Consider the following 72089-nt stretch of genomic DNA (forward strand, 5'->3'; position numbering starts at 1 on the left):
ATGTTTAGTTATTTAATTAAAAGTTATTTAATAAATCTCCATACCATTTTCCACAGAGACTGTATTAATATACATTCCTACCAACAGTATATAAGCATTCCTTTTTCTATGCATCTTTGGCAATATATGCATCCTTGGCTTTATAATAATAGCCATTCTGACTGGTGGGAGACAGATCTCATTGTGGTTTTAATTTGTATTTCTCTGATGATTAGTGATGTTGAGCATTTTTTTTGCATGTTTGTTTTGCTGCTTATATCTTTTCTTTTAAGAAATGTTTGTTCAGGCTGGGCACAGTGGCTCATGCAGGTAATCCCAGCAATTTGGGAGGCCAAGGTGGGCAGATCACTTGGGGTAAGGAGTTTGAGACCAGTCTGGCCAACATGGTGAAACCCCAACTCTACTAAAAATACAAAATTTAGCTGGGCATGGTGGTGCATGCCTGTAGACTCAGCTACTCAGGAGGCTGAGGCAAGAGAATTGCTTGAACCCAAGAGGCAGAGGTTGCAGTGAACCGAGATCGTGCCATTGCACTCCAGCCTGGGTGACAAAGTGATAGCCTGTCTCAAAAAAACAAAAAAAAAATTTATATACTATATATATATATAATACATAATTAAAAATAAAATTAAAAAGAAATGTTTATGCCCTTTACCCACTTCTTAATGGGGTTGTTTTTTCTTGTTGTTTGAGTTCCTTGTCAATTCTGGATATTAGACCTTTCTTGAATGTGAGGTTTGCAAATATTTTCTTCCATCTGCAGACTATCTATTTATTCTGTTGATTATTTCTTTTCCTGTGCAGAAGCTTTTCAGTCTAATTAAGCCTTATTTGTCTATTTCTGTTTTTGCTGCATTTGCCTTTGAGATATTAACCATAATTATTTTCCTAGGCCAATATTCTGAAGAGCTTTTTCTAGGTTTTCTTCTAGTATTTTTATAGTTTCAAGTCTTGCATTTAAGTCTTTAACACATCTTGGGTTAATTTGTGTATATGTATGTAAGTATTTATCCACATATATTTAGTGCAAACCTAAATTATTAGAAAATCGTGTCCAAAATTACTGAAATTATTGGATACTTTGAGAATTTAAAGTATTAAATTCTACATAAATAATGTAATAAATTCTACATATATAATGTGACTGTGTTCTTTGAATCATGTAGTTCAGTCATGCTCCAAAATATAGGCCGAGCACAGTGGCTCATGCCTATAATCACAGCACTTTGGGAGACTAAAGCAGGTGGATCACTTGAGGTCAGGAGTTCTAGACCAGCCTGGCCAACAGGGTGAAACCCTGTCTGTACTAAAAATACAAAATTAGGGGGATGTGGTGGTGCGCACCTATAATCCTAGTTACTCTGGAGGCTGGGGCAGGAGAATCACTTGAATCTAGTAGGCGGAGGCTGCAGTGAGCCGAGATTGTGACACTGCACTCCAGCCTGGGCAACAGAGGGAGACTCCATCTCTCTCTCTCTCTCTCTCTCTCTCTCCATATATATACATACACATACATATTTCACTTAATCTGTTTATTTCAAAAGTTTTAGGGAATGCATTTTTTCCTTATATTCATTGTTGAATGGAGAGGCATTTCTTGGTCAGAAACCTATACAGTAATTATATGTGGATTCTATTCTATCCTCCAATTACTAATCTATGAGAAACAAACAAAAAACTCTCTTGTTTTCAGCTGAAACACAAGGTGATACAAATATTTTATTTTCGGTGACTCAACATACAAATTGATTTGGGAGGTGACTTGATGGAACTTTTCCTCTGCTTGATTACTTTTCTGTGTTTGATGAATCTACTGTGCTGATGCCTGTATTTCTAAATTCAATTTTTATTTGGTCAGCTTCATATGTAACTATGTTTAGTCTCAATGCTGTAGCGTTTGATCCACTACTTTGCAGAGATTTACATTGATATTTCAATATCTGTCATTATAGAAATTTCCTCTTCTTTCAGGGAAGTGCTCTGTCAGTCCAGGACAAGTCCAGAGTATTAGAGTCAATTCAGGTCAATGAAGTAATGAGCTAACAGGCCCAGTGTATCTGTTTTTAGGCACAGACACACAAATGACTGGGCCCCTTTTCTAACACATTAAAAGGTTCTCCAACGTTCTAGTTTCTCCTACAACTCTTGACTCTCCAAATTACGGAGTTGCAGATTCTTGACTGTACTTCTATATTACCTCTTAATATATGACAACTTTTTGTCAATAAATATATCTTCAGTATTTCTAATAGGAATGTTTCACATTATGTAGTACTATATTCAGGTTTCTTCCAATGGGTTTCATCACCCTTGTGTTTTAACACGCTTGGTCATTTTTATTTGTATATGTGTTTATTTAGATGTTTTCAAGATGAGTGATGCAAAACACCTATGTACTTGCCATTCGCTTTTCAAATCACATAAATTAAACTTTCATTTCCCTATTTGAAAAAATACTGTGAACCTGTGAAAATACAACTGTATCCAAGCATGGAGAAATTCCTCTGACCAAAAGTAAAATTTTGAATAGTGTATAAATTGTATGCATACTATATTGTAAAACTAAGTACAATATGCAGAGGGAAAAAAAGGACACTAGAAGCATATGTTACCAGTGCTGCTAGAATAATAAAACACTTTATTTTCTTTCTAAACTTTCTGGATACTATTTGCTGATTTTTACTATAAAACTTGAAGAGTTTGAACAGAAAAAATATGTTAGTGCTACTATTTAATATTATAGAATACATCCTATTTACTAAGCATTGTAATAGAATTTCATCTAAATTTTGCTAATTAAACATTAAAAACAATTCATTAAGGTAGTCCTTATCTACTTTTTTTAGATGAGGTCACCAAGATTCAGGGATACAGTTTGAACATCCTTAATCAAAAAATCTGAAATCAAAAATGTTCTAAATTCTGAAATTTTCATGGTGCAAATATGACACCACAAATTGAAAATTCCACTCCTGTCTTCATGTGATGGGCTATAATCAAAACACAGGTGCACAACATAGTTTGTTCAGCATCCTCAAGAGAAAAAAGACTCTCCTAGCTTCCTCCAGCTGTAATATGTATTTTCCAAACAGACCCACACACTCCCAGGTTTCCCCATGCAAGCGGGCCCACAAAGCATAATAAAATAGTACATATGTACACTGATGGATTTTTGACTCTTCATCCAGTTGCCACTCTGTATCTTTCAATTGGGGCATTTAGCCCATTTGCATTTAAAATTTATATATGCATATATATGTGTATGTATATATATATATATATATTTTTTTTTTTTTTTTTGAGAAAGAGTCCGGCCCTGTCGCCCAGGCTGGAGTGCAGTGGCGTGATCTCGGCTCACCGCAAGCTCCGCCTCCCAGGTTCACGCCATTCTCCTGCCCCAGCCTCCAGAGTAGCTGGGACTACAGGCGCCTGCTACTGAGCCCGGCTAATTTTTTTTTGTATTTTTAGTAGAGATGGGGTTTCACCATGTTAGCCAGGATGGTCTCGATCTCCTGACCTCGTGATCCTCCTGCCTCAGCCTCCCAAAGAAAATTGATGTTGTTATGTGTGAATTTGATCTTGTTATCATGATTGTAGTTGGTTATTTTGCAGACTTATTTATGTATTTGCTTCATAGTGTCACTGGTCTGTGTACAACAGTGTGTTTTTTTGTAGTGGCTGGTAACAGTTTTTCCTTTCCATATGTAGTGCTTCCTTCAGGAGCTCTTGCAAGGCAGGCCGGGTTGTGACAAATTCTGCATTGGTTTGTCTGAAAAAGATTTTATTTCTCCTTCAATTATGAAGCTTAGTTTTTAGATGGAAATAAATTTCTAGGTTGAAAATTACTCTCTTTAAAAATATTGAAAATTGGCCCCAAATTTCTTCTGGCTTGTAGATTTTCTGCTAAGAGGTCTGCTGTTAGTCTAATGGGCTTCTCTTTTTAGGTGACCGGCCCTTCTCTCTGGCTGCCCTTAACATTTTTTCCTTCATTTCAACCTTGGAGAATCTGATGATTATGTGTCTTGTGGTTGATCTTCTCATGGGGTATTTTACTGGGGTTCTCTAGATTTCCTGAATTTGAATGTTGGCCTGTCTTGCTAGGTTGGGGAAGTTCTCCTGGATGCTATCCTAAGTGTCTTTTCCAACTTTTTTTCTGTTGTCCCCATCTCTTTTAGGTACCCCTATCAGTCGTATGTTTGATCTTTTAACATAATCTCATAGTTCTCTAAGGTTTTGTTCATTTCTTTTTATTCTTTTTTTCTCTATTCTTGTCTGCCTGCCTTATTTCAGCAAGATAGTCTTCAAGCTCTGATATCCTTTCTTCCACTTGGTCTATTTGGCTACTGATAATTGTGTTTGCATTATGAAGTCCTCATATTGTGTTTTTCAGCTTCATAAGATCATTTATGTTCCTCTCTAAACTGGTTAACAGCTCCTGTAATGTTTTATCATGGTTCTAAGCTTCTTTGCAGTGAGTTAGAACAGAATTCTTTAGCTCAGCAAAGTTTATTACCCATCTTCTGAAGCTTACTTCTATCAGTTCATCCATCTCAACCTCAGCCCAGTTCTGTGCCCTTTCTGGAGGCGTGTTGTGATCATTTGGAGAAGAGGCACTCTGACTTTTTGAGCTTTCAGCATTTTTGAGTTGTTTTTTTTCTCATTTTCATGGATTTATCTACCTTTGACCTTGGATGGGTTTTTTGGGGGGTCTTTTTTGTTGATGCTATTGATTTCTGTTCGTTTTTCTTTTAATAGGCCCCTCTTCTGTAGGTCTGCCGTGGTTTGTTTGGGGCCCATTCCAGACCCTATTCACCTGGGTTCCTCCCGTCCCTGGAGATACCACGATTGGAGGCTGCAGACCAGCAAAGATGGCAGCCTGCTCCTTCCTCTAGGAGCTCTGTCCCAGAGGGGCACTGACCTAATGCTAACGGGAACGCTCCTATATGAGGTGTCTGAACTCTTGTTGGGAGGTCTGAGTCAGGAGGAGCAGATCAGAGACTCGCTTAAATAAGCAGTCTGTCTGCTCCTTGGCAGGGCGGGTGTGCTGTGCTTGGGGAAATAATTCTCCTCGTCTGGGCTGCCCTAACTCTTCAGAGCCAGCAGGAAGAAAAGACTAAAATGGCTGATCCACAATACGGCAGGCACCCCTCCTCCTAGAGGTTCCTTTCAGGGTTATCAGTGTTCTGTCCATAAACCCCTGGCTGAGGATGCTGAGATTCCAATGGGGAGTCCCTCCCCAGTGAGGGGGAGTGGATTCAGGTACGCTTAAAGAAGCAGTCTGAACACTGTGAAACCCCATCTCTACTAAACAGACAAAAAAAATTAGCCAGGCGTGGTTGCGGGCGCCTGTAGTCCCACCCACTCAGGAAGCCGAAGCAGGAGAATGGCGGGAACGAGGGAGGCGGAGTTTGCAGTGAGCCGAGATCGCGCCACTGCACTCCAGCCTGGGTGACAGAGCAAGACTCCGTCTCAAAAAAAAAAAAAAAAAAAAAAAAAGAAAAAAGAAAAAAAGAAGCAGTCCCGCCACAAACGGATCCAGCTGCTATGCTGCTATGCTGCTGTGCTGTGTTGTGCCGTGCTGTGCTGTGCTGGCCACAAACTGATTCAGGTGCTGTGCGGCGCTGGGGCTGGGGCTGGGGCTGGGGCTGGGGCTGGGGCTGGGGCTGGGGCTGGCCTACGCTGTGCTGTGCTGGCTACAAACTGATCTAGGTGCTGTGCGGGGCTGTGGCGGGGGCCAGGGCCGCGGCCGGGGCCCGGGCTGGGGCTGTGCTATGCTGTGCTGACCACAAACTGATCCAGGTGCTGTAAGGGGCTGCGGCTGGGGCCGGGGCCGGGCCCGGGCCGCGGCTGGGGCGAACTCTCTAGCTCTAGACCGCCCCATCTCGCTGGCACTATGGGCAGGGAAAGCAGCTGACTGGAGACTGGAGCCATATTGGTGATCGCCGCCCCTGCCCCGCAGGAACTCAGTCTTCTTAGGCAGTTTCTAGCTGAGTGCACTGGCAGTCGGGATTCCAAGCCAGTGGGTTTTAGCTTGTGGAGTTCCCTGGGAGCGAGGCCGCTTGGCTCGCCAGCTCAGCCCCCTCCCCACGAGAGTAGACAGATCTCCTGCCTCATGAGAGTTCCCAGAGCCAGAGTACGCAAATACTCTTGCGCCTCAGTGCCTGCTTAAAGCGGCTCCCCACCTGAGTAGCCGCTGTGATTCTCCACAGCTTTGTGCTTGGGACCCAAGGCTCTGGTAGCGTGGGCTCAGGAAGGGACCTACCGATCCACGGGGTTGCAAGGATCTGTGGAAAAAGCCTGGTTTTCAGGGAGGGGAAGCACAACCTTCACCGTCTCCCTTTGCTGTGGGAGGACGTTCCCTTTGCCTTATGCAGCTCCTGAGTGGGACCTTGCTCCACCCTGTTTTTGCTCCCTCTCCGTTGGTCACGCCAACCACCTAATCAGCCCCAATGAGAGAACTTTGGTACCTCAGTTGAAGATTCAGAGTTCACCCGTTATTTCCTTCCTTCTGGGTGGGAGCCGCAGAGTGGAGCTACTGCTATTCGGCCATCTTGGCTGCCTCAATCTGTGTTTGAACTTTATGCAGATAGTGATCAACAGAACCCGTATACAAATTCAGAAATATAGGACTTTCGCGAGCACAGGAGTTTGAGGCTGCAGCGATCTATGATCATGTCACTGGCACTCCTGCCTGGGCAGCAGAATGAAACCCTGTCTCTAAATTTTTTTAAAAAAGTGATATACCATTTCCCACCAGTCAGAATGGCTATTATTTAAAAGTCAGAAAGTAGATGCTGGCAGGGTTGCAAAGAAAAGAGAATACTTATACACTGCTGGTGAGTATGAAAATTAGTTCAGCCATTGTGGAAAGCAATTTGGCCATTTCTCAAAGATCTCAAAGCAGAACTACCATTTGACCCAGCAATACTATCAGTGGCTATATACCCAAAGGGATATAAATTGTTCTACCATCAAGACCCATGCATGTGTATGTTCATTGCAGCACTATTCACAATAGCAAAAACAAGGAATCAACCTAAATGTTCATCACCAGTAGACTAGATAAAGAAAATATGGTACATATTCACCATGGAGTACTATGCAGCCATAAAAATGAATGAGATTGTATCCTTTGCAGGAACATGGATGGAGCTGGATGCCATTATCCTAAGTGAACTAACACAGTAATAGGAAATCAAATACTGCATGTTGTCTTAAAAGTGGAAGCTAAAAGTTGAGTACATATGGACACAAAGAAGGGAAAAGACACCAGGGCCTGCTTGAGGGTTGAAAGAGGAAGGAGGGTGAGGATTGAGAAACTGTCTATCAGGTACTGTGCTTATTAACTGGGTAGTGAAATAGTCTACATCAAACCCCTGTGACACATAATTTACCTATATAACAATCCTGCACATGTACCCTTGAACTTAAAATAAAACTTAAAAAAAGGCCAGTCACGGTGGCTCACACCTGTAATCCCAGCACTTTGGGAGGCCAAGGTGAGTGGATCATGAGGTCAGGAGTTTGAGACAAGCCTGGCCAAGGTGGTCAAACCCTATTTCTACTAAAAATACAGAAAATTAGCCGGGTGTGGTGGCGGGCACCTGTAATCCTAGCTTCCCCGGGGGACTGAGGCAGAGAATTGCTTGAACCCGGGAGGCAGAGGTTGCATTGAGTCGAGATCACGCCACTGCACTCCAGCCTGGGCAACAGAGTGAGACTCTATCTCAAATAAATAAATAAATAAATAAAGTTAAAAAAATAAGCAAATGAATAAAGCACATTCCATCTCTTAGTATGTTGGATTACACTAAAAATAATAAATGCATTTGATTTACACTAATATTGCTATAATTACATAGCATAGTATAGTATACTATGTATGGTATGCTATGTTTTCCTTTTATTGGCATGTACCTGGTATTATAGTTTTCTGTTAGAAATCTTTGAAAAGGTAAAAATTTTCACAAAATAAATAAAAGTTCATACGTATTTTTGAAAAAAAATTGCTTTTATATAAAAAGAAAGAAATATAAGACTTTGTGATTCTTTACCATTTTTTTTTTGTAAAAAATGGTGCTGCTCAAAAAATTCAAGTCTCTATGTTCCATCAAGATTCATTTGCAGATATAAGTGGAAAGAACTAGGTTTAAAGACACTAAATACAGTTATGTATTTATCTTGGTGTTTAATGTAATGTTCCTTCTTGGTGACATGTAAAATTAGAATTGTGAATTAGAAATATTTAAGGTGTTGGCTGGGCACTGTGGCTCACGTCTGTAATCCCAGCACTTTGGGAGGCCGAGGCGGGCAGATTACTTGGGGTCAGGAGTTTGAGACCAGCTTGGCCAACATGGTGAAACCCCATCTCCACCAAAAACATGAAAATTAGCCAGGTATGGTGGTGGGCGCCTGTAATCCCTGCTACTCAGGAGGTTGAGGCAGGAGAATCGCTTGAACCCGGGGGTGCAGAAGTTGCAGTGAGCCAAGATTGCTCCACTGCACTCCAGCCTGGGCGACAGAGTGAAACTGTGTCTCAAAAAAAAAAAAAAAAAAAAAAAAAAAATTTCAGTTGTTTTCTGGTGCCAAATAAAAAATATACTCAGAGGAGGCAAAAGATCAAAGGAATGCTGTTCTAATATTTATATTGAGATAAAAAGATTGCTTTATTCTTGTCCTTTCATCAAGTTGATAACAATAAAACTGGCATAATGAAAATATCTAGCTGCTAAGAGTTACTAGCATTTAAAGCTCTTTAATAATAAGACATATGCTACTTGGAAAGCAGAAACCAGAGAACACTCCCAAATTAAGTGTAAGTTACTGGCAATGTGTGAAATAAATTATCATATATAAGAATTATTTAAAAATAAAAGAATTGTGGGATATTAAACAGAGTTAAGAAAGCTGACCTGAACACATAATTGTAGAACATGTTTTTCATCTATTGAGCATTAGAGTAAAATCTAGTTAACTCTATAAGAAGACCATGTGTATTTGCTTTTGAATTACTCTCTGAACAACTTGGTATTTTTTGATGCTAATACGACTGCACCAACATTTACCCTATCCGGCCTTAAACAAAACAGAAGACCCATGAGGATGAAACTCAAATTTTGCAAATGTTAAAGGAATAAAGCATCTGCAAAATATTTTACATAACCATCATAGAACATATCCCAGAAGGAATTGTTTGAAACTACAAGAAGGTTTGTTATTCATATCAAAATGAATAGCATAAAGTACATTTGGGAGAGCAGAACATACTGCATTCTAATTCTTCTTGTATGCCCTAAATTTTCATCTGAAAAGGAAATACAGCTTTCATATCAGCTGCTGTTTTGGATCACTACATAATATTTCTATTTATAACATGATATATTTACTTCACAGATCAAAGAGGTTAATTGCCTTATGAAAGTTATCATAAGATTATAAATGAGATGAAAAGCCTGGTCTTATAAATAACAGAGTGAAACCTCTTTCATTACATTTCCTCCTTTCTAAATAGAGGCTACTTTATATAGGTACATATAATCATCTCCTAAAACTGTTGTGAACTGTTGTAATTTGCTAACTGTAAATACACTATTTTCAGAAAGGATACATAAATTGGAAGCAAAAATTATTTATGCTTTCTTAAAATGTAGTTCAGTCTCTATTACTCTCAAACTAAAAATAGACAGATAAATACATAAATAATTAAATAAGTCTTTTTTGTTAGCCAGAAACGAAACTCTTTGCTCATTTATAGGGAAGTAATCTCAGGACTTATTTACTTCTGCTATTTATATTTAATTTAATTTAAGATACTGCTACAATGTTAATATGGGATATTATTTTAAAAATGTAGCTCACAAGAGCTACCTTTTAATAGGGACATTTTACAATAATATAAATAGCTCTTATTAGACAATTTATAAAAAACGGAGGTTTAAGATGTTTGTAAAACACAAGTTTATAAATGAGCTGGGATTCAATTCAATATGTTTGATTCCACAGCCTCTGACTACTAACTTATAAGTAAAGTATTAAATGACATTATTTACATGTAAAGTGAAACTGAATTCAATAGACATTGAGATCCTGAAATTTTTTAAAAAATTAGAAATATACGCAAATACATTGCTGTAAGGTATGGAATATAATTTATAGTCAAATATGGCATCATAAATGATATGATATAAATATACATATGCATATAAATGCATGCATTTAAGCCATTAAGTATATTTAAAGGACAGCAATTGAAATAGACTAATCAGCAGTCCACATTCTATTAATAACTACTTATTATATTAAACATTATAAATAGCAATCTACACTCCAGAAATAGCTATGTAAATAATTGAAATATTTCAAAGACTCCACAGAACACTCATCAATTAGCTTAAAGAATTGTAGACCTATTTTAATATTGAAATAAAGGATGGAATTTAATTCATATTAAGCATAAATATGTTATACATATATTTTGGCAAGCCCATTGTCCTACTATCTTCAAATTAGTGTTATACTCTAAGGCTCTAGTCTGGTGCTATGCTCCTCTGTTGCCTTCACTATCCAAGGTCTAAATTTCTTAGTTAACCAGAAGATTGGCTGATCTGTCTCAGGTTTACCTTTGCAAGCACCTCAGAGTTTATGCAGTATGTTTTGCATGCCTGAGAACTGGTACTTTCCCTAACTATGAGAACAGGTTGTGTGCTTGTGTTTCCTCCATCTCCCTTTTTCTAATAAATGTTTGTATTACATTTGGCAGATTTTTTTTTTTTTTTTTTTTTTTTTTTTCTTTTTTTTTTTTTGAGACGGAGTCTTTCTCTGTCCCCCAGGCTGGAGTGTGGTGGCGCGATCTCGGCTCACCGCAACCTCCACCTCCTGGGTTCACGCCATTCTCCTGCCTCAGCCTCCCGAGTAGCTGGGACCACAGGCGCCCGCCAGCACGCCCGGCTAATTTTTTTGTATTTTTTAGTAGAGACGGGGTTTCACCGTGTTAGCCAGGATGGTCTCGATCTCCTGACCTCGTGATCCACCCGCCTCGGCCTCCCAAAGTGCTGGGATTACAGGCTTGAGCCACCGCGCCCGGCCTACATTTGGCAGATTTTAACCTAAGATTTCTGTTATTCTGCACTCACTATCAGTGAGCAAAGTTGTAAGAGAAAGTTATTCCAACTTCCACTTAACTCTAATTGCTGGAGACTATTGTTATTTACCCACAGAACTGATAATTGCAAAAATTTCAAATCGATTTAAGTCAATTTGCAGGAAAAGTTAAAGAGAAATAAAATATATATATATACACCTAGGGAAGCCTTGGGAAGCCTGAAGGAAGACATCAGAATCAATAGATAGCAGAGAAAACACAGAATAGCAAAAAACAAAAAAACAAAAAAATGGAATAGGAATAGGAGATAAATCAGGATACTTCATCCTGGAAAGTCAAATAAAGAATTTGAAGGAAGACTTTGTTGTCAATATATATACCTGAGATATCTCTATTGTTACACTTCCCAAATAAATTAACTTTTTTGAAACTTTATTTATCCTAACTAGGCTCCAAATTTATAAATGATAGGATTATAGTTTTTGATGCTTCATCTCCACCGACTGGAAATTACCCAGTGCACAATTGACAATCACTAAATATTTATTGCCTTAACTGATGAGTAGGGAATGTTTGATGGTTTTTGAAATATTAGTTGAAAGTTATGAAATATGTATAAAAAAGATGTTAAGGAAAATGTGATACTAAAGAGATGCTTGTTATTTGTTTTTTAAAATATAGCTGCTTGTAAAAGAAAAAATTATAGAAAGTTAGCTTACATACGGTTAAAAACCAGTAAAGGACAGCTCAATTTTATGGAGGATACATGGCATGGGATAGCTTAACAGAATGCAGAAAGAGATAAAGAATCCAGCTGTCTTCTATTAAGCCAGATTCAAAGATATTTGCAAAAATATAAAACAATGTCACCCCATTGTTTGTTATGTTTTAGAAAATATAATGCTTAATTAAAAAGTACCAATATGTTAACATGGAATCGATTTATTATTGCAATTTTTTGATGAATTAATAACTGATTTTAGAATCTTCTTTAATTTTAATTAGACATCACATAAACAGTTATTTGGGAATCATTAATAGTTTTTAAAAGTATAAACAGTGTATTAGTTGGGGTTCCCTGGGGGACAGAACTAATATGTATTTATGTCATATAATACATAAATATAAATATAATATATATTTATATTATTTAATTATATTATATTACAATTATTTATAATATATACTATTTAATTTAATATTTTATATATAATACATATCTCTCATATATGTATAAAGGGAAGTTTATTAAGTATTAACTTACGTGATCACAAGGTCCCACAATAACCTGTCTACAAGCTTGAGGAGTAAGGAGAGCCAGTCCGAGTCTCAAAACTGAATAACGTGGAATCCGATGTTTGAGGGCAGGAAGCATCCAGTATGGGAGAAAGACGTAGGCTGGGAGGCTAGGCCAATCTCACCTTTTCATGTTTTTCTGCCTCCCTTATATTCATTGGCAGTTGATTAGATTGTGCCCACCAGATTAAGAGTGGGTTTGTCTTTGCTAACCTAGTGACTCAAATGTGAATCTCCTTTGGCAACACGCTTGCAGACACACCCAGGATAAATACTTTGCATCCTTCAATCCAATCAAATTGACACTTGGTATTAACCATCACAAATCCACCCCTTGTCAACTTGAAACCATACACATCTCCTGAGATCATACATAATTTTCAAATAAAGACAACAATAGTCATAATTATGCCTAACATAATACAACTATCCTTCTTACAACCAGAAACACACCAATCCCCAACCCAAATACTATTACATAAAGTTAACAATACTTAAATGCTGATATAAAGTCAATAAATCTTATGTCACATGATAAAGGAAAAGGAAATAAAAGGAAGATATTTTCTTAGTACAAGTGTAAACATGGACAAACATGTTTTTAACAAAAGAAGGAGGAAATACTCATGACAGTTACAGTCCTCATTTCTGCAGCTGGTCACGTGGTCATAGCTGGTACTGATGACTACCTCCTTTTACTGCCCATTCTGTATTCCCTTTGCCTTCAACAAGCACCTCAGCAGGTAGTGGTATTTTTTTCTCGTGGAGTGACCCAAACCTTCATTCCTGAGGGGTCTGGCCCATTTGTAGTCCTGCCTGGATTGGACTGTTGTACTTTCCCATTGACGTTAATCACAGGGCATGGTAATACTAAGAGATGTCCTAATGGATCTCCTGTATTCCATGCATACTCTTCCTTACCTCCATTATGGAGTAGTAGACTGATTTTATCTTGATGGTCCAGGTCAGTCACCTCAGCCAACACTGTACCTCCTTTGTTAGCCTGTTGTATTAAAAGTAGAAGAAGCTCAAAGTGTCCAGGTGGCAATCTTAACTTCCAGTTTAATGAAATCGTGGTTGTCTCCTGGTTCCCGCTCCCTCTGGAACTAAGACCTCTAGGCCAGCAGAATGTAATGTCGCAGGAACAAGAAGCAAAAATTTTGCTAGTGTATCACTAGGGGTGATGGTGAGTAGTACCACTTCCACTTCCACCCCTTGATTTTTGGACCCATGAATCCTGGCTATGAGAGAAACAGTACCATATATTGGATGCTGATCCAGAGCATACACGGCTTTCTGAGGAACTTTGCTCCAGCCCTGCAAAGTACTGCCATGTAGTTGGAGTTGTAATTGTGACTTCAAAAGGCCATTCCACCATTCTATCAATCCATCTGTTTCAGGAGGATGGGGAACATAGTAAGACCAGTGAATTCCATGAGCATGAGCCCACTGCCGCACTGCTTTAGTCATAAAGTGAGTGCCTTGGTCAGAGGCAGTGCTATATGGAATACCAGGACAGTGGATAAGGCATTCTGTGAGTCCACAGATGGTAGTCTTAGCAGAAGCATTGCATGCAGAATAGGCAAACCTATATCCAGAGTAAGTGTTTATTCCAGTGAGGACAAACCTCAGTCGTTCAATGATTGAAGAGGTCCAATATAATCAACCTGCCACCAGGTAGCTGGCTGATCACCCCAAGAAATAGTGCCATATTGAGGCCTTAGTGTTGGTCTCTGCTCCTGGCAAATTGGGCACTCAGCGGTGGCTGTGGCCGGGTCAGCCTTCGTGAGTGGAAGTCCATTTTTCTGAGCCCTTGCATAACCTCCATCCCTGCCACTATGGCCACTTTGTTCATGGGTTCATTGGGTGAAGATGGGGTGACTGGAGAAAGAGGCTGAGTGGGGTCCACAGAACGGGTCGTCCTATCTACTCATTATTAAAATCCTTATCTGCTGAGGCCACCTGTTGGTGAGCACTCTCATGAGATACAAATATCTTCACAGTTTTTGACCACTCGGAGAGGTCTATGCACATACCTCTTCCCCAAATTTCTTTGTTACCAATTTTCCAATCATGCTTATTCCAAGTCCGTGATCATCCAGCCAAATAATTGGCTACAGTCCATGAATCAGTATATAATTGCATATCTGGCCATTTTTTCTTCAGTGCAAAGTGCACAACCACGTGCACTGCTCAAAGTCTTGCCCAATGGGAAGATTTCTCTTCACCACTGTCTTTCAAGAATGTCCTAAAAAGGGGCTGTAGCGCTGCAGCTGTCCACTTTTGGGTGGTGCCTGCATATCCTGCAGAAACATCAGTGAATGAGCCCCTAGTCTTCTCTTTCTCTGTCAGCTAATCCTAGGGAACTCATGAGGCCATCAGTTGCAGGCTGGGCAACAGTAGGCAAGGTGGCAGGAGTGGCGACCATGGGCATTTGAGCCACTTCCTTATGTAACTTACTTGTGCCTTCATGACCTGCTCAAGCCTGATCAAGTGTATACTACTTCCATTTGATGATGGAATGCTGCTGTGCACAACCCACTTTATGGCTATGTGGGTCAGAAAGCAACCTGTTCATGACAGGCAATTCAGGTCACTTGGCAACTTGATGACCCATAGTCAAACGTTTGGTTTCCACCAAAGCCCAGTAACAGGCCAAAAGCTGTCTCTCAAAAGGAAAGTAGTTATCTGCAGAAGATGGCAGGGCCTTGCTCCAAAATCCTAGAGCCTTCTGCTGTGATTCACTTATGGGAGCCTGCCAAAGGCTCCAGACTGCATCCCTGTCTGCCACTGACACCTCAAGCACCATTGGATCTGCTGAGTCATATGGCCCAAGTGGCAGAGCAGCTTGCACAGTAGCCTGGATCTGTTGCAGAGCCTTCTTCTGTTCTGGACCCCACTCAAAACTGGCAGCCTTTCAGGTCACTCACCCATATGAGAAAATTGTTTCCTCCAAAATCCAAATAGGCTCACTAGGGGTTCTACCTTTTTCTTAGTTGTAAGAGGGGCCAAATGCAGCAAATTATCTTTCACTCTAGAAGGAATAACTTGACAGGCCCCACACCACTCGACATCTAGAAATTTTACTGAGGTAGAAGGTCCTTGAATTTTAGTCAGATTTATTTCCCATCCTCTGGCATCCAAATGTCTCACCAATAAGTCCAGTGTGTTTGATACTTCTTTCTCACTGGATCCAGTTAGCATAATGTCATCAATGTAATGGTCCAGTGTGATACCTTGTGGAAGCGAAAAGCAATCAAGGTCTATCCACATAAGATTGCTACACAAAGATGGAGAGTCGACATATCCCTGAGGTAGGACAGTAAAGATATATTGCTGGCCTTGCCAGCTGAAGGCAGATTGCTTCTGGTAGGTCTTATGGATAGGAATGGAGAAAAAGGCATTTGCCAAGTTAGTGGCTGCACATCATGTACCAGGAGATATGTTAATTTGCTAAAGCAATGAAACCACATCTGGTACTACAGCTGCAATTGGAGTCACCACTTGGTTACGCTTAAGATAATCCACTGTCATTCTCCAAAATCCGTCTGTCTTCTGCACAGGCCAAATGGGAGAGTTGAATGGGGATGTAGGGGGGAATCGCCACCCCTTCATCTTTCAAGTCCTTGATGGTGGCTTTAATCTCCACAATCACTCAAGAAATGTGATGTTGTTTTTGATTTTCTACTTCTCTAGGTAGAGGCAGCTCTAATGGCTTTCATTTGGCCTTTACCACCATAATAACCATAATCACCCTACCTGTCAGGGAGCCAACGTGGGGGGTTCTGCCAGTTGATATGTATGCCTATGCCAATTATACATTCTGGCACTGGGGAAAAGACCACAGGATGAGTCTGGGGACCAACTGGACCCACTGTAAGTTGGAACTGAACTTAATTAATCTCCATTAATTAGGTGACCACCCTAAGCCTCTACTTTAACTGGAGGACCACAATAACATTTTGGGTCCCCTAGAAACAACATTATCTCAGAGCCAGTGTCCAGTAGTCCATGAAAGTCTGATTATTTCCCTATCCCCAGTGCACAGTTACGCTGGTAAAAGGCCAGAGGTATCCTTGGGGATGGATGGGAGAAAAATTAACTGCATAAATTGTAGGTAATGTAATGCGGTCTTTCCTGAAGGGGACCTGGCCTCCCCTTTATTCAAGGGGTTTTAGGTCTGTAAATTGGCTCAAGTCTGGAAATTGTTTGAGGGGCCATGATTCTGTTTTTAGAATTCAAATTACTCTTTTGTCCATTCGACCAGGGAGTTTTTTCCTTATATAAATTAAGTAGAAATTCAGTATGCGTTCTATCAACTTCACTTCTAGGAATACCATGATTAATTAGTCAATCCAGAGCTCTACATGAGTCATAATATTCTGATCACTGCTTTGTCTCTGCTGTCCATTATGATAGCTACACCTGCCTTGCCTTTGACAATTGAGTGCTACCACTTGGCCCCTGCCACCTTGGGATCCAATTATTCCCATTGTATTTAAATTTTATAGTTGGATGACTGTGGTTCCTACTGTTAGAACAGACATACAGAGAAGAGCAATTACAGGGCTCTTAAAAGGTTCAGGTGCTGCCCTCACAAATCTATTTAGTAAGGCATTAGTCAAGGGTATGTCTTCTGGGCCCTCCCAGCTGGGATGAGTAGGTCTAAAGTGACTAATCAACTCCACTGTCCCAATCTCCCTAAGCCTTTGGATCTCTTCCCCTACATTAAACCAAGGGAGATCAGACATTTCCAGCTCCCTCATGGTGGGCCATCTTTTAATCTACATTTCAGCTAACCAAGCAAATAAACTATTAGAACCTTTTGGACTCCCTGATGTGCAACATTAAATGCAGAGTTTCTACTTAGTGGGTCCAAATGAATAAATTCAGCCTGATCAAACTCTGTGCCTTCCACCATTATCCTATATCCTTAATATACATTTCCATGCCTGTTCTCCAGATTTCTGTTTATATAAATTAGATAACGCGAGCAGTTCTTTTCAAGTGTAGTGCACCTCCTCATGGGTCATGCTCTCAACCTCACCTCCAGGGCCCGCCAGGACTTTAGTCTAGTTATAGATCTAGAAGCAAACAGGGGCATTGGGGGTGGCTCCTGAGGATAATCAATATTACTTTGCCTGGCAAAAGTCTCCCCTGCCTCAGGGGAGACCATCATTGCTGCCTCAGGCAATGCGGTATTTATCTCCTCTGATAAAGGTGGAAAGGCTCATGGCAGCATGGGTCAGGGAGGGGATGTTGCCACTATTGGGGATGGGCAAGCTACTCCTTCTGGCAAAAATGGTTCCTCAGAGTTTACAAACTCTGTGTCTCCATCTGATGTCCCTCCTCTCACATGTCCCCATTCCAAGTTGCAGGGTCTCATTCTTTTCCAATCAGTGTCCTCACTTTAACAGTAGACACCTGGTGAGGTTGTACATGCACCTTTCATTGCAGGTTAACCACTCCCATGATAAGAACTTGTGTCTGTTTTTCCGCAATTTCAGCTCTTTCTCTACAGGAGATAAGACTCTTACTCAGGGCAATCTTAGCAGATTTGAGGCTCAGTATCTGCTTCTGAAGCTGGGAGACAGAATCCCAGTGTTTATTATTTTCTTTCATCACTTTGGCCACTAAATTTAGGAGTAACCAACCAGATTCATTATGTTCCTATGTTTATTATGTATAGAGTCACTAAACTCCTTGCCTCTCATGAGTGGTGAATCAAGAGTGTTGAATGAATTTATTTTGCATAACTCTTTAAACAGTTCATGCCAAGGGCTATCAATGTTCTCCATCCTTAGCATTTTAGGTCTAACTATATTAAGCAGCCAACTCCAGAAACCCCAAAACCAATAAAAAAAACCTCCAACCTTAATATTCTGTTCCTCTAGAACCACTCCTGATACCAAAATCTGTATTAGGGTTCTCTAGAGGGACAGAACTAATAACATACATACATATATATATATATATACACATACATATATGTATGTATATATATAAAGGAGAGCTTATTAAGTATTACTTTACACGATCACAAAGTCCCACAGGAGGCTGTCTGCAAGCCCTAGAGCAAGGAGAGTCAGTCCAAGTCTCAAAACTGAAGAACTGGGAGTCTGATGTTTGAGGGCAGGAAACATCCAGCATGGGAGAAAGATGTAGGCTGGGAGGCTAGGCCAGTCTCACCTTTTCACGTTTTTCTGCCTGCTTTATATTTGCTGACACCTGATTAGATTATGCCCACTGGATTAAGGATGGGTCTGTCCTTAAGAGAAATGGAGCAGAGAACTTTGGAGTTGAATTCTGGCTCCAGAAAAATAAGAAGCTCCCTTTTCCTTTATGTCACAAGAAATTGAGCTCAGGAGCAGCTCTTTCTTTGGGGAAAGGGAAAATCTCTCTTTCTAAACAAACCTTTGTTAGGCAACTTGTGCTTTTGGTGTCACCTGGGGTCACTCCTGCTTGTTTCTCTTCATACACTTTGAAAATCACCTCTACAGCTTTAATGAGAAACTAAGGAGCATTGTGTCTACGTTGTAGAGGAGAAGGGCTTTCGCAGTGCATTGAGAGCCAGAATTTGGTTTTCATGTCAACTCCCTTTTCAGATATCCAATGAGATAGCAGTCAGAAGTTATAACATTGATTCATAAGTACATATTGCCTTTATTTTATTTCTTCCCAAATAGCTTCCTCCAGTGTTTCTGAGCAGTACATGGGCATCCAAAAATCTTCCTGCTACGTTGGTGTCTGTTGGGGTACGGAAATCTCTGCAAGCCTGTTGAAAGTCTCTTTTGTTCAGATAGAGAATGGAGGAGCATTTTTCCCACTGTGGGATTTTACCATCTCACAAGTTTCAACCTGGGAATCATAAGATCATGAGGGCTTTCTCTCTGGAACTTACCAGTATTTTTCTCTCATCACTTCTCTCTGTTTACCAGTCTCCCACCACTGCTCCCTCCCCCAACTCACAAAAATCTACTTATTATAGAAAGAGTACATAAGAAAGACATAAAGTTGTTTATGATCTTTCCTCTATTATTTTTACTTATGGATCTCAAATTCTCTCTTTTACCTAAAGTAGGTTGTTTAGGTACACAAAAGAGTGAAATTTGCATGGTTTCCTGAGGCAATGAGCCTTGGGCGGTTCAGTGCTTAAAAGGGATTAGAGACTGAATGGCGGAATGCAAGAAGAAATGTAATAAAATACACTTTCATATTAATTTTTGGTGCGTGGCACTGCTTTATGCATTTTGTATTTATATTCACAGCAATGTAAATTTCCATGTAGAAACTTAATAAAAAGATTTTAAATGTTTGATTATACTTAGGAGAAAGAAAAACTTACAGAAATATAAAAAATGCTATCATTAAAACAATTTAGCACAGGCTTGGTGTAGTGTCTCATGCCTGTAATCCCAACACTTTGAGAGATCAAGGCAGGAGGATCACCTAGGTGGGAGGATCACATAACACCATAAGTTTGGGAGCAGCCTAGGCAATACAGAAAGACATTTTCTCTACAAAAACAAAAATAAATAGCGTAGTGGGGCATGGTGGTATGTACCTGTAGTCCCAGCTGCTCGAGAGGCTAAGGTGGGAGGATTGCTCGAGCTCAGAAGATTGAGGTTACCATGAAATATGATCTCACCACTGCATTCCAGGCTAGGTTGCAGAGGAAGACCTTGTCTCTAAGTTTAAAAAAAACAGAAATAAAAACAATTTCACACATTATTCATCTAGTTTTTGGAAAAAAGCCAGTACTTGAACATGAAAGACATTTTATCTTGTTTAAGAGATAGTTTATATGCTGAGTTAATATTAAAATATATTATTAATCTTGAAAGATTCCCATACTTTTTCCTTTCCTTTATTTTTTCTTTTAGACAGGGTCTTGCCCTGCCACTCAGGCTGGAAGGTGGCACAATTATGGCTCGCTGCAGCTTCAATCTTCCAAACTGAAGCAATTCTCCAACCTCAACCTTCTCTCAAGTGTGTGCCACCACTCCCAGCTATTTTTTTTTTTAATTTTTTGTAGAGATGGGATCTCTCTGTGTTGCTCATGCAGGTCTTGAACACCCAGGCTCAAGTGATTCACACCTTGGCATCCCAAAGTTTTGGGATCACAGCCATGAGCCACCTTGCCCAGCCACAAACTATTACAAAATTACATTACCATTATTTCATTACATATTTTAAAATAGTTTTTTTCATCTACATTTAAGTCTAATAAAATAGTGTTGGTTTTCTGTGTAGTATATGGTAGGAACTTAGCCCAGTTTTCCTAAGATATAGAGCTTAAGGGGAGGTTTAGATAATTATTTCATGAATTGACAGATTCTGTTTATAAATGTTTGTTTACAGTTTTTAAACATATATTTGTAAATGAGACTGACTCATAATTTTCATTTTTTATACTCTTCTTGCTTTCAAAGTATTGCTAGCGTCATAAACAAAAAGATTGTATTTCATCTTATTCTCTTCTGTGAAAGATTTTGTGTAAAATCAAAGTTATATGTTTCTTGAATATTTTATAGAACTCACCAGGAAAATGGTCTAAGCCTGTTGTTTTCTCTGTGGGAAGACTCTTAAACTTTCAATTCAGGTACATTTGGTGGTTATAGGACATGCAGGTTTTCTATTTATTTGTGTCTTACTTGAGAAGTTAATATTTTTATAGGAACTTATCACACACCTTCTCAAATCTATTAAAATAATATGTTTGTTATAGTTTGGATCTAGTTTCCTCTAAATCTCATATTGAGTTTTGATTCCCAATGTTAGAGGTGGGGCTTGGTGGGAGGTGATTGGATCATGGTGGATTTCTCATGAATGGTTTAGTGCCATCCCCTTAGTGCTGCCCTTGCATTAGTGAGTTCTTGGAACATCTGGATATTTCACTGTTTAAAGTGTGTGGCATCATCCTCCTCCCTCTCTCTTGCTCCTGCTGTGGCTATGTTATATATCAGCTCCCTCCTTTGCCTTCCACCATGATTGTCAGCTTCCTGAGGCCTCCCTAGAAGCACAGCAGATGCCTGGTGCCATGTTTCCTGTACAGCCTGCAGAACTGAGCCAACAAACCTCTTTTTTTTTTGATGAATCACGTAGTCTCAGTTCTTTCTTTATGGCAACGCAATGTTCATATCATTCTTGTTTTATTTTAATTATAAAAATTGTAAATATACGCATAAACATAGGTAATATAATTGGACACCACGTACTCATAATTTAAATTCAAAATTTTAACAAAAGTTTGCCAAGCTCAGTTTATCTCTTTTCTCTATTATTTTAAATCAAGTCCCAAATCTTATGTCACTTCATTTTACTACACTTTAGTAGGCATTTTTGAGCAATTTGTCCTTTTTTTTTACTTAAACACAACTCCATTAACAATACTTTTCTTAATACCTTATAAGTAGTTCATATTCATATTTCATTTACTTGTTACATCTTTTAAGCCTCTCCTAAATAAACAGCCCCTACTTGTATTATTATTACTATTATTTTTATTTTTGAGACAGAGTCTCACTCTGACACACAGGCTGGAGTGCAGTGGTGCAATCTTGGCTCACTGCAACCTCCACCTCTCAGGTTCAAGTGATTCTCATGCCTCAACCTCCTGAGTAGCTGGAATTACAAGTGCAGGCCACCATGCCCAGCTAATTTTTGTATTTTTAGTAGAGAGGGAGTTTTGCCATGTTAGCTAGGCAGATATCAAACTCCTGACCTCAAGTGAACTGCCTGCCTTGGCCTCCTGAATTGCTGAGATCATAGGCATGAGCCACCATGCCTGGCCACCTACTTGTATTTTCATAATGCCATTGACTTTTTGAAGAAATTTGATCATTCACCCTGTTGAATGTCCCACTCTCTGCATTCTTTACTTGTGTTGTCACTTAACTTGTTCTGTTGCTGTTGTATACCCTGTAAAATAAGATATTAACTCCAAAAGATTAATTGGATTTAATTGTGTTCTTTTCCCTTAGAATATTCATACATGGTCTATTTGAACTTCATATTATGTCACATACAGAAGCACATATAATATCTAGTTGTGAATAAACAAGTGGTTCAGGTAATGACAGCCTTGTGACTACATTAAATTTCATCAGCTGTACATCTAGTGGTTTAATCCATGAATAATCTTATCTTGAATCAATATATTATTTAAAGGTTGAAAAACAGTGATTTTCTAGTACAATATTTACTTGTAAAATTTTTTATTAAAATTCATTTGTAATGATTATTTTCTCTCATGAACTAGTCATATATTTAATCTGAAATACAACTCATACAAAAAATGTAAGAAATTTCAAATTATTTTTCAAACAGTGAGACTAATTACATCAATAGGTATCCAATTTATTCTGGTTTTATTCTCACTCTCTGTTTCTCATAACATTAAGAACTCATTTTTATAAATATATAAATTTCAATCAGTCCAATTGGAGAAGCATTTTTTAAAGTTCAATGGGATCCCTTTTATATTGTTTGTGTCCTTTTAACAAAACCAAAATATTTTCAATAGCATCTTTATTTTATGTCACAAAACATTCTAAGTTCCTTACTGTCAGTATTCTGTAAATGACTTAGAATCAGCAACTTTTTGAAGAAACCCCGTTTTTTTTGTTTGCTTTTTCATGGATAGTGATATTTTGTAATCACTATTTAAGAATAGGAAAATCATTGCTATTTGGTTTTTTTATTGCTTAGCAATTTATAAATATGTCACATACTTGGCAGTTTATAAGTATGTGTGTCTGTGTGTGCATTCATAAGTTTTTATTAAAATACTAAAAATAATGTTTATGTTATTTCCAATTAATGATAACATTACAGCGTTTGTAATGTAACCTCTTAGATTACTATACTTTTACCAAAAAAATTTGTAGCTAACAACATAAATATTTTGTTAATTTATCATGTGTATATATATATATATATAAATAGTATTATGTATCTATGTAAAATTGTTTGAAAATAATAATAGCAATATCATTAATAACAATTCAAAGAAAGAATAAAACTTCAAATTCATTTCTGGTATTTGTTTTTAGAATATGTCACTCGAAGTAGAAATAACCAAAATGCTGTGTTCTACAGTAAGGTGAAATAAATTCTTTTTTTTTTTTGAAACTTAGTCTCACTCTGTCGCCCAGGCTGGAGTGCAGTGGCACGATCTCAGCTCACTGCAAGCTCTGCCTCCCGGGTTCACACCATTCTCCTGCCTCAGCCCCCCATGTAGCTGGGACTACAGGCGCCCGCCATCACGCCCAGCTAATTTTTTGTATTTTTAGTAGAGACGGGGTTTCACCATGTTAGCCAGGATGGTCTCGATCTCCTGACCTTGTGATCCGCCCACCTCGGCCTCCCAAAGTGCTGGGATTACAGGCTTGAGCCACCGCGCCCGGCTAGATAAATTCTTCTTTGTGTAGTACATTAGGCAGAATAACAGAGTCCCAAAGATGTCTGCATTGTAATTCCAGTAACTTGTGAAAATATTACCTTACATTGTGAAACAGGATTAAGGTAACAATTAAAATTAAGGTTGATAATCAGCCAACCTTAAAAACTTTGAAATTGGGAGATATTCTGGATTATGTGGATGGGCCCATGCAATCCTATGAGTTCTTAGAATAAGAAGAGGGTGCAGAATACTGGGTAGAAACATGCCCCATGAGCAGAACTTCTCTGGCTTGAAGCTGGGTGAATGAGCCCATGTGTCAAAAAATCCGACACCTCTAGATGCTGGAAACAGCCCTCTGGTACAGACAGCAAAAAAAAAACAGAGACTTTATTCCTATCACTGCAAGGAACTGAGTTTGGCTAACAAGAAAAATAATCAGGCCAAGAAGTATATCCTAAACGCTTCAGAGAGGATCAAAACATGCTGTCATCTTGACTTTATTCCAGTGACACCTATGCTAGAATTCTGATCTACAGAACTATAAAATAATGAATTTGTGCTGTTTTAAACCAATAATTTGTTACAACAGAACCAGAAAACTAATACATGTGGCTATATCAACAGTTTATGTACAGTTAAATTTTAGTTTTTCAAATTTTATTTTTAAAATATTAAATATTTGTTTTCAATGCTAAATTTATAGTAAAAGTATAATAGATAAAATATTATAGTCCTAGTTTCTTCCATTTTTTTCTGTCTCTTCCACAAGTAAAGCTTTTTATGTTGTGTTTTTTAATAAACAATGATAGGCATATGTGCATGCATCATTTGTCTGTCAATCTATGTTTTTCCCTACTCATTCCTTGTACAGCTGTATAAGATTTTTAAAGATCTCTTTGTCTTCCATGTTCTCATTCTGATAAATCTAAATTAAGACTTGATTTCCTTTTGTTTTGTTTTTTTTCTGAGACAAAAATCTCACTGTGCCACCTAGGCTGGAGTGCAGTGGCACAGTCTTGGCTCACTGCAACCTCCACTTCCCAGCTTCAAGTGATTCTTATGCCTCAGCCTCCCATGCAGCTAGGACTACAGGTGCGTGCCACCATGCCCAGCTAATTTTTTGTAGTTTTAGTACAGACAGGGTTTCACCAAGTTGGCCAGGCTGGTCTCCAACTCCTGACCTCACGTGATGTGCCCACCTCGGCCTCTCAAAGTGCTGGGTTTACAGGCGTGAGCCACCATACCTGGCCAACTAGATTTCCTTTTAATATTATACCAACTGGCTCTGCCATTTATCTTAATCAGACTTTCTGTAATGTCTTCGCTTCTCTGTGTTGTATGCTTTGATAATTTCTGATGTTTTAGTTAACTAATAAGCCTCCCAACTCTGTCTAATCTGATTATTTAGCCAATTTATTGTGTTTTAATTTTAATTATTTCTTTAACTTGGAGAGGTTTTATGTTTGTTTTCCAACCAACTTGGTCTTTTTTTTTTTTTACAGTTACTTTCACTTGACTTATATATTCAGGCCTCTCTATTGCATTATGAAACATTAAGCACAGTTATTTTATGTGCTATATCTGATTATGGCAATATGGAGAGATTTATGAGTCTTATCTATAGTTTCTTCTGATTTTACTCTTACTTATTCTTTGTGTGTTTTGTGATATTTTGACTCTGAGGTTTTCATCTGTAGAAATGTTTTGCTGTCTGGATTGAAGCTGTGTTCATTCTAATTAGATTTGCATTTTCTTCTGCCAGTCACTTAAAGATATTATCAATTTGACATCATTTTGTATTACATATTCTGTTTGTGGTCTTGGATGACACAATAGTATGCACTTGGGCCTAAAACTCACTGGTGGCTGGTTTTGATTTGCAAATTCTAAGTTAAATTTTTGTTTGTTTGTTTTTCTTCATCAATACCAAGATAAACAAAAGTGTTTTTTTCTTACTTCCCTTTTGGGAGTAGGTTTTTTCCTTGTTAATCTTTACACTGAGTGTGTAATTATCTGTAATATGGTCCATTTCACACAATATATAAGCTTTAGAAGTGAAATTTAATACTTTTAAAGTCAGGATTTTCTCCTGTTTTACCTCCTCCTGCTAATATCTTCCTTCTCCTCCTCTTAATTCTGCTCCACCTTCTTTTTCTATTTCATATCCATAGAGTCTTTCCTTGCCAGCTTCAAGGCATAACATATTTTATAAGATTTAGATTAGCTACCTGTTGCAGAATTGCTGCAGGGGATGGACACAATCTGTATTAGTCTATTCTCAAATTTCTATAAAGAACTACCTGAGACTAGAGGTCTAATTGGCTCACAGTTCTGCAGGCTACATAGGCTTCTCCTTCTAGGGAGGTCTTGGGAATGCTGCAATCATGGCAGAAGGCAAAGAGGAAGCTGGCACATATTACATGGCCATAGCAGGAGGAAGAGAGTGAAGGGGGAGGTGCTACAAACTTTGAAACAACTGGATTTTGTGAAAACTCACTCACTATCATGAGAACAGCAAGGGAGATATCCACCCCCATGATCTAATCACCTCCCAGCAGGCCCCTCCTCCAACACTGAGGATTACAATTCAATTGTAATCCTGAATTACAATCCTGAAATTGAGATTTCCTCAATCCTGAAATTGAGATTTGGGCTGGGACACAAATCCAAACCAAATCATTCTGTACCAGACCTCTCCCAAATCTCATGTTCTGCTTACATTTCAAAATACATTCATGCCTTCTCAACAGCCACCCACGTCTTAACTCATTTCAGCATTAACTCAAAAGACCACAGTCCAAAGTCACATCTGAGACAAGGCAAGTCCCTTCTATCTGTGAGCCTGTGAAATCAAAACTAGTTAGTGACTTCCAACATACCATGGGGGTACAGGCATCGACCAAATACTATTGTTCCAAAAGGGAGAAAGCAGCCAAAACCAAGAGGTTACAGGCCCTGTGCAAGTCTGAAACCCAGCAGGGCAGTCATTAAAACTTAAAGCTCCAAAATAATCCCTTTGACTTCATGCCTCACATCCAGGAAACACTGATGCAAGAGGTGGACTTCTAAGGCCTTGGGCAGTTCCACCCCTGTGGCTCTGCAGGGTACAGTCCTGCAGCTGCTTTCAGGGGCTAGTGTGCTGGTGTTGAGTGACTGAGGCTTTTCCGGGTGCACGATGCAAGATGTTAGTGGATCTATCATTCTGGGGTCAGAACGATGGTGGCCTTCTTCTCACAGCTCCATTAGGCAGTGCGCCAGTGGGAATTCTGTGTGGGGGCTCCAACCCCACATTTTCCCTCCACACTACCCTAGTAGAGGTTCTCCATGAGTGCTCCATCCCTTGCAGCAGACTTCTGCCTGGACGTCCAGGTGTTTCCACACATCCTTTGAAATCTAGGTTGAGGTTCCCAAGCCTCAATTCTCACAGTATGCACACCCACAGACCTTAACACCACCTGGAAGACACTAGGACTTATAGCCTGCATCCTCTGAAGAAAATGTTTGAGCTGTACTTTGGGCCATTTTAGCCATGGCTAGAGCTGGAGTGGTTGTCATGCAGGGTGCCATGTCCCTAGGCTGCACAGAGAAACCAGGCCCTGGGCCTGGCCCAAATAATCATTCTTCCCTCCTATGCCTCCAGGCCTTTGATGGCAGGGGCTGCTGAAAAGGTCTTTGAAATATCTTTGAGGAATTTTTCCCATTATCTTGGCTGTCAACATTTGGCTCCTCTTTACTTATGCAAATTTTTGCAACTGGCTTAAATTCCTCCCCAGAAAAATTTTTTTTTTTCTACCACATGGTCAGGCTGCAAATTTTTCAAACTTTAACACTCTACTTCACTTTTAAATAATTTACAGTTTCAGATCACCTCTTTGCTCACACATAACAAAGTGACCTTGGCTCCAGTTCTCGAAGAGTTCCTTATCTACATTTGAGAACACCTCAGCCTGGAATTCATTGTCCATATCACTGTCAGCATTTTGGTCACAACCATTCAACAAATCTGTAGGAAGTTCCAAAGTTTCCCTCATCTTCCTGTTTTTTTCTGAACTCTCCAAACTGTTCCAACTTCTGCCCATTACCCAGTTCCAAAGCTGCCTCCACATTTTCAGGCATCTTTATAGCAATGCCCCACTTCTTGATACCAATTTTCTGTATTAGTCTGATCTCACATTGCTATAAAGAACTACCTGAGAATGGTAATTTATTTTAAAAAAGAGGTTTAATTGGCTCCCAGTTCTACAGGGTATATAGGCTTCTGCTTCTGGGGAGGCCTCAGGAAACTTACAGTCATGGTGGAAGGTGAAGGAAAGAAGCTGGTGCATCTTACATGGCAGAAGCAGGAAGAAGAGAGCAAAGGAGGAGGTGCTACACACTTTTAAACAATCAGATCTCCTGAGAACTCACTATCATGAGAACAGCAAGGGGGAGTTCTCTCCCCATGATCCAATCTCCTCCCACCAAGCCACTTCTTCAACTTTGGGGATTACAATTTGATGTGAGATGTGGGTGGGGACACAAATCCAAATGATATTACCATCTATTGGTTATAAAGAAGGCAGCTCAGTTTTCTTATTAGACTTAAGTGCTGGTAAGCAAATCACCCTGTTTATATACAACCACTGTGAAGCACTGCTGTTGGCATGCGGTTTTTTTTTTTTTTTAATTGTATTTGTAGAGTTTGTGGGAGTTAAACTTTTCATTACAGGCACTTTGTCTGAAACAACTTTTGAAATTTTTTTTGCCAATTTGAATTATTTTCCATACATATAACCCACTAGGTTTGATGATTTTTGTTTGTTTCTATTGCAGGATTCTTCTTCTCCCTGTGTAATTTATTCTCTTTTCATCTCAGCTGATACAAATCATTGGTTGCCCACACTAATTTTATCTTGCATAAATTCTCAGGCAATTAAGCTTTGCATCTCCAGAGTTTAAGAATATTGATGGATGCAAAGCTTCTCTGAGGGTTGTCTTTACTCTTATTTGACAAACCGTGGTTAAAGTGATGTACTTCATGAAAGGGGGGTCACTTTGGGGGAATTTAGACCAGTCCTTTGACCCCTAGAACTGAATTGAAGACTGCAAAGGAATTAAATTCTGTGGCTCTGGTAGATTTGGAGCACTTGGCTCACTGTCTTCATGAGCTTTGCATGGATTAATGTGCTGTTGTCCGGCCCACTCACAGTAGGTGCTGCCCTCTGAAGGCCTTGCCAGCCCTGCCTCCATCCTAAGGTCGCAGATCCCACTTCTTCTGCTTCCTGATAAAGTTTCTGGGATCTAACCTCATCGTCATCCAGCTGCTTAAGTTTTTGCCAAGGTTACAATCGATCACCAGGTGATTACAGAGTCATAGGGGATTAATTTATTTTGTAAACAGACAAACAATATTTTAGTTCCATCTTCCTCTTCACTGCCTCTGTTTCCAGAAATACTTTTTTTAATTAGCTTTGCATATGTGAAGTTTTGCTGTTTCATCAGCTTCTTCTACCAATAACTTATGATTCAGCTTTCTTGGGCATGTTAAACAAGTTGTAACTTATTCTTACTTGATTTAGGTTCCACATTTTATTTTTTTAAGTATCATTTTTTAAAATTCTCATATATATATATATATATATATATATACACATGCACACATATTTTGGGGTACATGTGGTATTTTGATAAAATTCATATAATGTGTAAAGATTAAATTAGGTAATTGGGATATCCATCATCTTAAATAGTTTTCTTTAGGCTAGGAACATTAAAATGATTCTTTTCAAGCTATTTTTGAAATGCACAATAGATTATTGTTAACTATAGTCACCCTACTGGTCTTTCTGACACTAGTTCTGATTTCTTCTTTATAACTGTATATTTATGCCTGTAAATCAACCTCTCTTCATCTCCACATCCCCACTATACTTCCTGACCTCTGACACCCACCGATCTATTCTCTATCTTCAGGAGATCTATTTTTTTTAGCTCCCACATATGAGTAAAAATATTTGATATTTATCCTTGTGTGCTTGGCTTATTTCATTTAACATAATGACCTCAAGTTCCATCTATATTGCTTCCAATGAGAATATGTCATTCTTTTTTATGGCTGAACAATATTTCATTGTGTATGTATATCACATTATCTTTATTCATTCATCCACTGATAAACACTTAGGTTGATTCCACATTTTGGCTATTGTGAATAGTGCTGCAATAAACATGAAGGTGCAGATATCTCTCTGATATATTAATTTCCTTTGCTTTGGATATATATCCAGCAGTGAAATTGCTGAATCATATTGTAGTTCTATTTTTAGATTTCTGAGGAGACACTGTACTCTTTTCTAAAGTAGCTGTATTAATTTTCATTTCCACCAACTGTGTATGAGAGTTACCCTTTCTCCACATCCCTAATAGCATTCATTATTCTCTGTCATTTTATAATAGCCATTTTTAACTCGGGCCAGGTAGTATCTCATTGTGGTTTTGATTTGTATTTATCTGATGATCCGTGATGTTGAACATATATATTTATTGGCAATTTGTATAAATTTTTTAAGCAAATGTCTATTCGGATTTTTTATTGTTTCTGAATCAGATTATTGTTTTTTGGCTATTTAGCTTTTTGCTATATATATTCTATGTTATATATGCATATTCTGATATATATATATTCTATGTTAATCTTTTATCAAATTGATAGTTTGCAAATATTTTCTTCTATTCTGTAGGTGATCACTTTGTTGTATGTTTTCTTTACTCTTCAGAAGCTTTTGATTAATATAATTTCATTTGTCTTTTGCTTTTGTTGCCTATGATTTTCAGATCTTACACAAAAAAATCTTTGTCCAGACCAATGTCCTGGAACATTTCCCTAATGTTTTCCTCTAGTAGTTTCATAGTTTTAGGATGTAGATATAAGTCTTTGATCCATTTTGATTTGATCTTTGTATATGGTGAGAGATAAGAGTCTGGTTTCATTCTGCATATGGCTATCCAATTTTCCCAGCATCATTTATTGAAGAGGGGGTCCTTTCCCCAGTGTATGTTCTTGTTGCCTTTGTCAAAAATGAGTTCTCTATAAATTTGTGGATTCATATCTGGGCTCTCTAATCTGTTCCATTGGTCTATGTGTCTGTTTTTATACTAGTATCATGCTAACTTGGTTCCTATAGCTTGGCATATTTTGAAGTGAGGTAGTGTGATGCCTTCAACTTTTCTTTTTTTTTCCCTCAGGATCGCTTTGGCTATTTGGGGTCTTTTGTGGTTCCATATACATTTTAGACTTTTTTTTTTTAAATGTAAATATCATTGGTATTTTGAAAAAATTGCATTGAATTTGTTAATTGCTCTATTACTGGCATTTTAACAATATTAATTCTTTCTATCTGTGAGCATGGAATATCTTTCCATATTTTTGTGTGTTTTCTTCAATTTCTTACATCAGTGTTTAATAGTTTTCCTTCTATAGATCTGCCACTTCTTTGGTTAAAATAATTTGTGTGTATATATATATATATATGTATATATATATATATGTATATATGTGTGTATTCTTTGTAGCTATTGTAAATAGAATACAATTTCTCTTTTTTTAACTCATGTTGTTCTGTGCCACAAAATATGTATTTTGTTTTGATAAGGAGTGGGAATAAATACTTATGTTTAATTTGACATCTTTAGTTAGAATTCTACTACTTTAATTTTCAATATCTAAAGAAATTGTGGCTTCTTGTGTAAAACTTCTTTTGATATTCCAGGCTAATCTCCAATATCTCAACAGAAAACGTTAGATCAGTTATTCATTCATTAAACAGACGTCTATTAAGTGTTTATGAGGCAGGAGAATAGGATCTGGAGGCAAGAAATCTAAGGCTGTTTCATGCTGACTTCCTAGAACTAAATTGAAAGGAAGACTCTAACTTTCTATGCCTAAGTGACAAAACGACCAGAAACTACTTCCCTTTGACCTTTTCTGGGTGGCAGATGAGAGACTGGCTGTCTGCAACAAATCATACTGATTGCGGGTCAAGTCTTCATTTGCAACTTTGTAACTTCACTCCAGCCTTTGAATGGTTGCTGTCTGCAACCCATCAGATTGATCGTGGGCTACCACTGCCATTACATGAGGTGAGCATAAAGCGGACGAAGGGAAACTTCTAAGAGGTATTTGGACCCAAGAAGATTCTGTATCCAGGACCTTGAGCCACTGCACTGCTCGGGTCTGCTCCTACACTGTGGAGTGTACTTTCATTTTCAATAAATCCCTGCTTTCCTTCTTCTGTTGCTTCATTCTTACTTTGCTTTGCTGGGCGTTTTGTCCAATCCTTTGTTCAAAATGCCAAGAACCTGGACAACTTATAGTCACAACCCTCTACTGGTGACACTTATGGTGTGCTAAGCATTCTTCTGGGCACTTGGGATACCAAAGTTAAGAGAGACATTTCTGCCATAATGGTCTTACATCTCTAAGCAAAGTAGTACATTGTGTATAGCAATATATTAGGAAGATGTATCAAAGTAGGATGACCCTCAATTGTGTGTTGGTGTGGCGCATTAGATACCGCATTAAGAGTAAGTCTCTGTGAGGTTACTATTTGATCTGATATATAAGAGATAATAAGAATGGCAAAACAAATTTAGGAAGATTATTTGAAACCATGAAATTAGCAAATTAAAAGTCCCTATGGTAGCAATATGCTCAGTATATTTTAGCAACAGGGAAAATTAAATAAAAAATAAAGGGAGGAAGAAAAGGAGAAAAAAGGAAAGAAGGATAAGACTGAGTTGAGTAGAATATGTTATGTTAAGAAAAGAATAGCAGGAGATAAGTCAGATCAGTACAAAGAACCTCCACCATGTGTAATTTTGTAAGTCGTGGATGTCAGTCGGAGCCTAACCAGAAAAACAGAAACCACTCTGTGTGTATCAAAAGATGGGATTGAATCACAGGAATTTAAATTATTAACTAATTAGTTAAGCAAACTTGAAACTAGGAAGCAATCTAGACGTCAACAACAGGAGGGAGTCACTATCCCAAGGATGAGGAGTGAAGACGAAGAAGCTATATTATCTGATTTTGGCTATTAGGATTTCCAGGCTGTAGTTGGATTTATGCAGGTTTTAGCAAACGCCATAGAGGAAAGGGCGGTGCTGCTTCAAGAGAGGCTTCCTTAAGGAGAGGGGAACAAAGAAGTATCTTGGCTTCTCCCTGCAATGCACCTTCCAGTCTTCTCTTAGGATCTCCCAAGGGCCAGAGTTAACTAGCTGGCAGTTTACATAATAGTCCATCAACAGAACCTGCAAGAACTAGCTCTGCTTTCTTCCTCCCCACTCCTTTTCTCTCCTCACACACACACATTCACACATACACACTCTCTCACTCACACACATGCACCACAGCACAGCACACCACACCACACACACACCATACCACAAAGAGACAGTACCTATGTCACACACATAAACATGGAGAGCCAAAGAGAGAGAGAAATACTATGGTATTTTTGTACTTTATTGACGCTTATGTGTGATCTCTCTTAGTTGAATACAACCCCGTCTATAGGCTAGCCAACCGCATGTGTTCTACCTTTCTTCTTATCTCTTAATAGTTAAATAATCAAAGAACTGCTGAGAGACACCAATGTTAATGAAGACACTAGAGTTCACTGAGATTGTTTAGTTGTTAAACAGCAAAAATTGTTCCCTGTACTTAAAACACATGTATTTATTTCTCACCAAGAAACCTATGATTTCATTCAATTTATAATTAAAAATTCTCAAACAGTAAAACAACAGTAATTATCAAATTATTAAACAATAATTATCAAATGATAGCTTGATAATTGTTTTCAAAATTATTAGAGAGTATTAACTATTATGTTCAACGTAGTTCCTACTTACCAATAATTTGGTGGTTCCTAGTTTGAAGTATCAATTTATCTTTAATTGTATGATAGTAGAAATGAATTTGTATACTATTTTTAATAGATAAATAATATTCATGCATTTATCATTTATAAGAGCACATAGGATACCTAAAACAATTTTCACTTTTAATTTTTTTATAATATAGTGGAAGGGCTCTTTTTAATCTCATCTCTTTGTATCAGTCAAAATAAACTAAATCCTAATCTACAGGTTTAATTAACACATACCTTTTGACTCACATAAGAAAAAGGGTCATGTTACAACAGTTCTTGAGTTGGTTAATCAATACAATGGGTCAACAAGATTATAAAGCAGCCAGTATCCTTCCACCTTTTGCTCTACCATGCTCATCAGTGCTACTGGCTTTGAATTTTTATTAACTTTACTTATGTGTGCAAGATTACTGCCAGAGTTCTTAGCAACTTATCTGGTGGGGGGAAGATGTGGGAATGTATCTAGAAGGATACCATAGTAGAACACCCAGCATGTATCCAGACCAAAGGTGTCTCATTTTTAAAAGAAGCAACATTTTGAGAACCCTGAGCCAATTTTCCTTTTAAGTCATTAACTAGAATGTTGTCAAATGCCCAAGAAGAAAGCAATCATTGATGAGAGTAATAGGATCACTATGTTTGTCTTATAATAATAATTAAATTTACCCTGACCAGACTTTAATGGCATCCTCTAAAGAGGGTTTGTTAAATATAAATGGCTTTTATTATTTTTAATAAGGAACACAGGGGAGGGGAGGGAAGGAGTGACTTAGGATTGGTTAGACTGTGTCGCAATAAGAAACCACCTGAAACATCTCAGCAGTGAAGTTTCTCTCTTTCTTATGCGAGATGTCAATACATGGGCCTCTGTTTATCTTGGGCTCTCACCAATGAGGGCCAAGAAGGTTAAATCTTATCAAATGCTTCCATAATCATAGCAGCAGAAAAAAATAAAATGGAAACCATGCACTGGACCTTAAAGTTTCAGACTAGAAGTGGCACATGCCATTTTCATGGACAATCTGAGTTTAACATGGTAGTGATGTATATTCCTTCTATTGAAAGGGGAATGGGATATTTGTGACGAATATACAGTTTATAAAAGTACATACCTCTGGTCTCCAAATATGTAGTTCCTTCCCCCTCCCACCAACAGGTTATAACCCCTACATCTTCATTCCTTATAACCACGATCCCATCTAGGTGGAATGCTTTGTTCTGAAAGCACATGATATAAGGGTAGATACAGTAATTTGTTCAGGTTTGGGAGTGCATTTTGGATACATAATCCTATAAGAGAAAAAGCAAAGTTATTTGCCCCACCCCACACTTTTAATAAACAAGAGTGGGACTCGGATAATATAATCACAGTTAACAAACCCATTCTCAAATAGAGAAGGAATGGAAGGCACACAGTATTCCTCTGTTTATAAAAATGCTAAAATTCTGTTGTTCAGAATTTTGTTGTTTGGTAATCCACCCTCAGTAATAGGAAATGCTCCTTGATTAAACTCTGATAGCACTACCTGGAAATATTTTTCCCACTCATTTTTTTTTCCTGCCATTCTTAGCTCCAACCTCTGGAAGTTCTTTTCTTTTTCTCACTTTCTATCTTGGTTATATCTGAAGAAAGCACTGGCTAATTCACCCTTCTTGGTAGTCAAATAGCTCCTTTTCTTTCCTCTTATAAAAAGTTTGGGACCCAAATATTGTTTTAGAAATTGAATGGTCAGTCTCTGAGTCCAGGAGATGGCTCTTTTCAAAGTACACTCTCACTCATTTTGTAGCCTTTAAAAAATTATTTCAATAAGATTTATGTTCCAAAATCCATACTCCCAATGCTCTTGATGATAGGCCTTTCTCTCTAAACTTATATTCAGATAATTTGAGATTATGTAGCTTCCTCGGAAGAGGCAAGTTTTCCTAAGGCATTTTTGTCTAATTGAAAGTATTTAAATTTTTATGATATTTTAATCACGGGTAAATGGACATGGCATAATTTGGTCTTTACCACAAGACTGAGTTTGGTATGCCTTTAATGTTTAATAAATTTCTCAATATTATTTCTTATTGATTATGAGAGAAAATTAATTGCTTCTCTTCTTACAAGAATTTTTGCTCATCTAACATGTGCTCCTTTCATTCCTCTTTTACTGTTCTGTTTCCTACACTTCGTTTTAAGTTACGCACTTATTAGATATACGATTTACCTTCCAAATTACACAGCACGTCAGTTTTACCACATTAAAACCATAGAATAACATGAACTGTCCTTCTATCCTCCAATAACAGTTTCCTCATTGCCTTCTATTTTGCTCCAAAGCCAATTCTATATTCTTTGGTTTGCATGTTTAGGTTAAGGCAAAAAAGGCTTATGATATTAATTTCTGCCAGTATAAACTAGGTTATATGTGCAAAAATATCAGGGGCTGAAAAAAAACAAAAAACAAAGGTTTGTCTCTTTCTCATATTGGAGATTCATTGTAGTTTGGCCATGGTTCTGATCTGTATAATGCCTTTCTTTCTGGACCCAGGCTGACAAAACAGCCTTTATCTGAAGAATTGTCATTATCATGGCAGAGAGAAAGAAGAACATGTCAAAGCATTTGCTGGCTCTCACAGCTTCTTCCTGAAAGTGTGTATTTTATTTTTACTTACATTTCAATGGAAAAGCAAATCATGGGCATTCCAGAGTTCAGCAAAATGAAAATATATAATCCTCATGGAGTGGCAGCAATAATGGTGACTATCCATTCAATTAACAATCTCAAGGATATGCTTTTTAAAATACACTTCATTTTTTAGAGTAGTATTGGACTCACAGCAAAACTGAGAGAAAGACACAGAAATTTTATATATACCCATTGCGCCTACACATGCATATCCTCCCTCAACATCAATATTTCCCACCAGAGTGGTGTATTCATTGCAACTGATGAACTTACCCTGAGAATTCATTATATCCCCAGATCTACAGTTTACATTATTACATTAGGGTTCACTAATGCAATATTAATTTTGATTAATATATTTTTCCAGTTTCCCTAGAAAAGAGAGCTTGAAGCAAAATCATATCTGCTAGCACTTCATTGAATAATACAATCCCAAAGAAGCAGGAGGGGAAGATGAAGAAAGTAAAGCCAGGAAATGGTGAACACAGAATATAGCTTTGTAACAAGTGTGTTTGGTCTCATTGGGGGTCTTCAAGGAGTCATATTGCTTCTTGAAATAGTCCATGGATTATGGAGACAAAAATAAGAACTAATCTATGGCTACCAATCCTCCATTGCTCAGGACTCATTGGGTCATAACTCCTCTGCACCTCTAGAAGTTACAGTCTGGTTTTCCTAACATCTGGCTGGAAACTGATATCCAAATACAACAGTAGAGGCCTCCTCAGTGAAAGCCATAGAATTCATGTCTGTTCAGGTGAGCCAAATGAATGAATGTCTACGAAGAGTCTATCATCATGCCCCTCTATTCAGCATCACAAGAAAACTTCAGAATAGATGGCAAGAAACCTGCTGTATGAAGCTTGTGATAAGGTTCTGTTAAAGTTTGTCTTAAGTAAAATGACAAACGGAGAAAAAAAAAAAGATTCTAAATCAAAGGTCATAAAATCACTTAAATTTGCCAAAATAAATAGAAATTTGTAATATAGCATACACAGGAGTCTTATAAAATCCCAAATCAGGAAGTTTAGCCAGGCCAAACGAAAAATGGAAAATCAGGCAACTAATTATTTCCTCTTATTTGCTCTATAGTTTATTATTTTTGTGTTTTCCTATACAACTGATGCCCACTTCTCTTTGAAGACCATTGTTACTCTTCAAGCCTCTTTGTTGTTATTTCTTCAAAATTAACTTGAAAACAGCTGTGGTTTTCAAACTTCACAATTCTCTTTGATCTGACAGGTCACTACAGCAATTCAGTCCAAATATCATTGGTCATTCACTGGGTAATCCAATTACAAATTTCAGAGCAAGAATTCTGCTTTCCCCAGGTTTGTGCCTTTGGTTATAAATCTGTGCAAAGGAAAAAAAAATAGTAAAGTTATGTTTAACAAATATGCACACTTAGGTCCATGTTGAGAATTGTAAGTCTCTGGGTGCACTAGATTTTTTTTCTAAGGCCATGGGAAGGGCAAAATCTCATAGAAAGGAGAAAATTTTTACATCATAATTACATTTATATACATTGAAGTTTCACAAAAAATATTTTAATGAGCAAAACATTTTGTTAAGAAAGATAGTTTAAGATATTAAATATGGAGTGAGGTTATTATTATTATTTGATTTTCCGTAGAGAGAGGGTTTCACTATGTTTGCCAAAATATTCTCACACTCTTGACCTCAAGTGATCTGCTCACCTTGGCCTCCCAAAGAGCTGGGATTACAGGTGTGAATCACTGCTCCCAGCTCATTTTTGTTAAAATTTAGTTTTATAATAACCATAGGTTGGAGATTTCTGAAACCATTATTTGAGCTATTTGGACAAAAATGTCATTTCAAGTTTGTACTTTTTCTGTTTACATTAAGATAATTAAGACATTGCTTTAACTTTATACTTCATTGCATTTTGTTCATAAAGCCAGAGATAAAAAATATGCAAATTATCATATATTGCTTAAAATAAGATAGGCTTTAAACACTTAATGAAAACTATGACTTTAAGAAAAAAATAAATGAGTTGTTGTATTTGTAGATATACTTTATACAGTAAATGGAAACTCTGAACACTTATCAGTTGTCTAGTTTACCTCCAATATGTTTCTTTTTAATCTGAACTCCAACGCATTATTCCCTTTCCCTATAAGTTAACTTCACTTTTAATGTTTCATAGAGCGATGATTAAAATTGCCCATTTTCGCATCAAAATCTTCCCTAAAGTTCACTAGAAGGCTAAGTTGGGAGTTTGGAAACATTGTAGAAACCAAAATATATCTATTTTGTAATAACAAAAACATATACTCATGAGAATAGTAAATTGAGTAAGTTTTCCATGATGAATCTCACTTGTTTGTAATTATGGAATGTAGTACAATTAAAATCAATGTTGACTTGCAAAAACATTAGCATCCTCAGAAATGTATAAGTTCACTTAGAGTTTATACATTTATTTCTCAATTGTAATTAAAAATCCACTAACATGAAGGTTATGCTCCTATTTTTTTGTTATGTGTCATGTATTTTCTTCTATATACATTGATTTTTAAAATTTAAAATACAAATTAAAAATCTAATGGACAGTAATTTTCACATAAATCACAACATTTGAAAAATCCTTCCGTTCAACAATTATTTAGTAAGCATCACATATTTGTCATGTATAGACATGAAAAAAATTCATTTCTGACGTCAGGGAGGCTATATTTTTATATGGAATATAGACAACTAAGCAAATATGTAATATGTACTTTGGATGCTAGTTATCACTATGGATAAAAAGAGAATAGTAAAAAGGGAAAGAAAGTGCCTAGAAATGAGCTAAAATTCAAACGAGATGTCAAGAAAAACATCATTAAAAAGGTGTCATTTTATCATCAACTTTATAGAGTAGAAGATATAAGTAATGCAGCTAACCAAAGCAATATTTTTCTAGGCAAAAGGAAGAGCAAAGTCCCTCAAGTGGTAGAATGTCAGGCATGGTAACAAAATAATAAGGCATTGGCTAGAGTAGTATGGCTTGAGAAGGGGTAATGGGTCACCAAATAATGAAATAGAATCAAATAGATAATTAGGGCCTTATGAAGAGATTTATAAACCATTCTAGTTTTATGAGTTTAGCTGTATACAATTGAAATACAATAGAGGATTCTAAGCAAAAAGTTAAAAGATATGGTTTATTATTATTATTATTATTATTTTGAGACAGAGTCTCACTCTGTCGCCCAGGCTGGAGTGCAGTGGCGTGATCTCGTCTCACTGCAGGCTCTGCCCCCCGGGGTTCACGCCATTCTCCTGCCTCAGCCTCCCGAGTAGCAGGGACTACAGGCGCCTGCCACCTCGCCCGGCTAATTTTTTGTATTTTTAGTAGAGACAGGGTTTCACTGTGTTAGCCAGGATGGTCTCGATCTCCTGACCTCGTGATCCGCCTGCTTCGGCCTCCCAAAGTGCTGAGATTACTGGCGTGAACCACCACGCCCGGCCATGCTTTATTATTATAAGGAATTACTCTAGTTGTTTTTATTAAGAATTGAGGAGCAGGCTGGGCGCAGTGGCTCAGGCCTGTAATCCCAGCACTTTGGGAGGCTAAGGTGATCAGATCATGAGGTCAGGAGATCAAGGCCATCCTGGCTAACATGGTGAAACCCCGTCTCTACTAAAAATACAAAAAAAAATTAGCCGGGCGTGGTGGCGGGTGTCTGTAGTCCCAGCTACTCTGGAGGCTGAGGCAGGAGAATGGCGTGAACCTGGGAGGCAGAGCTTACAGTGAGCTGAGATTGTGCCACTGCACTCCAGCCTGGGTGACAGAGTGAGACTCTGTCTGAAAAAAATAAAAATAAAAATAAATGAAATAAAATAAAAAGAATTGAGGAGCAAAGAAAGAAAGAGGGATATCGTTCTCAGTGATTTAAATTACCCAAATAGTTGACTAATACTAGATTGGCTTAGCATCCAATATTTGGAAGCAGAATATTGGAAATATAGTTAGAATTAAAGCAGGTCTCTTACTTTTTTTTTTTTTTTTGATTCTGGAAATATTTTGAAAGTGTGAACAAGAGGATTTCTGTTTAAATGGGATATTTAATATGAGAAAAAGAGAGTAGTCAAGGATAAGTTAGAGATTGCAGTTTCAAAAAACAAAAACAACATAGTAGCCATTTTACATGGATTAGAAGAAACAGAAACGCAGGTTTGGAGGGAAGGACCAATATTTTAATTAGAGCCATGTTTGTTACACATTCAAATGTAGATATCAATTGCAGATACTGTATATGTGAGTCTGGGATTTATGAAATTGGTCCAGGCTTAAGTGATAAATTTGCAGATTATCACTATGGAGGGTGGCATATTTGAAATAATGAGACAAGATTGTCAGCAATAATTGTAGTGAGAAAAGAGAAGAGGGCAAAACACTGAATCCTGGTCTCTCCAATATTTAGAGTTTAGAGAGACAAGAATGAAACATTGTGTACACTGGTAATAAATGAAGGAGAGAAATACTGAAATGCTGTGTTAGAAGCTAGTAGAAGACAGTGATTCAAGGAGGAAGAAGTGACATGCAATGCTAAATGTTGCTAAAAGTTTGAGTAAGATAAGAACTGAAAAGAAGCTGTGAATTTTCCAATGTGGAGGTTTTTTTTTTTTTTTAATATAATCTTAACAAAAACCTTGTGTGGTAGAGTGACCATGGGGTGAACACTAGGTAGGCTTGAATTAAGAGACATCATAAAAGAAAATGCACAGTGAGTTTTAAAGTATTTCTAAGTATGTTTATTCTAATGATGACAAAAGAATATAGCAATAAGAGTGAGCAGTGTAAAGAAAGTGAAAATGTGAGATAATCAATGGATTGAAGGTGCTCGTGGAGGTTAAAAATTGTCAGAGGTTGGGAGCAGGTTGATCAGACCTAGAAAAATAAAACACAAGATTTAATAGATAAAAAGGTTTAAAGTGAGATTTAAGACACATAGGTGTCTTGAAGTTGAGATTGCATCAAAATGTACTTGTGTTAGTTCATTCTCACACTGCTATAGGACATACCTGAGACTGGGTAATTTATAAAGTAAAGAGGTTTAATTGGATTCACAGTTCTGCAGCGCTGGGGAGGCCTCAGAAAACTTACAATCATGGGGGAAGGGAAAGTAAACATGTTCTTCTTCACGTGGTGGCAGCAGGCAAAAGTGCAGAGTGAAGGTGGGCGAAAGCCCCTTATAAAACCATCAGCTCTCATGAGAACTCACTCACTATGATGAGGCCAGCATGGAGGTAACCTCCCAGTGATTCAAGTACCTCTACCTAGTTCTTCCCACAACATGTGGGGATTATAGAAACTACAATTCCAGATGAGATTTGGGTGGAGACACAGCCAAACTATGTCTTTCCACCCCAGCCCCTCCCAAATCTTATGTCTTCACATTTCGAAACACAATCATGCCCTTTCAACAGTCCTCCAAAGTCTTAACTAATTCCAGCATTAACTCATAAGTCCAAGTCCAAAGCCTCATCCGAGACAAGGCAAGTCCCTTCCACCTATAAGCCTGTGAAATCAAAATCCAGTTAGTTACTTCCTAGAAACAATGGGGGTACAAGTATTGGGTAAATACACCCGTCCAAATGGGAGAAATTGACCAATACAAAAGGGCTACAGGATCCATGAAATCCAGCGGGACAGTCATTAAGCCTTAAAGTTCCAAAATGATCTCCTTTGACAACATGTCTCACATCCAGGTACCCTGATGCAAGTGATAGACTCCCATAGCCTTGGGCGACTTAGCCTCTGTGGTTTTGCATGGTGCAGTTCCTTTCCTGGCTGCTTTCATGGGCTGGCATTTGTGTCTGTGACTTTTCCAGGTGCGAGGTGCAAGCTTTTGGTGGATCTACCATTCTGGGATCTGGAGGATGGTGGCCCTCTTCTCACAACTCTGCTAGGCAGTGCCCCAGTGGTCACTCTCTTTGGGGGTTCTGACTCCACATTTCCCTTCTGCACTGCCTTAGCAGAGGTTTTCCATGAGGTCTCTGCCCCTGCATCAAACTTCTGCATGAATATCCAGGCATTTCCATACATCCTCTGAAATCTAGGTGGAGGGCCTCAAACCTCAATTCTTGATTTTTGTATACCAGCAGGCTCAACACCACATGGAAGCTGCCAAGGCTTGTGGCTTGCAGCCTCTGAAGCAACAGCATGAGCTGTACCTTGGCCCCTTTTAGCCATGGGTGGAGTGATTGGGACTTAGGGCACCAAGTCCCAAGGCTGCACACAGTAGGAGGGCCCTGGGCCCAGTCCACAAAACCATTTTTCCCTCCAAGGCCTCTAGGCCTGTGATGGGAGGGGCTGCTGCCAAGGCCTCTAACATGCCCAGGAGACATTTTCCCCATTGACTTGGTGATTAACATCTGCCTTCTCATTACTTATACAAATTTCTACAGCCACCTTGAATTTCTTCCCAGAAAATGAGTTTTTCTTTTCTATCACATCAGGCTGCAAATTTTCCAAACTTTTAGGCTTGCTTCCTCTTGAATGCTTTGCTGCTTAGAAATTTCTATTGCCAGATACCCTAAATCTTCTCTCTCAAGTTCAAAGTTCCACAAACATCTAGGACAGGGGAAAAATGTCACCAGTCTCTTTGCTATTGCATAGCAGGAGTCACCTTTGCTCCAGTTCCCAACAAGTTCCCCATTTCCATCTGAGACAACCTTAGCCTGGACTTTGTTGTCCATATTACTATTAGCATTTTGGTTAAAGACATTCAACAAGTCTCTAGGAAGTCCCAAACTTTATGACATCTTCCTGTCTTCTGAGCCCTCCAAGTCTTTAGGAAGTTCCAAACTTTGCCACATCTTCCTGTCTTCTGAGCTCTCCAAGTCTTTAGGAAGTTCCAAACTTTGCCACATTTTTCTATCATCTGAGCCCTCCAAACTGTTCCAAACTCTGCCTGTTACCCAGTTCCAAAGTTGCTTTCACATTTTTGGCTATCTTTATAGCAGCATCCCACTCTCTGTGGTACCAATTTACTGTATTAGTCCATTCTCACACTGCTATAAGGACATACCCAAGATGGGGTAATTTATATAGGAAAGAGGTTTATTTGACTCACAGTTGTGCAGGGCTGGGGAAGCCTCAGGAAACTTACAGTCATGGGGGAAGGGGAAGCAAACACAATTTTTGTCACAATGCAATAGAAATAAGGAAGTGCAGAGCGAAGAGGGGACAAGCCTTTTGTAAAACCATCAGATCTCTTGAGATATCACTTACTATCACAAGAGCAGCATGGTGGTAATCACCCCCATGATTCAGTTACCTCCACCTGGTCCCTCCCACAACACATTGGGATTATGGGAACTACAATTCCAGATGAAATTTGGGTGGGTACACAGCCAAACCATATCAGTAGTTATTATAGATAATTCATTAAACTTTGCCTTCAGACTGACACATTTTGCAGCATATAGGTCTTAGAAGAGGGTATTTCTGATAATATCCAATAAAGACTGTGAGAGAGACTGCTACTTAGAAATATCTCTCTTTTCTCTGTCACAGATGCATTACTAGATAATATATTCCAACTTCCATGTATGTCACTATGTGACTTTATAGTGCTCAGTAAAACATTGGTGAAAGTGATGTGCTTAATTTCAAGATGTGCTCCTAGCTTCTCTCTTCCCATTTTCTCTTTTTCTTTCTTTTAATATGTGAGGTGGATAAACAATCTAGTGAAGTGCTATTAGGTCCTAAAAATGTTAGACTAACTATATGGAAGAAACCTGGGTATCTGAATACTTGCATGAAGAAAAGACACTTCCCAAGTGTCATGCAGCTGCTAGTGGTGCATGGTGGCCCCTACTAGTTGGTTGCCACACTTCCGTAGGTCTGGCCAGTAAGGAGACAATAAACTAAAGTGGATTTAAAAAGTATATTACTGGCTGGGAGTGGTGGTTCATGCCTGTAATCCCAGCACTTTGGGAGGCTGAGGTGGGCGGATCACCTGAGGCCAGGAGTTTGAAACCAGCCTGACCAAAATGGCGAAACTCTGTCTCTACTAAAAATACAAAAATTAGCCAGGGATGATGGCAGATGCCTGTAATCCCAGCTACTCAGAGGGCTGCGGTGGAGGTTGCAGTGAATCAAGATCACACTACTGCACTCCAGCCTGGGCGACAGAGCCAGAGTCCATCTCAATAAATAAAAATAAATAAATAAATAAATAAATGAAAATGTATTACCTATGGTACAGAAAATAGCATGAGTGCTATATTCTCATGAGTTTCTTTGCTCTCCAAGTCCCAAAAGGGTAATGTGGAGGCAATGCATGCCCAGAAGGAAAACCCAGGAAGATGCTGTGCACACTAGGTCTGCATCATAGCTGAGAAACATTGAGTTTAGGAAACACCCAATCTTACAAGGAAGCTGATGACAAACTGGTCCATTCTCTGCTCTGGAAAGAGGAATTATCTTTATTATCTTATTAAGCTTCACATTTGCCCTGTGACTCAGAGAGAGAGACAATTGCTAGCTTTTAAACCTTTTGCTGTATAAACATCTTTGAAATGATAATCCAAAATAAAGCTGTCACAAGACATTTTGAAATGCTAGGTGAATTGCTTTACTACACCAGACATCAAACTACTGATTCACATTAAAGAATGTTGTAAGAAATAAACTGCTTTTTTTTTTACTGTTATATCAGTTTGTATTGTTAGTCAGAATTGTTAGTCTATGATGACTAACACAGTTATTATAAGAATCATTTGTTCAAATTGAAAGCAAAGTGAGATTAAAATTAAAATGTGACAGTAGAACAGAAAATGTGCTAAGAGGGAAAGAAACTGAGAAGATCTTAGTTCCTCAAGTGTAGAATTTTCTGTAGTGAAATATCTTGGTGGGAGGCTTGGGGCAGAAAGCAATGTAAAGTTCTTTACGATTTCCTGTCCTATTGAAGGGGAGATTAGAAAAATAGTTAGTAATGATACCTCTCAATTTATGACAATGCAGAAATTAATCTAGAAAGAAATGGAGGACCCTTTCCCCTACCTTTATGTTTCTTTCAAAAATATATTGCAGGTTCCTTTCTGATTCAGCATTGCTAAAGTAGATGAACACCTACCTATGCATTTACCAAATAACAAAAAAGAGAGTGTTTAGTAAACAATACCAGGGTCAAGTGAGTTGATGTTGGCCCTCAAAAAGATATGTCCACACCTTAATCCCTGAAATCTGTGAATGTCACTGTATTTGGAAAAAGAGTCTTTGCAGATATAATTAGTTATATCTTAAATGAAGAGATTATCATGGATTATCCCGATGGGCCTTAAATCCAATAAGTTTCCTTCTAATAGACACACACAAGACAGAAGACAGGGATGCAATATGAGCATAATGGCAAAGATTGGAGTAATGTAACCATAAGAGAAGGAATGCTCATAGCCACTGGAAGCTGGAAGAAATGAAGAACAAATTTTTCCTAGACCTCTGGAGAAAACACGCCCGCACTGACACCTTGATTTCAGACTTCTGACCTCCAGAACTACGAGAATAGATTTCTGTGTTTTAAGCAACTAAGTTTGTAATAATTTGCTACCAAAGCCTTAGGAAACTAAAACACAGTATCAAAGGCAGAGTTTATTTACATTGACCTCAGGAATTTTTAGTCAGTACTCTGACTAAGGTAACACTGTCTATAGAGCCCAGAACATAGACAAGGAGTGGGTGTGGCTTTGTGAAATCAGTAGGTTTTGTATAGAGAGAAATGGAAACATTTAAAATATGACATTTTCACCATTAACGGCATCTCATCCTTACTGTTTGCTCAATTTTCTGTTCAATAAATTGCTTTCATTCAAAAAGCATGTATTGAACTCCTGCTTATGGTTCTAATGATGCTAGTGGTATTACTGAGTCAAGAACAGCATAAAATACCAAATAGCTACCTTCTATATATATTGAAAGGAATGAATTTAAGTAAAATGACATTACAAATAAATGAAGTGTATGAAGTTATTCAAAGATGATATAACACCTTAGAGTAAAGTTACATTTGCATCTTAGGAGGACAAATAAAGAACAAAACATCTATAAGGATGTGGGGAGATTATAAGGTACCTAATGAGAAGAAGAGTGTTGGGTGTATAAGAGAAAATGTGCTATTTAGCATACTATCGGCAATATCTATATTAAACACTGTCCAGGTTGGAGATATGCCAAGTGAAATTTCCTACAATTGTGCAGCTCTTATGTAATATGTGGAATCATAAACCATTTATATCAATTGTGAGGTAGTATTTTTTGATTATCTACATTTTTCTTAAGCACCATATATTATGAGGTTCCTAGAGGAGGAAATTACAAAGTAAGCATAGGAGTTCTACATTATGAATGCCTCAAAGATCTTGTAACTACTTATGGAGATAAAAATAGTGAGACAAACTGAGGTCAGAATTCTGAAATGCACACCCACACCTCTCCATATACAGCTACAAACATCAAAATACATTTGCTAATTATAGATGCTATTGATGTTCAGAGGCTAAAAGAAACTAAGGTAGACTATACTTTTCTGGAGTGATTGCAGGTAGCAAATGGGATCTGAGTTAGACTTTAGACATTTCAAAGGCATGGAATTCATGAAGCTGACTAGGCACATGTACCATTGTCCTTCCTTCTCTCAAGAGTTCTCATTAAACTGTTAGAAATTAGAGGAAAATTCCTGCCAGGCACGGTGGCTCAAGCCTGTAATTCCAGCACTTTGGGAGGCTGAGGCAGGTAGATCACCAGAGGTCAAGAGTTCGATATCAGTATGACCAACATGGAAAAACCCCATCCCTACTAAAAATACAGTATTAGCTGGGTATGGTGGCCCATGCCTGTAATCCCAGCTACTCGGGAGGCTGAGGCAGGAGAATCACTTGAACCCAGGAGGCAGAGGTTGCGGTGAGCCGAGATTGCACTATTGCACTCTAGCCTGGGTGACAAAAGTAAAACTCTGTCTCAAAAAGAAATAAAGAAAAGAAAAGAAATTAGGGGAAAATTGTAATATAGAGAATGAGAGGAAGTAATCCAAAGACACAGAACCAGAAAAGAGAAAGTTAACTGATGAAATTGAGTGAAAGTAACACAAGTCTTAAGTGAAAGCTAGCTGCTATTAAGGGGAAGACTGAGCTCACAGACACTGTTACCCCATCTCTTCATTAACTCACTCACTCTAAAGTGAGACCTGCTACTTGACAAGTTGAACAATATTTGGAGTAAGTCTTTGTATTTTCTAATTTTAAATAAAAATGAGGAATCAAGAGTCACAAGAGAATTCTCATTATTACTACATAGGAAAAACAGTATAAACTAGGAAAATACCCCATTAGGATAGAGATGTAATCCAGAAGAAAATCTTTAAAAATAACAGCAAAATAAACAAACAAGGCCAAGAAAAGGATAAATCAGAGAATAAATAGTGTTTTAGTATTAAAATATTGATAGTTAAATAAATAGTTAAATATTGATAGTTAAATATCTACTAGAAAGATAGAAACACTATAATGAAGAAATGTCTTCAAATACAGAAAACAAAGAGAAGTTTAAAAAAGAAAGACTACAAATCAGAGGGTCAACATCATAGTCTGAAAGAAAACAAATAAGATACAGAGACTTATCTACTTTTGACCACATATTCAGGATCCTACCCCACTTCTGCCACCAGTGGAACTGGGGAATAAAACAACAAAGATTGAAGACATACTGGAGAAAAGAGTGGAAACAACTCAGGACAGTGATGAAGGGGAGTCTCATGAAATCATCTGTGTTGCAAATCTAGAGAGGTATGACGTACCACAGTGGAGTAACTGGATGGATAGAATTCACCTAGAAGGAGATCTTTAGGGAATAACAAAACAAAAAAACAAAACCAAAAAGCCCTCAAACTATTACACTAGGTAATATATATACACACACACATATATATATATTTTCTTTTTCTACATTTTCCTTTTTCATTCTATGTGTTTCAAATTCACAAATAAAAATTGTAAATATTTATGGTGTCAGCATAATATTTTGAGATATATATATATACACACACATTGTGGAATGACTAAATCAAGCTAATTAACTTATCCATTATCTTGCATAGTTTCTTTGGTTTTTAAATGAAAATATTTAAACTGTACTCTCTTAGCAATTTTCAAGCATATAATACATTGTTATTAACTATATTAATATGTAGTACATTAGATCTGAACTTACTCCTTTTGTCTGACTGAAATTTTGTATCCTTTGATCAATATCTCTTCAAGCCCCCACCTTTAGCATTCTACTCTCTGCTTCTATGAGATAAACTTTTTTAGTTGTAAAAAATGTAAGTGAGATAATGCAGTGTTTGTCTTTCTGTGGCTGGCTTCAAGTTCATCCATACTGTCATCACAAATGATAGAATTTCCTTTTTTTTAGAGGCTGAATGGTATTGAATTGTGTATATACAGTCACGTGCCACATAATGACATTTTGTTCTACAGTGAACTGCATACATTATCATTGTTCCATAGATTATAATGGAAGTGAAAAATTCCTATCACTTGGTAATGTAGTAGCTGTTCTAATGTTTTAGTGCAATACATTACACACGTGTTTGTGCCTGGTAATGTTGGTGTAAACAAACCTACTGCGTTGCCAGTTGTATAAATGTATATCATAGGCCATTATGTGTAGTACACAAGACTTGAAATAATGATAAATGACAGTTAGTGGTTTATATATTTACTATAGTAAATTTTTATCATTATTTTAGAGTGTTTCCTTCTACTTATCAGGAAAAGAAAGTTAACTATAAAGTAGCCTCAGGCAGGTCCTTAAAGAGGAATTCCACAAGAAGGCACTGTTTTCATATGAGATGACAGCTCCTTGCTTGCTTGTTCCCCTGAAGACATTCCAGTAGGACAAGATGTGGAGGTGGAAGAAAGTGATAGTGAGTATCCTGACCCCACCTGTGTAGGCCTAGGATAATGTGTGTGTTTGTTTCTTAATTTTTAACAAAACATTTAAAAAGTAAAAGAAAAAAATAAAAATTGTTAGAGGAAAAAAACCTCTTAGAATAAAGATATGAGAAAATATCCTGTGTAGCTATACAATATGCTTGTATTTTAAGCTAAGAGTTACAAAATAGTGAAAATGTTTGAAAATTTAAAAAAATTATAAAGTAAAAAATTATGGTAACCTCAGCTTAATTTATTAGAGAAGCAAAAAATATTTTAAAAACAATTTTAATTTAACCTAAGTGTACACCGTTTATAAAGTCTACAGTAGTGTATAGTAATGTCCTAAGCCCTCACATTCACTCACCAGTCACTCACTAACTTACCCAGAACAACTTCCAGTCCTGCAATCTTCATTCATGGTAAGTGCCCTATACAGATTTACCACTTTTTATATCATATTTTCACTGAAAATTTTCTATGTTTTGATATGTTTAGGTACACAAATACTTATCATTGCGCTACACTTGCCTACATAAATATGCTGTACAGATTTGTAGCCTAGGGGAAATAGGTTATAACGTATAGTCTAGGTTGTAGTGGGCTATACCACAAAAGTTTGTGTCAGTAAACTCTATGGTGTTTGCACACCAACAAAATTGCTTATAAACACATTTCTCGAGTGTATCTCTGTGTTAAGGGACACAGGACTGTATGCCACACTGTCTTTATTCAATCATCTATTAATGGTTATATGGCTTGGCTGTGTCCCCACCAAAATCTCACCTTGAACTGTAGCTCCCAGAACATCATGTGTTGTGAGAGGGACCCAGTGGGAGGTAACTGAATAATGGGGGCAGATTTTTCCTCTGCTGTTCTTGTGATAGTGAATAAGTTTCACGAGATCTGACGATTTTATAAAAGGCAGTTCTCCTACACATGCTCTCTTGCCTGCTACCATGTAAGACACGCATTTGCTCTTCCTTCACCTTCCACCATGATTGTGAGGCCTCCCCAGTTATGTGGAACTGTGAGTCCATTAAACCTTGTTTTCTTTATAAATTACCTAGTCTCAGGTATTTCTTCACAATAGTATGAAAATTGACTAATATGGTAAATTGGTAACAGTAGAGTGGGGTACTGCTATTAAGATACCCCAAAATGTGGAAGCAACTTTGGAACTGGGTAACAGTCAGAGGTTGTAACAATTTGGAGGGCTCATAAAAAGACAGAAAGATATAGGAAAGTCAGGAACTTCTTAGAGACTTGTTACATGGTTTTGACCAAAACGTCCAGCCTGAGGTGGTCTCAGATGGAGATGAGAAATGTATTGGGAACTGAAGCAAAGGTGATTCTTCCTATGCTTTAGCAAAGAGACTGGTGGCATTTTTTCCCTGCTCTAGAGATCTGTGGAACTTTGAACTTGAGAGAGATAATTCAGAGTATCTGGCAGATGAAATTTCTAAGCAGAAAAGCATTTAAGAGGTGACTTGGGTGTTGTTAAAATTGTTCAGTTTTATGTATCCACAAAGATATAATTTGGAATTGGAACTTACATTTAAAAAGAAAGCATAGCATAAAACTACAAAAAATTTGCAGCCTGATGTTGCAATAGAAAAGAAATACCAATTTTCTGAGGAGAAATTCAAGCTGGATGCAGAAATTTGCATAGGTAACAAGGAGGCCATTGTCAATCACCAAGACAATGGGGAAAATGTCTCTAGGGCATGTCAGAGGTTTTCATGGCATCCCCTCCCATCACGAGCTGGAAGGAGCAGGAGGAAAAAGTGATTTGCTGGGAGGAAGCCCCCGGCCTTACTGCTTTGTGTAGTCTCAGAACTTGGTGCTGTGCGTCCAGGCCATGGCTAATAGGGGCCAGTGTGCAGCTCAAGTAGTTGTTTCCGAGGGTGCAAGTTCCAAGCCTTAGTGGCTTACACATGGTGTTGGGCCTGCGGGTACACAGAAGTCAAGAATTGAGGTTTAGGAACCTCTGCCTAGATTTCAGAGGATGTATGAAAATGCCTGGATGCCCAGGCAGAGGTATATTGCAGGGGCGGTGGCCTCATAAAGAACCTCTGTTAGGGCAGTGCAAAAGGGAAAACTTTATTTAATTCAGAAGTTAGTTTCAACAGTTTTTGAGTGGAAATTTTAGGATTTTCTACATACAAATAATGTTTTCTATAAATGAAGGCAATTTTATTTTTTTCTGATTTGACTGGCTTTTAATTTTTTCTTGCCAAACTGGTCAGGCTAGAACTTCCAGTACATGTTGAACAGAATTGGCAAGAGTGTATTTTTGTCTTCTTTCTTTTTTTTTGAGATGGAGTCTCACTCTGTTACCCAGGCTGGAGTGCAGTGGCACAATCTCGGCTCACTGCAAGCTCCGCCTCCTGGGTTCACGCCATTCTCCTGCCTCAGCCTCCCGAGTAGCTGGGACTACAGGCGCTCGCCACCACGCCCGGCTAATTTTTTGTGTTTTTAGTAGAGATGGTGTTTCACCGTGTTAGCCAGGATGGTCTCGATCTCCTGACCTCGTGATCTGCCCGCCTCCGCCTCCCAAAGTGCTGGGATTACAGGTGTGAGCCACTGCACCCGGCCTGTCTTATTTCTTACCTTAGAAGAAGAGCTTTCAACTTTTCACTTTTGAATATGTAAGAAAATAAAGGTCAGGTCAGAAATAAATGAAAGAAAGACTAAGAAAAAATAAGAAAGATTAACAAACTAACAGTTGTTTGAGAAGATAAAATTAACAAACCTTTACCTAGACTAAGGGAATAAAGAGAGAAGACTCTAATAAAAGATGAGGCCTGGCACAGGGAAGAAGCCAGGTGAAGAAGCTCATGCCTGTAATCCCAGAACTTTGAGGAGCCAACATGGGTGGGTCGCTTGAGTCCAGCAGTTCAAGACCAGCCTGGGCAACATGGTGAAACCCCGTGTTGACGAAAAGTACAAAAATATTAGCTAGGCATGGTGGTGCATGTCTGTAGTCCTAGCTACTTTGGAGGCTGAGGTTGGAGTGTTAGCTGTGCCTGGTAGGTTGAGGCTGCAGTGAGCTGTGATAGTACCACTGTACTCCAGCCTGGGTGACAGAGTGAGACCATTTCTGAAAAAAAAAAAAAAAAAAAAAATAGTAAGACAGAAAGGAAAAAAAAAAAAAGCATTGCAACTGATGGCACAAAAGTACAATGGATCATAAGAGAATACTTTAAACAATTATATGCCAACCAAGTGAATAACTGGAGGGAAATAAATTCTTAGAAATATACAACCCACCAAGACTGACTCATGATAAAATAAAAAATCTGAATAGACTATTAATTAGTAAGGAGATTGATTCAGTAACAAAGCATTTCACATCAAAGAAAGGCCCATGACCTGATGGCTTCACAGCTGAAATACACCAAACATTTAAACAAAAACTAACATCAGTCCTTCTCAAAGTCTTCCAGATAATTGAAGAGAATACTTCTAATCATTTTATGATGCCAGCATTATTCTGATACCAAAGCCAGATAAGGACACTGCAAAAAAAAAAAAAATAAATAAAACTATGGACCACTGTCTTCAATAAATATAGATGCAAAAATCCTCAACAAAACACTAGCCAACTGAATTCAACTGCACATAAAAAAATATCATTCACCATGGACATTTGAGATATATCCTTGGCATCCAAGATGATTCAACATGCACAATCAATAAATGTGATATACCACATTAATAGAATGAGTGACAAAAATATCCTATCAACAGATGCAGAAAATGCATTTTACAAAATTCAGTATTCTTTCATGAGAAAAACTCTTAGCACATTAGGTGTAGAAGAAATTTATCTCAGCCCAATAAAGGCCATATATGACAAGCCTATAGCTAACATCATATCCAACACTAAAAAGTACATTTCTAAAGTTTTCAAATTACTTTTAACTCTTAGAATCATTTGAAAAATAAGTCACAAAAGCACTAACTAATGTTACAAAGAGAACAAATTATTTTTATTACTGGGAATATGAAAGATGAAATGTGTAAAGTTTGTGAATTGAAATTTGGGAAGAGAGGTGGATGAAAGGTAAGGATGACTAATCTCTTTGATTTACAAAATGGGAGTAGAAATACTGTTGTAGGTGATGGCATGTCAACTAGAAATATAAATGTACTGTTTTTAGTGGACCCTTGGAAGAAGACATGATAGAAATTATAACTACACTGGAAATGGTGGGATAAGATGAAAAAGATATATCAATTATGTCCATATCTACCATAGGAAGAGGTCAAGGCAATGTATCTCAAACAAGAACAAAAGTGGATGTTGGGAAAAATTAGTGGTGCTCTTCACAATCTGCCCTCCTATCACTTAGTGTCTAAATGCACTCTCCTCACTGTAAATACGCTATACTTACCCTTCAACAAGGGAAAGACATAAAAGTCTCACCTAATCCAAGTTCAAGATTTCTGGCTTAGGTCATCATTTGCGAAGTTTTTACTGAATATTTTACTACGGTTCACTACCTGGTTAATTTCAATTCAGATTCTTTACTGAAAACAGCATCTAGAATTCTAAGTTCTATGCTTAGCTTTGTGTGAATTTTAATCAGTGGGCTTCATAATTTGAAAATAATGCCTCACTTTGTCTTTCTGTATTTAAAGTAATTGAGAAGTTTTGAGATATATATTTTGATTTTTTTTTGCAAATTTTCACAGTAAACTCAAAAATTAAACTAGTATGCAAATCTCTGAAAACCCACAATTCATGGTTTTTTTTTTAAGCAATAGACTACATTGAAATCATTCAATGTGCTAGTGCTCCAATCAGTTTTTGGATCTTTCATTTCATTAAATTTTAGATTTGCATAGGGTCCAATGGCTAGATGAATAAGGGAAAGATACATAGTGAGGAAAATTAGCTCTCTTTTACAGAAGAAGACCATTGAAGACTTAAAAACAGAAATAATTAAATTGATCTCAAGAGGGGTAGTTAAGGAAAGGATGAATTTTGTAGGGAAATCTTTGTTTTTATAATTAAAATGTTCTGAGGAACTTGACTTAAAATAATGTTGTATGTAGTACTTTATGTTTTAGAAATTAAACTGCAAAACAATATATAGCATTAAGAAAAGCGAGGAAAAAAATAGAAATTATCCCCAATATTAAAGGAAGATGAGCAAATGTGTAGAACCAAAGAATAAACATGTATGTTTGATAATATATAATTTTGTAAAGTTTCTGATATAAAAATTTACATTGGCAGCTTTGGACAGCATTTATATAGAGAGAAGAAGAGTTCCACAGGTTAATAAAATGAAAGTATTTCCTTCAACACCTATAGTGTGGTTATCGGACATTTTAAATCTTGAAAAAGTATAAGAGAAATAAAAATATTAAGCAAAATAAATTATACTTTAGTTTTTCTATTTTGAAGTTCTTGTTCTAGTCACAAAGTAAAATTGGCAGTGGAAGACAGGCTTAGAAATGTGTGTTTATGTGAGGACACACGTTTAAGACCATGTCAGGGATGTTTGTGTTTACATATGTGTGTGATTGCAGAAAAAGAGGGCAAGGAAACTCTTTTAAATAATATAACTTCATGTTAGTCTTTTATTTTTTTAATAAGTTATTGTTAACTAATTGTCTCTTATTTCTGTTAGACACAATTTCAAGTGCTTACGTAGAAATATAGAATTTTAAAATAAAATGACACACTAGACAAAATAGATGTGTTTTGGCTTTATTTGTATTTCTCAGTTTTAATACCACATGACATTCACAGAAAGTTATAAAAGGTAGAGCTAATAGAGCCTGCAGAGTCTATATGTATTATATATTCTCACATCCTTGATTTATAAATAAGAAAACTGTATCTTAAATTATATAGCTTATTCAAGATCATTGGACTAGTTATTGATGAATCTGTAAATAATACTCCACAAATCTAAGTGTTAATGAGAATTATGAGAATCAGGTGATGGAATTTCAATCATATATGGATAGAAATATCAACTGTAAGACACCCACTGATGCAGTGAAAATGACTTTTAAAAAGTTATTTTTAAAAAGATGAATATATCTTTCAAAATAGATAGTTCAAAAATATTATATTCTTACCCCAACATATATTTTTATATTTTACAACTACTTTAAATGTGTAAACCATATTTAATATCTGTTTTTATTTATGGCTGAAAGAGTTTGAAATATTCAACATGGTGGAACTTACATTGAACTAAAGCATTTCCTTGAGACCACGGTTTTAACAATTTTAGACATGTAAATATGTAATATAAGGATATTATTGTATTTGTATTTTAAAGTCAGGACATTGATAGTAAGTAGGTACTGTTTCTTAAAATTAACCCCGAAAGTATGTAATGTACAATGAATATAATAGTCACAAATACATTTAAAATCATACACCTAGACACGTTTAAAGTTTATTCATAGTGTTACAATGATTTATCATTTTTTTTCTATAAAATATTATCTTCTATTTTGAAGATGTCTCTGGAAAAGTATCACTCATGTGTCCTGTAATGATTGAAGAGAATGTGTTGTTCCAAGATATTAGTTAATTTACTCATTAGAGAGGTTCAATATGTTTTCAAGAGGACCAGGCATGATCATTTATGTTTCTTTGTTAAACATTAAGATAATAACCACTAGTTCTTCTTTCTCTTAAAATGAATGCATCATCATTATGCAGCTTCCCTGTTGTCTCCTGATTATAACACTAGCCATGCACCAAAAGAGAACTCTGCACTGGAATTAATGATAAAGGCCAAGTGCACAGAGCAACATTTCTGCTTATGAAACTATTGCTGCTCTGCCACCCAGCAAAAACTTCATGAAATTCTATGTTAGCTGCTTCACTGCTCTTTGATATCTGAGAAGCCATTATTCCTTTAAGCCTATTATAAATAAGTGGGTTAAAGAAAAAAATATGAAACGTTAGTGGAGTGAAAGGAAAAGTTTATTCCCCACTGTGGCATATAATCACTGCACATGGCCTTCTGGATGTGGAAGGAATTGCTATTAAATGCAAGAAAACGTGGAACTGTTACAAGCTAGAATGTCTTCTTTTCAGCAGAGCTTAATATTTTCACTGTTAGTTTATTTTTCAGGAATAAGAAGTGCGTCCGATTTATTTCTTATTAGTATAAAAGATACACTAGGAAAGGTAGCAGAAAATGTGAAATGAAATTTGGTTACATAGATTTTTAAATACATACATTTAAAATATCAGTTTGTTCTTATTATCTGCTTCAAGGACTGAACGTAACTCTTCACTTCTGGCACCATGAGAAATCATAGTTTTGGAAAACAGTAGGCAAAAATATTTTGACATTTTGGGATGTGTTAAATATTTTATGAACCATGTGGGGCCAGTTAAATTTATTGCATTGGCTAACTCTAAGCACATCAACTTTTTCAGTGGAAATAAACAGTCTGAAAAGAAAACTAAAAGAATATTTAAAGACATAATAAAAGAATATATACAGTGACTGTGACATTTAGAGCATTTACTTACCCTCACAAGATTTAGTATTGGTAAGAATAGCCCAGAAATTCCTATTTTGGACTCAGCTGAATGTAACTGATAGAAAAGGAAACGTTTTACTGCTCCCTGGTGAGGAAAACACTTGATGGTGGTAATAAATCAATAATGAACAGCATCATACTTTTTACACCCTACAGATGCCAGGCTTCATACTAATAGAGTCTAGATAAGGCATATCTGCATTCCATGAAGAAGTCAAATTATAGAAACTGTAAATTAAAAATATCACTCTCTATTGCTCTTAAAAGACAATTTATCAGCGAATCAGTGATAACAGTCAAGCCTGTATGAAAATTACCTAACAGAACCCATATTTATTGTAATATTGCCTCTGTACTTATAAAATAATTCAATAAATTGTAATTACTTCATGCCCGAAGCTAACCAGTAATGTAAGTATATAAATAAAAACAAATATTTGTAATATATTGAACTTTTTGCACAATTTTATCAGCTTTTGTTATTAAAAAGTATGTTACTATACAAATTGACAAAATGACAAGAAGTGAATTGAATTAAGATACAGCAAGTTTTGTGAAAATAAGACCTTTGATGGGTACACACATCATGAATTGTACTTTAACTGAATCTTCACTCAGCTCAGATTTTAAACCCTACTAGTTAGAAAAGAAAAATGAATTATCCCATATCAATTTATTTAATTTTTCTTTTCTAAAAGCATGTTTTAGACAATCAATGTCCTTACATAGATGTTTATTGAAAAATAAGAAATGCAAATGTAGGAATGGCCATATAGATGTCTCCATCAAAACAGAGTTCAAAGAAAAAAATAACATGAGAAAGTTGGGCCATTTTCCCTACCTTTGTTTATTTTCTACATGAAAGTGCTTGCATACTCAATCGCCACTATAAATTGATCTGAGTATGTTTTTATTGCTTCAACATTATCCTAAATTTAGGTAAAAAAAATTTAATGTGGCAAATTGGTAGACTATATTAAAAGAATTGATAAGTACTTTGGAATAAATAAGAGTAATGGCATGGAAATATGAACACATAATTAACTTAAGAATGTGTACTAGTAGGTTAAAAAAATCATTCCCTAAATGTCTGTGGGAAGGTTTGGTATTTAATGGTGCTGAAAGGAAGTAGCATGATATCTATAATTCTGCAAACTGCAGCTGTTCTACAAAAATAAGCATAAATTGCCTTCTCTATTGACATTGCAAGACAGGACCTTGACAGAGAGCGGACGCAAAGATCTCACAGCAAAAAGACTAGACATGAGCAGTTGTACATTGTAAACAGGGAGAAAATATATTTATAAGTTAATAAGTAAGCAAGAAGGCAGTGTTTTATAGTGCCTATTGGAAAGTAAAACATCTCTAGCAATATGAGTTAAAGAAGGCATTGAATTTAAAGAGAACTTTTAGCAAGCATATAAGCAAAATTGAGCTTTCCCTCAATATGTAATAAAAGTCCTAATTCAAGTTGTTGACAGGGCCAGTTGCCATTGGTATAAAGTGAACACAGCTTTATTAACACAGAATACTGCAGATCTGGACAGTTTAAGGAAAACATACTTCCTTACTGAAGCAGCCATAAATTTTTCTCAGGGACTGTATATTTAGTCATAGCTTGCAATGCATTTCTGCTTACTTTAAGGAAGAACAATTGGAAGTTTATTTCAGAATCTTAAAGATTCTGTCATCTGTTCATCTTTCTATTAATCTATCAACATAATTACTACCTATCTACACATACATACATAATTTTGACCTAATTAATAATAGTTTCTGTGGCATTCTCAATTCTTTTGTCGACTTCATATCTTTCTGAGTTGAAGAATTATTTTGGATATGTTTCCATATAAATCATTATTACAGCTATGACTGATATATTAACAATAAACATGAATATACTGAAATCTGTTTTTGAAAAAAATAGGAATGTACACTATAGGTTTATTTTTTATTGTATGTATCACAATAAATATTTTTAAAATTACATTAAAACTTTACAAACAAAAACATTAATATTATATTGGTTGGTGGGAATCTGGATAATTTTAGTACAATAGTTTTCTGTGGTGGTTTGTCCATATTTTTCAGGTTTTCTGCAATAAATATATTTTATTATTTTATTAAATTAAAAAAATAAAGATTGCGGTACTTAGAATAATCTTGGTAAAATCTATAAAAGTATGTTGCATAAGCAGGCTTTATTTGTTCTTTATTCCAGTTGAGATAACAGGAATAAGGTTTTTTAAATAATATGTGACTCAAATTATTTCAATTTTTAATTGTAACATTTTATACTATAATTGTATAACATACTTATTAGAATTTATCCATGTATTTAAGGACATGGTACAACTTTTTTTTTTTTTTTTTTTTCCGAGAGCCCAGCCTGGAGTGTACTGGCATGATCTCGGCTCCTTGCAAGCTCCACCTCCTGGGTTCATGCCATTCTCCTGCCTCAGCCTCCTGAGTAGCTGGAACTACAGGCGCCTGCCACAATGCCTGGCTAAACTTTTGTATTTTTAGTAGAGACGGGGTTTCACCATGTTAGCCAGGATGGTCTCGATCTCCTGACCTCGTGATCCGCCCACCTTAGCTTCTCAAACTGCTGGGATTACAGCCGTGAGCCACCACACCCGGCCGATACTTCTTTTTAAAATGTTTTGTTTATTGTGACTGGCATCTCTCTCTGTCTTTACATATATGTTTAATCTTTGGCAAGAGTAACTAAATCAATCACATCTGTATGGGTAACTACAGTGATCAGTTATTTTCTATTAAAAAAACTTTTTTTTTATTTCAATAGGGTTTTGGGGAACAGGTGGGGTTTGGTTACATGAGTAAGTTCTTTAGTGGGGATTTCTGAGATTTTGGTGCATTCATCACTCAAGCAGTGTATGCTGTACCCAATATGTAGGCTTTTATCTATCACCCATCTCCCACTCTTTCCTGAGTCCCCAAAATCCATTGTATCATTCTAATGCCTTTCCTCCTTATAGCTTAGCTCCCACATATGAGTGAGAACATATGATGTTAGGTTTTCCATTCCTGAGTTACTACACTTAGAATAATAGTTCCCCATTCCATCCAAGTTGCCATGAATGCCAATTTTTTGTTTCTATTTATGGCTGAGTAGTATTCTACAGCATATATATATACCAGATATATATACCAGATATATATACCAGATATATATACCAGATATATATACCAGATATATATACCAGATATATATACCAGATTTTCTTTATTCATTTGTTAATGGGCATTTGGGCTGGTTCCATATTTTTGCAATTGCAAATTGTGCTGCTATAAACATACGTGTGCAAGTGTCTTTATCATATAATGATTTCTTTTCCCCTGGGTAGATACCTAGTAGTAGGATTGCTGATCAAATGGTAGACCTACTTTTAGTTCTTTAAGGAGTCTTCATACTGTTTTCCACAGGGGTTGCACCAGTTTACATTCCCACCAGCAGTGTAAAAGTGTTCCTTTTTCACCACATCCACGTCAACATCTATTATTTTTTGAAATTTTTGTTATGGCCATTCTTACAGGCATGAGGTGGTATCACATTATGATTTGGATTTGCATTTCCCTGATAAATAGTGATGTTGAGCATTTTTCACATGCATATTGGCCATTTGTATATCTTCTTTTGAAAATTGTCTGTTCATGTCCTTAGACCACTTTTTGATGGGATTGTTTTTTTTCTTACTGGTTTGTCTGAGCTCTTTGTAGATTTTGCGTATTAGTCCTTTGTCAGATATATACATTGCGAAGATTTTCTCTCCCTCTGTGGGTTGTCTGTTAACTCTGCTGATTATTTCTTTTGTTGTGCAGAACCTTTTTAGTTTAATTAAGCCCCATCTATCTATCTTTGTTTTTCTTGCATTTGCTTTTGGGTTCTTTGCTATGAAATCTTTGCCTCGGCCAATGTCTAGAAGGCTTTTTTCAATGTTATCTTCTAGAATTGTTATTGTTTCAGGTATTAGGTTTAAGTCTTTGGTGTACTTGAGTTGATTTTCAAATAAGGTGAGCGAGGAGGATCCAGTTTCTTCTTCTACATGTGCCTTACCAATTATTCAATGACTATTTGTTGAATAGAGTGTCCTTTCCCACTTAATATTTTTGTTTGCTTTGTCAAAAATCAGTTGGCTGTAAGTATTTGGTTTTATTTCTGGGTTCTCTATTCTATTCCATTGGTCAATGTGACTATTTTTATACCAGTACCACACATTTTGTTGAGGAATTGGCAGTACCAGGTCACGCTGTCACCATGGCCTTGCCAATTATCCCATCATGCTCTGTTGAATAGGGTGTCCTTTCCCACTTAATGTTTTTGTTTGCTTTGTCAAAAATCAGTTGGCTGTAAGTATTTGGCTTTATTTCTGGGTTCTCTGTTCTTTTTCATTGGTCTGTGTGCCTATTTTTATACCAGTACAACGCTGTTTTGGTGACTATGGCCTTATAGTATAGCTTGAAGTAGGGTAATGTGATGCCTTCAGATTTGTTTTTTTTTGTTTGTTTGTTTAGTCTTGCTTTGACTCTGTGGGCTTTTTTTTGGTTCCATATGAATTTTAGGATTTTTTTTTTTTTTTTTTTCTGGAGACGGTGTCTCGCTCTGTTGCACAGCCTAGAGTCCAGTGGCACGATATTGGCTCACTGCAACTTCTGCCTCCCGGGCTCAAGCAATTCTTCTGCCTCAGCCCCCTGAGTACCTGAGACTACAGGCGCATGCTGCCAGGCCCTGCTAATTTTTTGTATTTCAGTAGAGACCGGATTTTACCATGTTGCCCAGGCTGGTCTCAAACTCCTGAGCTCAGGCAATCCACCCGCCTCGGCCTCCCAAAGTGCTAGGATTACAGGCGTGAGCCACTGTGCCTGGCTTAGGATTGTTTTTTCTAGTTATGTGAAGAATGATGGTGGTATTTTGATGAGAATTGCATTGAATTTGTAGAATGCTTTTGGTAGTATGGTCATTTTCACAATATTGATTCTGCCCATTCATGAGCATGGGATGTGTTTTCATTCATTTGTGTTATATATGATTTCTTTCAGAAGTGTTTTGTAGTTTTCCTTGCAGAGGTCTTTCACCTCCTTGGTAAGATATATTCCTAAGTATTTTATTTTATTTTTGCAGCTGTTGTAAACAAGGTTGAGTTATTGATTTGATTATTATGTTGGTTACTGTTGGTATATAGCAGAGCTAATAATTTGTGTCAAAACATGTAATTCCACAGATAAATAACAAAATATTAAAATAGGCATGATATGTTCTGGGAAAATAAGTTATTTAAATGCTACATGGGACTCCATATATGTAACAATGGGTAACAGATATAGCTACAGTGGTATGCGAGGTTATTGAATGTTTAACTTTAGTTTTCCAGAAGACAAATGCTAAAGCAAAATATTTTATAAAATCCTTATTGGGGGCTGGCGCAGTGGCTCACTCCTGTAATCCCAGCACTTTGGGAGGCCGAGGCAGGCAGATCACGAAGTCAGGAGATCGAGACCATCCTGCTAACACGGTGAAACCCTATCTCTACTAAAAATATAAATAATTAGCTGGGCGTGGTGGTGGGCGCCTGTAGTCCCAGCTACTCAGGAGGCTGAGTCAGGACAGTGGCGTGAACTTGGAAGGTGGAGGTTGCAGTGAGCCGAGATAGCGCCACAGCACTCCAGCCTGGGAGACACAGTGAGAATCCATCTTAAAAAAAAAAAAAAAAAAAAAAAAAAAAATCTTTACTAGGGAGTGCAATCCCGGGGGAGTGAGGGTAAAAGAGGAATGAGGTAGGGAAAGGGGAGAATAAATATAAGGAGTACATTATCTGGTTGATCACAAGTTAATAAGCAGAACTGAAGGGCTAGTCTCCTATGTGATGGCTACCAGTCATAAGAAGGGCATCCCTCTGCCCCATTTTCATGCAGTGAGGTGGAATGATATTTATTACTGTCGTATTCCACCAATTCTAAACAATGGCAATAATAAAGTGTTACTCTCAGCAGACAGGGTCAGAGGTCTTACATTCTACTTTGCATAGACTATATGTACTATTTGAGCATTCATCAACCAGCACCCTTTGTTTTTTAGTCTCCCATTATTTAAAGTTCATTCCAGGTAACTTGATTTTCCGCATTTGTCATTCAGAAACCAGTGAAACCAGAGCTCCCCAAACTCCAACCCTACTAAGAGCCAGTTCACATGCCTGGTAATCTCTTTCTGCAAATAGGCAAAATATACAGAGTTCCTCATCAGTAGCTGGAATGGAGGCAGTAGAAGGGACCTGACTTCAAGACCTTGAGGAAAGCACAAGCACCACTATTGCTTTACCTGAAAATAAAGCAAATATATGTGTCTGGAGTGTGTATCTGGAGTGTTGTGAACTAAGTCGGATAAACGTACCACTCATGAGATTTCTCATTTTAGCCCTCTTGACAAAATGAACAATTATATATTTTAAGCAAGTAGTTGATATAGATAGGTTTTTGGATTATTGTAATAATAAATTTAACAAGATGAGCAATTTTTAATATGATGCATTGATAATCAGTAGTTCTGACAATGTGAGAAGTTTAAAATATACGGCAGGCCTCCAGTGGTTATCGTGTATAATATGCAGGATGCTACATTCATAACACAGCAAGAATATATTCAGCTTTTATTTCAGTGATGTGCTCACTTTTAATTTTGTGTCATGTTCCCAGTATTCAAAAGGCAAAGGACTTTGGATTTTTTATGGGATAGATATAAGGACGGACTACAACTTTTATGATTACTATAAACAAAAGGAAAAATCAGCTAAATTCTATCCTTTAAACAAATTCTTTAGCCAACACTTTTAAATTTTGGCCTATGTTATTCAAGATATGATGTTAGATTTTATATACAACCTGCAGTTCCTGCTCTTAAAAAGTTTAGTGTGCAGGAGAAGAGTGTACCCACAATGTAATTTATCATGTATAATGATAAGAAGGTGGAAAGAATAAGTAATATAATAGGCATGGTAATAAACATTTAAAAACAAGAACTATTGGAATTTTAAAGGGAAAATCACAATGCAAGTTGAGGATAGAGCATTAAGAATGATCTAATATACGTTGAAAAGTGTCATTTTTTAAAAAATTTGTGGCATTTATTATAGGCAGAAATGGAGAAGGCGATATATTCATGAATGAAGAAAAATGTTATCAAATAAACAATGTAAGAGGTGCTTTAGAGTAACTGTAAGCAATTTCGTTTGAGTGGAATATAGGGTTTTCATTGGAGAATGCGATGGAAAAGTATGCAAGTAGGTGGCAAAATATGTGATATACATAACTAATCATTTGAAAATATTCTATTAAACTACATATAAAAATTTAAAAGGTTCTAACCAGGTGTGATGACTTATGCCTGTAATCCCAGCATTCTGGGAGGCAGGTGGATCACTTGAGCCCAGGAATTGAAGACCAACCTGGGCAACATAGGAAACCCCGTTTCTACTAAAAATACATAAAATTAGCTGGGTGTGGTGGCACATGCCTGTTGTTCCAGCTACTCAGGAGGCTGAGGTGGGAGAATCACCTGAGCCTGGGAGTTTGAGGCTGCAGTGAGCCCATATTGCACCACTGCACTCCAGCCTGGGCAACCCGAGTGAGACCCTGTAAAAAAACCAAAAAATTAAAAGGTTCTGTGCCATTGACTCAGAAATTCTGAATTAGAAATACTGCATTTATAATCATAGGAAGAATTAATACAGCTAAATTTTTTATCAATGAAAGTAGATTCTACAAATGAAGAAATAATTTGCATATGAGTTGATAATTTTACATATGATAATTTAACAAATTACAGATTAAAGATATTAAATGCTTATCAATATGAAAATATACATATAGGATTCAGATGGAAACCTCACTTATTTTCATATTTTAATGTTTTTTTCAACTTTTAGAATCAAGAGTATAAATTAATTTGGTTGTTAATATTAGGGAAATAATGTAGAGTGCTAAAGAGCTCATTATCAAGGCAATTATACGTGTTCAGGATTGTTAGAAAGGTGTATTGTGTGATGCTGAGGTTTGGGGTATCATGAAACCCATCACCCAGGTAGTAAGCATAGCACATAATAAGTGATTTTTCCAACTGTTCCCCTCTTCTTTCCTTCTCCCTTTTGTAATCCTCAGTGTCTAGTGTTCACATCTTTATGTCTGTGTGTACCCAGTCTTTTGCTTCCACTTGTAAGTGAGAATATGTGGTATTTGATTTTACATTTCTGTTAATTTGCTTATGATAATGGCCTCCGGCTGTATCCATGTTACTGCAAAGGATATTATTTTGTTCATTTTTATAGCTGCATAGTATTCCATGGTGTATATGTACCATATTTTCTTTATTCAATCCACCATTGATGGAGACCTAAGTTGGTTCCAAGCATTTGCTATTGTGAATAGTGCTGCAATGAATATGGGGAGGGGGGACATGTGTCTTTTTGGTAAAATAATTTATTTTCTGTTGGGTATATACTCAGTCATAGGATTGCTAGGTTGAATGGTAGTTCTATTTTCAGTTCTTTGAGAAGTCTCCAAACTGCTTTTCACAGTGACTGAATTAATTTACATTCCCATCATTAGTGTATACATGTTCCCTTTTCTCCACAGCCCTACCAATATCTGTTATTCTTTGACTTTTTAATAATACCCATTCTGACTGGGTGAAGTGGTATCTCTTTGGGGTTTTGATGTGCGTTTTCTGATTATTAATGACGATGAGCATTTTTAAGTGTTTGCCAGCCACTTGTATGTCTTCTTTTGAGAAGTGTCTGTTCATGTCCTTGGGGTTATTTGTTTTTTCTTGTTGATTCATTTAATTTCGTTATCAATCTTGGATATTAGTCCTTTGTCAGATGCACAGTTTGAGAATATTTTCTCCTATTCTGTAAGTTTTCTGTTTACTCTGTTGATAATTTCTTTTTCTATGCAGAAACCTTTTGTTTAATTAGGTCCCACTTGGCAACTTTTGTTTTTGCAATTTCTTCTTAGGGCTTAGCCATAAATTCTTTGCAAAGGCCCATGTTGAGAAGGGTATTTCCTAGGTTTTCTTCCAGGGTTCTTATATTTTGATGTCTTACACTAAATCTTGAATTCATCATGAGTTAATTTATGTATATGGCTATAAGGAGGGGCCCAGGTTCATTCTTATGCATATGGAAGCCAGTTATCCCAACACCATTTACTGAATAGGGAGTCATTTCCCCATTGCTTATAATTGTCAACTTTGCTGAAGAGGCTGCAGGTACACTACTTTATTTCTCAGTTCTCTATTTTGTTACATTGGTTAACCTGTCTCTTTTTTGTACCAATAACATGATATTTTGATTACTGTAGACTTGTAGTATAATTTGAAGTTACGTAGTGTGATGCCTCTGGCTTTGTTCTTTTTGCTTAGGATTGCTTTGGCTATTCAGGCCCTTTTTGGTTCTATATGCATTTTAGAAAAGTTTTTTCTATTTTTGTGAAAAATGACATTGGTAGTTTGATAGGAATAGCCTTGAATCTGTAGATAATTCTGAGCAGTATGATTATTTTAACTATATTGATTCTTTCAGTTTATAAGCATGGAACTTTTTTATTTGTTTGTGTCATCTATGATTTCTTTCAGCAGTGTTACACAGTTCTCCTTGTGGAGATCCTTCACCTGCTTGGTTAAATGTATTTCTATATATTTCATATTTCGCGGCCATTGTAAATGGGATTGCATTCTTTGTCTCTCAGTTGGCATATTATTGTTGTATAGAAATACTACTGATACTTGTACATTGATTTTGCATTCTGAAACTTTGTTGAAGTCATTAATCAGTTCTAGGATACTTTCAGCAGAGTCTTTAGAGATTTCTATGCATACAGTCATATCATTAGCAAAGAAAGATAATTTGACTTACTCTTTTCCTGTTTGAATGCCTTTTATTTTCATTTTTTCTGTTGCCTGATTGCTGTAGCTAGGACTTCCAGTACTATGTTGAATAGGAGTGGTGAGAGTGGGTATCATTGTTTTGTTCAGGTTGTCAAGGTATTAGGCTGATGCCAGCATCACAGAATGAGTTAGAGACGAGTCCCTCCTTCTCAATTTTTTGACATAGTTTCAGTAGGATTGGTACCAGCTCTAATTTGCACACCTGGTAGAATTCAGCTGTGAATCTATCTGGTCTGTGACTTTTTTGATTGGTAGGCTTTTTTTTTCATTACTGATTCAGTTTTGGAACTCAATATTGGTGTGTTTAGCATTTCACTTTCTTCCTGCTTCAAACTCGGAACATTATATGTTTCTAGGATTTTATGCAGTTCCTTTAGAGTTTTAAGTTTATGTGCAGAGAGTTGTTCAGAATAGTCTTTGAGGATCTTTTGCATTTCTTGAGGATTGGGTGTAATATCACCTTTGTTATTTCTGATTTTGCTTATTTAAATCTGCTCTCTTCTTTGTTAATCTAGCTAGTAGTCTATTGATCTTGTTTATCCTTTCAAAAAACTAGTTTATGATTTCATTGATTATTTTATGAAATTTTGTTTCTCAATTTTGTTTCATTCCTCTCAGATTTTAGTTATTGCTCTTCTGCTAACTTTGAGATTTGTTTTTGTGTTTCTATTTCCTCTAGGTGCTATGATAGATTATTAATTTGAGATCTTTCTAACTTTTTGATGTAGGCATTTACCACTATCAGCTTTACTCTTAACATTAGATTTCCTGTATCCAAGAGATTTTGAGATGTTGTTTCTTCTTTTTCATTTATTTAAAAAATTCTGCCTTAATTTTGTTGTTTACCTAGAAGTCATTCAGGAGCAAGTTGTTTAATTTTCATGTCATTGGGTGATTTTGAGAGATAATCTTGGTATTGATTTCTATTTGTATTCCACTGTGGTCCGAAAGCATGGTTGGTATGGTTTTGATTATTTTGAGCTTATGAGGTTTTCTTTATTGCCAAGTATGTGGCCAATCTTAGAATACGTTCCACGTGCAGATAAGAAGATTGTATCCTCTGTATTTGTTGGGTGAAGTATTCTGTAGATGTTTATTAAGTCCAATTGGTCAAGTGTTGAATTTAAGCCCAGAGTCTCTTTGTTAGTTTTCTGCCCCATAATCTTTCTAGCGCAGTCAGTGGGGGTGTTGAAGTCCTCCACTATTATTATGTGGCTATTTAAGCCTTTTCATAAGTCCCGAAGTACTTGTTTTATGAACTTGAGTGCTCCAATATTGGGTGAGTATATATTTAGGATAGATAAATTTTCTTGTTGAGTTGAACTCTTTATCATTATGTAATGCCCTTTGTCCTTTTTTACTGTTGGTGGTTTAAAGCATATTTTATCTGCTAGAAGAATAGTAAACGCTGCTCTTTCTTGTTTTCCATTTTTGGGATAAATCTTTTTAACCCTTTACTTTGCTTATAGGAGTCATTACATTTGAGATGGGTCCCTTATATACAGTAGACAGTAGGATCTTGTTTATTTATCAAACTTTGGGAAATTTTTGTGAACAAAATTATCAAATATGTTTTTCAGGTTGCTTACTTTTTCTCATTCTCTCTCAAGAATGCCAATGAGTCATAAGTTTTTTCTTTTTATATAATCCCATATTTCTCATAGGTTTTGTTCATTTAAAAAAATTCATTTTTCTTTATTTTTGTTTGACTGGGTTAATTCGAAGAACTGGTCTTCGAGCTTTGGAGTTCTTTCCTCAGCTTGGTCTAGTTTTTTTTTTTTTTTTAAGGCTTCTACTTTATTGTGAAATTTCTGTAGTGAATTTTTCAATTTTAGAAGTTTAGTTTATTTCTTTTTTAAAATGTCTATGTCATCTTTCAACTCTTGGATTGTTTTCTAGCTTCCTTGGATTGGGTTTCAACTTTCTCTTGAATCTTCTTTTACTTCCTTGCCATCTAGATTCTGAATTTTTTCATCTGTCCTTTCAGATATTTCAATCTGGTTAGGATCCACTGCTGGGAACTAGTGTCATTCTTTGGAGGTAAGGAAACACTGTAAGTTTTGAATTGCCAGAGTTCCTGTGCTGATTCCTAATCATCTGAGCAAGCTGGTGTTTCTTTAACTTTTGGAAGTTGTTGCAGTTTGGATGAGACTTTTCATTTTCATATATTTTTTTCCCTTAAGTATTAGACTGTGTTGTATTTTGTATATAGTCAACTGGCTTTATTTCTGGGTGCTTTCAGAGGGCCAAGGGTCTGTATGGGTTTCTTAGTTGTGACTAGTTTCCTACATTGCGCCTCACAGGCAATGCATGCTGAAGGAATTTATTTTTGTTTGGTGGCATAATTCAAGCTGTGAGCTAGTAGATGGTGCTTAAGGTAAGGGTCATCAAATAGACCCTTTTGTATTTCAGTAAATTCTCTGCAGTGCTCTGGGATGGGAATTATGGGGAAGGGTGCAAGAGAAAACCCTCCTTACCAAGTCCATTCCCAGGCCTTTGGGAAACCCCCTCTAGTCATTGGCACTGTGCCCACATTTCCTTAGGCCCAAGGGATGCCCTCTCAGGCAACATTTCCCCTCCCTTCGGTACAGCCCAAGTCAAAAGCTAGATCACCAGAAAACCTGCAAATCCCTGGGTTCCACTGGTCCTCTGAGCTTGGCAGAGTCAGAGAGCATTGTGAGGTATGTCTGTAGGTGGTCTGGTGATGCACTGGTTCAAGGTCAGTTTGTCCTTGGTCAGGGCAGTGGTGCCATGGGTGTGCAGTTAGTGTGCTGCCCAAAGCCTGGGCTTTTTGCCCAGCAGATGGCTGGTATTTTATATTATAGTGTTTTAACAAGAATTTGGATATGTATTTTTAGATCATTGGAATAAAAATCATATACAAATTTAAGGTATTTAGTGGCAAGTTGATAAATATGATTTAAATTTGTTTTTATCACAAGGACTCTACTACTATCATGTATTTAATTGTTTAAAGATATAGTTGGTTATTTAATGTCCTCATGCTTTTATTTAGAATGTCCTCATCTATCTATTCTTAATGTATTACGGAGAAGAAAAGTAGAAAGAATAAACCATCTTTGGAAAAAGAAGCTCCTGAAGATAGGAATACTTTTTTCTTTTTATTTTAGTTAATGTGAATATGGGTATTGGGTCAAACATCAGTTCTATCAGATAGTGATAGTATCTTACCACATTTAATATCTCACTTGCCATGGATTTATTACTTAGCTTTTTGAACTATTCCACTAACATCACACCTTGATTGAATCAATCAGTACACCACAATGATAGCTTTTTGTGCTAACATTTGGGTTAGCATTTTGAGACTCTCTTTAAATTATGAATTGAGTCTATAAATTCTACCATAATATTCAAATATTGAATTCAATAAGATAGTTTCCAAATGCAAATATTGTCAAAAAATAGTTTAATATACTAAGAAAAAGATAAAGTATATTGAAACAAATCTTTCTGTTATCAAATCAATAATTTTAAACATAGACCTCACGGTTTTTGTGTAAGTTTATACTTCAATTGTTATTTTTGGATTCAGAAAAAATACATAATTTACTTTCTGTTATTCCTTTATTCTTTAAGTAGGAAAGTCAGTTATACAATTAAATACATTGTGTCTTTTAGTGATATAACAATGTCTAAATATAATGTATTACTGACATATAGTAGAAGACTATATTACTAATATATTAACATTCCATATTTCATTAATGATATATTAAGATACATCTTTCCACTTTAACAAATTGTAGGTAGAATAACTGATAGAATTCATGATTTTGTACTTATATATTTCATTAAATATAATTAAACTAAAATTATTTTGGTAAAGGGTATATTTTATTGAAATAATAAACATAAAATTAGAAGTCCCTAAAAGAAAGAATAATGTTACAAAATAATGTGGAATAATAAGCTAATATGTATTTTGGTGATGAAATGGATAATACCATTAGGAAAGTTGTAGATCTCTAGCCCAGTTTATTTTAAGACAAAGTGTTTTATTATATTCTGGACAATTATTCAAAATACTTTCTGTGCTGCTACAACCAATTGATACGGTTTGACTGGTCCCAACCCAAATCTTATCTTGAATTGTAGTTCCTATTATCCTTCCATGATATGGGAGGGACCCAGTGGGAGGTAATTGAATCATGGAGGTGTATTTTTCCCGTGCTGGTCTCATGAATATGAATAAGTCCCACAAGATTTGATGGCTTTATAAAGGGCAGTTCTCCTGCACATGCTCTCTTGCCTGACTCCATGTAAGATATGCCTTTGCTCCTCATTCACCTTCTGCCATGATTGTGAGGCCTCCCCAGCCAAGTAGAACTGTGAGTCCATTAAACATCTTTTTTTTTTTTTTAATAAATTACCCACTCTTGGGTATTTCTTCATAGCAGTATGAAAATGGACTAATACACCAATGTTCTATAATGGTTCTGTATTAGCATTAAATCATAATCATTTATAATTCTCCCATTTCTTATATGGATATTTTTTCTTGGAAAAAGATCAATTGGGAGCCAGCTTTAATATGTATATAACAGTTTCAATGTTGGAAAATATCTCCAGCTTTTGCAATAGTAATCTTGACCTCTTTGCTTGCTCAGGGCATATCTAGAAATGAACTCAGTTGCCTGGAACCTGTAATCTCTGGAAACAATATTAATAGATTCAGGGAGAATCTGAAAACAGGCAGAGAAATGACCTGTTTTAACATGGGAGCTCAGCAACAATCTTTACATTGGGATTATCCTGAGGTATTTGGGATGCAAAAAAAAAAGTACTCAAGTTTCTGTATCTGCTGTTTTCTTAGAGGGTGACTCTTTTTTCTTTCGTTGAGGACAACATACAACTCAATTAAGCAGAATTATTTCATTTCCAATTAAATATTTTCATATCATGATAGTCAGTTATACAAATTTAATCATTTCTGCATGCAACATGGAAAAACATACATATTTTATATATTGCTCAATAAAGTGCGAACTATAGGTTATTTGCCTTTTTATAAAAGATAAGAAAGAAGTTCCTTAAAATATACATTTTATTTTGTATAATTAGTCCAGAACTTGGACAAAAAAATTATTCTGTAGATCATTTATGAGGAAATTTATTCACAGAAGGTAAAATGTGAATCAACCTAAAAACACATAATTTCTTTATGTTGTTCCTGTCTGTATCACTTTTACACATTAATAAGTCAAATTTCTTTCTATTTTTATATTATACCAAATTATAATCT

This window comes from Symphalangus syndactylus, chromosome 4 (assembly GCF_028878055.3).
Source record: "Symphalangus syndactylus isolate Jambi chromosome 4, NHGRI_mSymSyn1-v2.1_pri, whole genome shotgun sequence".
Classification (NCBI taxonomy): domain Eukaryota; kingdom Metazoa; phylum Chordata; class Mammalia; order Primates; family Hylobatidae; genus Symphalangus; species Symphalangus syndactylus.